Here is a 72,089-nt window from a genome sequence, read left to right as displayed (position 1 = left end):
GAAAGCGCCCTCGATCCGCGGGGTGCGCGGATCCGCTTTTGACCCTTGAGGTTTGGGAGTCGCCACCTAGTTATTGTGGTCTAGGAACCAAACTGACTCTAACATGGATAAAAGGAACTAATCTACCATAAAAAATCTGAATTCGAGGATCAAGTTACGGGGTTGGAAGGTGTTAGGCACCAACCCCGCCCGGCCAAAGCCGGTCTCTACTAAATTCCCAAGTAAATTACATTGCTAAAACCTAGATAAAAAATAAATAAAAATAAAAATTTACCTTTCCGATGGCAAGGACTTGGTTCCCTCAGATCTGACAAAAAGAGCTCCTTGTACCGTGCTCCCTTGCTTCGTTCTGTTTCCGGATTGGACTTCGGATCTCCGAGACAAGGTATCTCCTTGTTTTTGAATCTGAACTCTTCAAGTTTGTTGCGGATTTGGGAGTGTTTTTAGAAGGCTTTTGGGTGTTTTCTAGACTAAAATTGAAGGAGGGATGTTAGTTAAGGAGTTGGGGCTCCAAAACTAGGGTTTATGGGGGGCTAGGGGAGCTTCTAGACCTACTTCTCTTAGGGTTTATAATTTGATACGAAAATAGGGTGTGAGCACCTCTATTTATAGATTTTTTTAGGAGTTGATTTGGGTAGAGTTAGTATTTAATTAGAGTTCTTTTAATTAGAGTTGTGTTTTAGTTAGAATTGTTTTAGGTAGAATTGTGTTTTAATTAGAATTATTTTAGGTAGAATTATTTTTTAATTAGAACTCTATTAGATAGAGTTATTATTTAATTAGAATTCTATTATGACTTTTGGTCTTATTTGATTGACTTTTAATGTTTTGACTTTAGTTTTAATTGATTGACTTTTAATATTTTGACTTCAGTCTTGCTTAATTGACTTTAATTTTGACTTCAGTCTCACTTGATTGACTTTAATACCTTGACTTCAGTCTTGCTTGATTTACTTTTAATTTTGGGAGAACCCCCTCTAAAATATCTTTAATTCTTTGGACCCCCAAATGGAGGGGTCCTTAAAGAAATATCCCACGAACCCTCAACAATTTTGCCTGAGAGTCCGATTAATCGATTTTTTAGGTTCAAATTTTAAATTAATTTCATTAATGTTTAAATTTAATAATTTAATGTTTTTTTATTAATTTCGGAATTTTTTTATCATGAAAATTGTGAAATTACCGTTTTGCCCCCGAAGAGGACTTTTCACATTTTAAGTCGGTTTTTAATGTTCTAGGATGTTTTAGAATCGATTTTTCGTAAGGAATTCAATGGAAATATTATTTTGTGTCATTTATGAAGTTTTTTGTATGAAATGGTTGTGAACTTTATGAGGGGCATTTTCGTAATTTTGTCAAATTCTGTTAAAATTGGTGAAATGATTTATTTGGTTCCAATTTGTCATTTTATGTGTTCGAATGGGTTTTCCTAAGCGTAACGTAGGCTCTAAGGTTGTTTTGAGGTTAGGGGTATTTTGGTAATTTGGTAATTTTTAGTGATTTTTATCGTGAAGCTTCTTTTTGGTCTGCAAGATGATGATTTCTATGTTTCTGGGGTCGTACTTTCCTAGCGTAGCATGGTTTCTAAGGTTTTGTCAATTTGAGATACCTCATCTGGATTTCTGAAACAAATCTGGTAACAAAATAAAGCAACGGAATACACATCCATCATTGGGAATCCTTGCGATCGGGTTGACGAGTTGATTAATCAGGCGGATGCAAAAATGGGGTGTCTACAATTAGTGATTAGAACTTAGACACATACCCTTTAAGTTAAATGGAAAGAATAAATGAATTGGTGAAATGTGAGGTGTTTATGGGTAGGACAACCTAAGATCTACATACAAAGGTAACTAAATTTCACCCCAAAGGGTTGGCCTACTGGCAAGCCAAGCCTTTATAAGCTCCTCAGGAAAGGTAGGTCAAGTGTTCGAAACCCCACGAAGTAATTAATCCCTTAGGGTGACTCAACCAATTGCACATAGGACTTTTCGAGGGAACGATGCATGTAACCATGGGATTAGTCTCACCTGAAGGGATGGGATAACCACGATAAGCAAAAAAAAATTGAATTTCACCAAATAATCGTGCTCAATTAGAAAATGCAACACTAGAAAGATGAATAACAAAAAGAATTAATTAAAGAGTGGTTCTTCTTAATCTAGATATAAGGTATCAGCTTAAACGGGTTTGTAAATACCTTAAGAGCAAACATCCCAAACAAAGAAGATCCATTGAAACACGGTCGACGTCGGAAGGTACATCAGCAGACACATTATTGATAAATAATCCATGTAAGCCTATGCCAAATATTAACATGACAGTCCCAGCAAGATAGACATCTGCACTAAGAACATAAGTAAAAATCACCAACTCAATCTATAAAAGAAAGTTATAATTTTACATGGTAACAGAATACAAAACTATTGAAACTCTCCATGAAGTAAATTGGCCTTAGTTACAAAGACATATGTATGCTTCCAAATTCAAAGGGAAGATAATCTAGTACAAAAATAACTCAAACCTTCACTCTAAGGAATGTCAAGAATCTTCTAATTATTTGATAAATTCCCCAAAAATCTCAATGTGCTGTTATTGGAAACTAGTGAATTTCCTAGCTCTTAAAAATATCGTAAACTTAGTATTATTAAATCAATCTAAGAAGGTTACATTAAATTACTAATGATGCTGTCATAAGCCATTCATTCTTAAAATTGACATATTTCTTCAAAATTGTCTATGCCTCACAAAAAATTTCTAACCAAATGTCCCACAAGAGAGTCCACAAATGGACTAAATAAACAAAATGCATAGGGGGTGGGAAGTTGAAGGATAGCTAATGAATTTTTTTTTTTTTTTTTGTAAAACCGTTAAAAGTATGAAGACTTCTTATTTTAATAGGAGGATTGAATGGGTGAATAAGTCTTCTAATTGTACCTGTAAGACAAAGAAATGTGAAAAAATGGGCATGTTTCAGCAATGACAGATAAGTATAGATTATTTAGTAAGACAATTAGACAAACCAATCCTCGAAGGTTTTCTCTACTATTTGACCTCAACAAATTGTTATATGATCAAATTGGGCTTCTTGTTCATGGTTTCTGGTCTTCTTAGAGTCCTATTCTCTAGGCTTCTACAACTACGGGAGAAGAGAATGGAGCCAAACAACAAAAACTTCTTCCCCTCCATCTCTAGAGTTGGGTCAATTCAAGTTAGGTGAAAAACCATTAAGAACTCTACCTCAATTTGCTTAGCAAGAGTCACTCCGACTCAAAGAACTATGAAAAAGAAAGATCCAAAATAAACGAAACAAAATCAATTATCGATCTCATACTTTTTAAAGAAAAGGGGATGAACTTTGTCACAGCCTCAGAAATTTGAAAAGTCAAATACAATTACAATCAAACATGCCGCAAGTGAAAATGTGTGCAAATAAAAACAACCTGAAAGATAATGACAAAACACTAACCGAACAAACATCAAACTCTAGTAACTGAGAAGATCAAAGAATCTTACCAACAGCTTCAACTAATCGATTAACAACAATGCAAAAATATAAAATAATACATCAACTCTTTCTTGAATGTTGTGGAAAAGAAGAGAAGGGAAAACAAAGAACTATAGAGGAATGTTGGCAAGTAAGTATAAAAATGAATCCACTTCTCTATTGTTGGACTTACTAATACCTACACATGTATACATTTTCAACAAAGAGGGCGAGCGGTTGCTTCCTCTTTTTTTTTCCCAACTTGTAGGAGTACCGCTAGCATTACTCTAAACTAGATGACTACCAATCATATTCTCTTACTAATGAAGAGGAAGTAATATACAAAAAAAACACACAATAAACAACACCATACAAGTTAGGTTTACCTTGTATGTTGTCGAAAGCGCCATCGATCCGCGGGGTGCGCGGATCCGCTTTTGAACTTTGAGTTTTGAGAGTCGCCACTTAGTTATTACGGTCTAGGAACCGAATTTTGACTCTAAAAGGTAAATAAACTAATCTACGAAAGAAAAATATGGGTTCGAGGATCACATTACGGGGTTGGAAGGTATTAGGCACCAACCCCGCCTGGCAAATGCCGGTCTCTACTAATTCCCAAATAAAACAAGACCTAAATAATAATAAAAAAAATAAAAATACTTACCTTTTCCAAATGCAACGATTTTATCCCCTCAGATCTGATAGAATAGCTCCTCGTATAGTATTCCTCACTTTTGTTCTATCTCCGGATCTAATCTCTGAGCTCTGAGGCAAGGTATCTCTTTCTTAGATCTGGATTCTTTAAATTTGTTATAGATTTTAGGGTGTTTTTGAAGGGTTTATAAGTTTTTTCAAGCTAAAATCGAAGTATGGGTGTTAGTTAAGGAGTTGGGACTTCAAAATTAGGGTTTATGGGAGGCTAGGGAAGCTTTTTTGAGCTACTTCTCTTAGGGTTTATTATTTGATACGAAAATAGGTTATAGGGACCCCTATTTATAGGTTTTTTAAGTATTTGTTTAGATAGAAATAGTGTTTAATTAGAATTCTTTTAGTTATAATTATTTTAGGTAGAGTTGTATTTTAATTAGAATTATTTTTTGTAGAATTATATTTTAGTTAAAATTCTATTAAATAGAGTTATTATTTCATTAGAACTCTATTAGGGTTTTGACTTTTGTTCTTATTTGATTGACTTTAAGATTTTGACTTTAGTCTTACTTGATTGACTTTAATATCTTGACTTTGGTCTTGCTTGATTGACTTTAATTTTGACTTTTGTCTTACTTGATTGACTTTAATACCTTGACTTTAGTCTTGCTTGATTGACTTTAATTTTTTTGGAGAACCCCCCTCTATTATATCTTTAATTCTTTGGACCCCCAAATGGAGGGGTCCTTGAAGAAATATATTGGCAACCCTCAACAATTTTGCCTAAGAGCCTGATTGATCGATTTTTTAATTTAAAATTTTAAATTAATTTTATTAATATTTCACTTTAATTATTTAATTCTTTATTTATTAATTTCAAAATTTTTAATTATAAAAATTTTAAAATTATCGTTTTGCCCTCGGAGATGACTTTTTGTGTTTCAAGTCAGTTTTTGATGTTCCAGAATGTTTTGGAATCAATTTTTCGTAACGAATTCAATGGGAATATTGGTTTGTGTCATTTATAAAAAAATTTGTGTGAAATGGTCTTGAACTTTATGACGGGCATTTTCGTAATTTTGTCAAATTTTGTGAAAATTGACGAAATGATTTATTTGATTTCGATTTATTATTTTATGTGTTTGAATGAGTTTTTCTAAGCGTAACGTAGGCTCTAAGGATATTTTAAAGTTAGGGGTATTTTGATAATTTGATCATTTTTTAGTGATTTTTATCGTGAAGCTTCTTTTTGTCTAAAAAATGATGATTTCTAAGCTTTTAGGATTATATTTTCCTAGCGTAGCATGGTTTCTACAGTTTTGTCAGTTCGAGATACCTCATCCAGATTTCTGAAACATATCTGGTAACACAATAAAGCATTGGAATAATCATCCATCATTGGGAATCGTTATAATCAGGTTGACAAGTTGATTAATCAGGCGAGTGCAAAAATGGGGTGTCTACAGTTGCACATTCAGTATTACTCTTTGTAGACACCCCATTTTTGCACTCGCCTGATTAATCAACTCGTCAACCCGATCGCAAGGATTCCCAATGATGGATGTGTATTCCATTGCTTTACTTTATTACCAGAAATGTTTCAGAAATCCGGATGAGGTATCTCGAACTGACAAAACATTAGAAACCATGCTACGCTAAGAAAATACGACCCCAGAAACATATAAATCATCATCTTGCAGACCAAAAAGAAGCTTCACGATAAAAATCACTAAAAATTACCAAAATACCCCTAACCTCAAAACAACCCTAGAGTCTACGTTACCCTTAGGAAAACTCTCTCGAACACATAAAATAACAAATCAGAACCAAATAAATCATTTCACCAATTTTAACAGAATTTGACAAAATTACGAAAAATGCCCCTCATAAAGTTCACTATCATTTCACATAAAATTTTTTCATAAATGTCACAAACCAACATTCTCATTGAATTCCTTACGAAAAACCGATTCTAAAACATCCTAGAACATCAAAAACCGACTTGAAACGTGAAAAGTCCTCTTCGGGGGCAAAACGGTAATTTCACAATTTTCATAATTAAAAAATTCGAAATTAATAAATAAAATATTAAATAATTAAAGTGAAACATTAATGAAATTAAATTAAAAATTTGAACCTAAAAAATCGATTAATCGGATTCTCAGGCAAAATTGTTGAGGGTTCGTGGGATATTTCTTTAAGGATCCCTCCAGTTGGGGGTCCAAAAAATTAAAGAAATAATGGAAGGGGTTCTCTAAAAATTTAAAGTAAATCAAGCAAGACTGAAGTCAAAGTATTAAAGTCAATCAAGTGAGACTAAAGTCAATTAAGCAAGACTGAAGTCAAGATATTAAAAGTCAATCAATTAAGACTAAAGTCAAATAAAACTAAAAGTCATAATAGAGATCTAATTAAATAATAACTCTATCTAATAGAGTTCTAACTTAAAAACAATTCTACCTAAAACAATTTGAATTAAAACACAATTCTACCTAAAACAATTCTAATTAAAACACAATTCTACTTAAAACAAGTCAAACTTAAACACAACTCTAATTAAAAGATCTCTAATTAAACACTAACTCTATCCAAATCAACCCCTAAAAATATCTATAAATAGAGGTGCTCACACCCTATTTTCGTATCAAATCATAAACCCTAAGAGAAGTAGGTCTAGAAGCTCCCCTAGCCCCCCATAAATCCTAGTTTTGGAGCCCCAACTCCTTAGCTAACATCCCTCCTTCAATTTTAGTCTAGAAAACACCCAAAAGCCTTCTAAAAACATCTCCAGATCCGCAACGAACTTGAAGAGTTCAGATTCAAAAACAAGGAGATACCTTGCCTCGGAGATCCGAAGTCAAATCCGGAAGTAGAACGAAGCAAGGGAGCACGGTACAAGGAGTTCTTTTTGTCAGATCTGAGGGAACCAAGTCCTTGCCATCGGAAAGGTAAACATTTTATTTTTATTTATTTTCTTATCTAGGTTTTAGCAATGTAATTTACTTGGGAATTTAGTAGAGACCGGCTTTGGCCGGGCAGGGTTGGTGCCTAACACCTTCCAACCCCGTAACTTGATCCCCGAATTCAGTTTTTTTTTGTTTTAGATTAGTTTTTATCCGTTTAGAGTCATTGATCGGTTCCTAGACCGTAATAACTAGGTGGCGACTCCCAAACCTCAAGGGTCAAAAGCGGATCCGCGCACCCCACGGATCGAGGGCGCTTTCAGTGGCGACTCCACTGGGGACTATTGAGGATCAAACTTGAAAAACCCCAAGTATGGGAGCATTGCCAAGATGACCTAGTTTTTTTTTATTTAGTTAGATTTATTTTATTTATTTTTTCTGTTTATTTATTTTTTGTCTTGATTGTAGATGATTTTGGGTATTGCAATTTTTTTTTTCCAATTAAGGATCACTTTTTGATGACCCCTAAATAATGAAAGATTCAAATTGACCTATGAAAATGATGGAATGATGAAGGTTGGACAGAAATATTAAAACGTTTTTGGAGAATATTCTATTAAGAATTAAGTCTGGGAGCCTCTTAATAAAACATAGATCTCGTCGAGTAGATTAATTTAGAATCTGAGTTCACTCAATTTCGTTATCGGAAGCCTTAGATATCATCGATGCAAGTTCAATCTGTAAATCTGGAATTATTTCTGAATGAAAGTTGGGACAGCAATGTTAAAACTTTTTTACAGAATATTCTAGTGAGAATTACGTCTGGGAGCCTGTTAATAAAACGTAGATCTCGTCGATTAGATTAATTTAGAATCTGAGTTCACTCAATTTCGTTATCGGAAGCCTTAGATATCATCGATGCAAGTTCAATCTGTAAATCTGGAATTATTTCTGAATGAAAGTTGGGACAGCAATGTTAAAACTTTTTTACAGAATATTCTAGTGAGAATTAAGTCTGGGAACCTGTTAATAAAACGTAGATCTCATCGAGTAGATTAATTTAGAACTTGAGTTCACTCAATTTCGTTATCGTAAGCCTTAGATATCATCGATGCAAGTTCAATCTGTCAATCTGGAATTATTTCTGAATGAAAGTTGGGACAGTAACGTTAAAACGTTTTTACAGAACATTCTGGTGAGAACTAAGTCTGGACACCTATTAATAAAATGAAAATCTCATCGAGTAGATTAATTTAGAACTTGAGTTCACTCGATTTCGTTACCGGGAGCCTTAGATATCATCGATGCAAGTTCAGATTGTATTTTCCTAATTCATAGAAAATCTGAATTTATCTAATGTTGGCACAATTAATGTTCTTGAGAGTGAGCTCATCTCAACCATTGTCATTCTATCATCAATGTAACACCTATTGGAATCTCGATTTATTTTGGATCACCTAAAAGTGATCATTGATTGGACCTTAAAAATTATAAAAATTGTGCCTATTGCGATGATTAGATCTAATTAATTATTATAGGCCCTTATTTATTAATGATTTGCTAATTGATGAATGCTAGAGATGTGCATGTTTAAGCTTGATTAAACCATATGAGTATGTTCCTGATCGATGTTTGCTTGCACTTGTATGATTTAATATCCTCTCTTGATGGGCTTGATTGACCCATGGGCCCATTTGTTTGAAAAAGCCCCGGGCACACCCCATCCTGTTTTGCACACACCACATGCACGTTTACTGCTTTACTCACTTACACGTCCCATTTAGCCAACGTGGCACTAGTGCGTGGCCCGGTCTCTTCGGAGATGCGACGTCATTCATGAAACCCACAACTCCAGTCACGTACCTTAGGGTATATCGAACTGGGGCATCAATACCATCTAATCAGGTGATTCTGAGAGGTATATTGATGCACCCAGGCTGGAGCGACCTGAGCCTTTGACCTATTGTGAGCCACACAGTCACATGTCCCGATTGCTAACGTAGTACTAGTATGTGGTCGGTCCCCTCGTGGGATGCCAAACCATTTATAAAAGCTACAACTCTTGACTCGTACCCGTAGGTATAAAAGGTAATCTAAGTATATCAATTGCACTTCTTGGTCAAAACCGGTGCCTAAGCAAGATCTTGCCCCGCTGTACCCTACTGTACGAGGGGGATAGACTACGTCTATTCTAGACGAGAGGTATTTATGTGGGCCCTTGCTCTGCATTGTGCGCCACCTCTCAACTGGAGATCAAACTGGCTGTTTTTGACTTCAGAGAAGTGAATTGAGGTTTTAAATTATCACCTATACGGTATATCAAACCAAGTCACTACGTATCGAAAGGTATATAGATGTGCTTGGGCAAGGGTGGCCAGATAAAAATGCATTGCACGTAATAAGCTTAGAGTCTAGAAACCTTCCCAGTAGGTCACGACTCGAACTTATCGTGGGTGTTCCCGGGTTGTTTATTGAATGAATGCATGTGATTGATGAATGTATGTGAGTGATGTGAATGATAAGATCAAGGTGCATGATTGTCCTCAAGGATCAAAAATTTATTTTTGAAAATTAAAATGGGTGCATCAACCCAATAAAGAACCCATTCTTTTACAATAATGACCCAGTCAATCCCGATCCAAGAATCATTATGGGTCGAGCCATTTGAATCAAAATGAAATTCAAAATTTTTTTCTCTGATTCAGATTTTAAACCCATTTTAAAAGAAGGAAAATGTTTTTACAGAAGAAAAATATTTTTCAGAAAAAAATGATTTACAAAAGATCTATTTTTGCATGAAAAATTATTGAAAAATGTTTGTGGAAGTTGTTATTCAATGAAAACATTATTTGTCAATATTTTTCAAAAGTGTAATAAAATTATTTTTCTGAATAATCATTACGTTAATGAATTATTTAATGGATTGGTGCACAAAATTCAATAAAATCTCAGGGTTCATTTAAAATGTTATCAAGGGGGTGACACTGAAATTGGTTAAATTCACCTTCAAAGAGGTTAAGGGTTATCATTGTATCTAAGCTCAACCGTCCATCATCTAGCTAAGGTTGTAAATCTGGTCAGTTAAAGTAAACGTCAATATCAAGTCAATAGTTAGAAATGACTTCAGAATTTCTCAACATCGCCCAGTTGTTCCCTAAAGATCATAGTGCTTCAATCCTACCGGTTGTAAGTAATATCTCAGTCCTCAGTCCTAATCAAACTCATGTGGGTACTTGCCTTGAATTTTCATAAGTCATTCGGGTTAGTTCGAGTCCTTTTTTCTAGCAAGGTCATGCCTTCCTTAGATTGAGTCTACTTTTTCTTATTGAGTCAAGTTAGTTTGTTGAGTCTATAGAGGTGTCTGTTGCCCCTTCTGAATTTGATTGGATAAAGAAAATTTTTGAATACCTCGAACGCATTAACGAATTAACTAATAATCTAGCTTCAAGGATATATTTTTCTCCTGAGCAAGAAGATAAGAGTCGGACTCAAGAAAGTAAAGGTCATTGACCTCGAAATAAAAAATAATTCCTAAAGAGATTCAAATAGAAACCATCTTATCTCTAGAGGAACACAAGGGGATAATGAATTTTCTCAGAAATTTCAAAAGACTTGTTCGTGTGATCACATTAGGGTATGCTAGGTACAAGCTTGGGTGTTGTTCAACATGAAATAGATACTCGTCTATATCAATGGAATCAAAGAAGATATTATAAAATGTATCAGTGCTATCCTCATTACATCTTGAGTTGCAAATCACATATTATCAATCGATATGGGGATACCTTTTGAACTGATCTCTGATAATGGGTCGTACTTCAAAGTATAAATCATTACTCTATATTCAAAGTTGAAGATCTGGAATCACAAATCATCCTCCTACCGTCCTCAGATCAATGGAACGGTTGAAGCAGTTAGTAAGAGTATCAAAACTATCATCAGGAAAATGAGTCAATAACATCGAGATTGATCAGAAAAATTATCATTCACGCTGTAGACATATCGAACTCTAATTCGATCCTCTATTGGAACTACTCCCTACTCCTTAGTGTATGGCATGGAAGCAGTCTTGCTAGTTGAAATGGAAATTTCGTCTCTCATGGTCTTGTTGGAAAATCATTTGTTAGAAACAGATTGGGTTCATCAGCACTATGAAGAATTAAACTTGATCAAAGAAAACGAGTTAAAGCCCTGTACCACGTGCAAGCTTATCTAAGAAGAGTCACCTGTGCATTTGACAAGAAGGTCAAAGCTCATCATTTACAAGTCAAAGATTTAACTATCAGACTTCAAAGAAAATTGAACACTCCTCATCGACTATAGGAGAAAGTCTAAATTGGAGAAATTCATTCATTAAGAAAATATTGTCTGGAAAAGTCGTCAGATTTCAAGATCATGATGGAGGCGAGTTACCAGAACCAACCAACCTTGACCAAATCAAACGGTACTACATTTAAGGAGGCCATCTTTGGCCGAATCAATTTTCTTGCTACCCAGTTCATTATCTCCTTTCTCAGCCCTTTGCAGCCCTTTCAAAAAAAAAATTGTGCCTTTTATTTCTTAGCCTGAACACCTAACCTAGGGGAGGGAAAATTTGAACTACGTTTTGGTCTGATCCCAAAATTCTGGGGTACGTAGGCAACCTGAGAAATTACTTCAGGCCCGACCACATCAATAAAAAAAAGTCTATATTCCCTGACAAGGAAAAAATCAAGAAAAAAATTCAAAAGAAAAGAAATATCATCCAAAATGGGGAAGAAAATTTAAAGAAAAAGGAATAATTTAAAAGGAAATGCCACACAAGGGGCATTTGGGTTTTTGAGCCTCAAAATTCCTTTCTTTTTATACCCAGTCCCAAGCCTACCTATAAAAGTCCTCCTAAGTACCGTACGAGAAGTCAAGGAAGATAGCAAAGCATGATTAGACAGCGACTCCAGAAGTTCAGAAGAGAAGAAAAAGATAAAAAATGATGAAGCCTGCTAAGTTGAAAACCCGAAAAGGACGACTTAGGCAAAAATTAAGGCAAGCTCGCAAGGTTGAAAATCTGAAAGGACAACTTTGGCAACAATTAGAGTAAAGAAAAAGAGAAGAGCTCGCTAGATCGAAAACCTGAAAAGGCGGTCTAGGCAAAAGCTAGAGCAAGCTCGCTAGATTAAAAACCTGAAAAGGCGATCTAGGCAAAAGTTAGAGCAACAAAGAAAAACAGAAGAAAATCCCAAGCTGAGAGCGGTCCGAGCTAAAACATCAGAAGTCCGAATAATCAAGTTCAACACTTAGCTTAAACCAGGCATAGACTCAGAAGCCACAAGTATCTTGTCTACGATCGATCTGAAAATGTTTACTACCCCAAGTGAACCAAGGGAGATAAGGGTGAATTCTATGATGAGTCTCGAAAGGAAATAATTTTGTATTCTTGAGCCTGACTCAAAACCTTCAATAAAATTAATCAAAATTAAAAGTTGAGTCTTTATTGCACTTGTGGTAATCAATTATTTCAAACCTTCATACAAGGGGCATTTTCTTTCTTTTGTTAATGTAACTTTTCCCCCTTATACTAGGGGCATTTTTTTTATGATGTGTTCAATTATTTTCAAGGCCATGTTCATTGTCAAACTAGAGGCGTTTTGCTTTTGAGCAATGTTAATCCTAAGAGATAATGAGAACCCAAAATTTAAGATAACCCTCTTGATAACAGTTTTTTCGGAAAACTTTTGAGGTTCAAAAGAAATAAAAAAACTCAGGTTTTAAATTCATAAAACATTTGGATAATCCTTGAGGTTCAAACAAAAGCATTTTGGATCTCACATAGGAGATATGGCATTCTTTCGTTCTCCAGATTCTTTTTCAGATCCAATCATTCTTGGAATCGATCATTTCTCTTCCAGATTCATTATCTTCCAGATTTATTCGTTCTCCGGTTCGTTCTAATCAGATTTCTCCAAAATTTATTCATTCCTCTACCAGTTTTGCTCAGTTTCCGCCAAGGGTTATCTTGGATTTTGCTTAGTTGCCGCCCATGGTTATCTTGGATTTTGCTCAGTTTCCGCCAAGGGTTATCTTGGATTTTGCTCAGTTGCCGCCAAGGGTTATCTTGGATTTTGCTCAGTCTCCGCCAAAGGCTATCTTGGATTTTGCTCAGTTTCCGCCAAGGGTTATCTTGGATTTTGCTCAGTCTCCGCCAAGGGTTATCTTGGATTTTGCTCAGATGCCGCCAAGGGTTATCTTGGATTTTGCTCAGTTGTCGCCAAGGGTTATCTTGGATTTTGCTCAGTTGCCGCCAAGGGTTAACTTGGATTTTGCTCAGTTGCCGCCAAGGGTTATCTTGGATTTCGCTCAGTTGCCGCCAAGGGTTATCTTGGGCTATGCTCAGATGCCGCCGAGGGTTTTCTCGGAACTATGCTCAGTTACCGCCGAGGGTTTGCTCGAACTATGCTCAGCCAGATGTCATCGAGGGTTTGCTCAGATTATGCTCAACCAGTTGCCACCAAGGGCTTTCTCAGATTATGCTTAGTCAGATATCGTCGAGGGTTTTCTCAGATTATACTTGGATAGTTCATTACTCTTTCACCCCGAGTTTGTAGAGTAGAACTCCAGGAAATTAGTCCATTACTCTTTCACCCCGAGTAGGTAGAGTAGGACTCCCAGAAAAAGTAGTTCATTACTCTTTCACCCCGAATAGGTAGAATAGAACTCTCAGAAAAAATTGTTTATTACTCTTTCACCCCGAGTATGTAGAGTAGAACTCCAGGAAATTAGTCCATTACTCTTTCACCCCGAGTAGGTAGAGTAGGACTCCCAGAAAAGTAGTTCATTACTCTTTCACCCCGAGTAGGTAGAGTAGAACTCCCAGAAAAAATAGTTCATTACTCTTTCACCCCGAGTAGGTAGAGTAGAACTCCCGAAAATAGTTCATTACTCTTTCACCCCGAGTAGGTAGAGTAAAACTCCCAGAAAATAAGTCCATTACTCTTTCACCCCGAGTATGTAGAATAGGACTCCCAAAATAATTAGTTCATTACTCTTTCACCCTGGGCAGGTAGAGTAGGACTCTCAAAAAGCTTAGTTCATTACTCTTTCACTCCGAGTAGGTAGAGTAGAACTTTCCAAAAAAAAATTAGTTCATTACTCTTTCACCCTGGGCAGGTAGAGTAGTACTCCTAAAAAATTAGTTCATTACTCTTTCACTCCGAGTAGGTAGAGTAGAACTTCCCAAAAAAAATTAGTTCATTACTCTTTCACCCTGGGCAGGTAGAGTAGGACTTCTAAAAAGCTTAGTTCATTACTCTTTCACTCCGAGTAGGTAGAGTAGAACTTCAAAGAAAAAAAAAATAGTTCATTACTCTTTCACTCCATGTAGGTAGAGTAGAACTTCCCAAAAAAATTTTAGTGCATTACTCTTTCACTCTGAGTAAGACTCTCAAAAAAATATAAATTTATTACTCTTTCACTTAGAGTAGGTAGAGTAGGACATTTAACTTTCTCCTAACTTTTGCTCTGATTTGTCTCAAATATCATTCAAATTTTCTCGAGTTTTGTTTTACTCAGATTTTACTCAATTTCACACAGTTCACACACTTGCACTTTTTAGTCAGGGAGAATTCTCTAAAATTCAAGGATCTGACACCGTCAGTGAGAGTTTGCGCTTAAGGACCTGACAACCTTTTGATTCGGGGAGAGCTTTATTCTCAAGGATCCGAACACCTTGACAAATTGCTAAATCAGGCTGCAAAATGAACTGTCACTAGCTTTGGCATTCGGATATCGCACTATCTACCAAAATAGATTTGCAATCTAGTTTGCTTCAACCCTCTGCCAAAGAGGGGCATCTGTAGACACCCCATTTTTGCACTCGCCTGATTAATCAACTCGTCAACCCAATCGCAAGGATTCCCAATGATGGATGTGTATTCCATTGCTTTACTTTGTTACCAGAAATGTTTCAGAAATCCGGATGAGGTATCTCGAACTGACAAAACATTAGAAACCATGCTACGCTAAGAAAATACGACCCCAGAAACATAGAAATCATCATCTTGCAGATCAAAAAGAAGCTTCACGATAAAAAATCACTAAAAATTACCAAAATACCCCTAACCTCAAAACAACCCTAGAGCCTACGTTACGCTTAGGAAAACTCTCTCGAACACATAAAATGACAAATCAGAACCAAATAAATCATTTCACCAATTTTAACAGAATTTGACAAAATTACGAAAAATGCCCCTCATAAAGTTCACTATCATTTCACATAAACTTTTTTCATAAATGTCACAAACCAACATTCTCATTGAATTCCTTACGAAAAACCGATTCTAAAACATCCTAGAACATCAAAAACCGACTTGAAACGTGAAAAGTCCTCTTCGGGGGCAAAACGGTAATTTCACAATTTTCATAATTAAAAAATTCGAAATTAATAAATAAAATATTAAATAATTAAAGTGAAACATTAATGAAATTAAATTAAAATTTTGAACCTAAAAAATCGATTAATCGGATTCTCAGGCAAAATTGTTGAGGGTTCGTGGGATATTTCTTTAAGGATCCCTCCAGTTGGGGGTCCAAAAAATTAAAGAAATAATGGAAGGGGTTCTCTAAAAATTTAAAGTAAATCAAGCAAGACTGAAGTCAAAGTATTAAAGTCAATCAAGTGAGACTAAAGTCAAAATTAAAAGTCAATTAAGCAAGACTGAAGTCAAGATATTAAAAGTCAATCAATTAAGACTAAAGTCAAAACATTAAAAGTCAAATAAGACTAAAAGTCATAATAGAGATCTAATTAAATAATAACTCTATCTAATAGAGTTCTAACTTAAAAACAATTCTACCTAAAACAATTTGAATTAAAACACAATTCTACCTAAAACAATTCTAATTAAAACACAATTCTACTTAAAACAAGTCAAACTTAAACACAACTCTAATTAAAAGATCTCTAATTAAACACTAACTCTATCCAAATCAACCCCTAAAAACATCTATAAATAAAGGTGCTCACACCCTATTTTCGTATCAAATCATAAACCCTAAGAGAAGTAGGTCTAGAAGCTCCCCTAGCCCCCCATAAACCCTAGTTTTGGAGCCCCAACTCCTTAGCTAACATCCCTCCTTCAATTTTAGTCTAGAAAACACCCAAAAGCCTTCTAAAAACATCTCCAGATCCGCAACGAACTTGAAGAGTTCAGATTCAAAAACAAGGAGATACCTTGCCTCGGAGATCCGAAGTCAAATCCGGAAGTAGAACGAAGCAAGGGAGCACGGTACAAGGAGTTCTTTTTGTCAGATCTGAGGGAACCAAGTCCTTGCCATCGGAAAGGTAAACATTTTATTTTTATTTATTTTCTTATCTAGGTTTTAGCAATGTAATTTACTTGGGAATTTAGTAGAGACCGGCAAGGTTGGTGCCTAACACCTTCCAACCCCGTAACTTGATCCCCGAATTCAGTTTTTTTTTGTTTTAGATTAGTTTTTATCCGTTTAGAGTCATTGATCGGTTCCTAGACCGTAATAACTAGGTGGCGACTCCCAAACCTCAAGGGTCAAAAGCGGATCCGCGCACCCCGCGGATCGAGGGCGCTTTCACTCCTGAAGGCCAACGTTGCCATGACACGTTGTACTTCTTTCATATGGGTAGCTCCCCATGGTGCAAGGTATTTCCAAGCATATGTGATCGCTCTCAAGTTGTTATCTACTCTGACAAATTTTATGAACTCCTGAAGTCTCAGTTGAAACTCAAATTTGCTTTGTCACCCAAAAAAGAATTTAGTCAGGACTTAGAAGACAATTTCAAACATGTGTTACAAAATTAGTACAGATATACATATATGAGTTACACAAAACCTGAGATCCAAACGGGTAAGTAAAAGAAAAAGATTTATACAGGTACATGGTATTATAGCATGAATCCTAGAACTAAGGACAATGGTGTTTTTTTCTTTTGCTAACGTGAACCAATTCTAATGTCCCTATTTGTAAAAAGTTGTTGTTTTTTTATTTTTTCCATTTTCTAGTCTTTTCTGATATAAATATCTTTACAACCAATCAGCACTTACGACTTGCTAGCTGTTCTTAAGACAGACTCAGCCCCAAAAGAACCAAATATTGAAAATGATGAAGGATCTCCAAAGGTAATTGAAACCTGAAAAAGAAAAATATAAGTACTATTAGGACACAATGAGTAGAAAAAAGGTTACGACCCAATGCACAAGTTCTTATATTAAGTACCAAGGTTATGACCTCCTTGACCTATCTAAGAAGTCAACTAGATTTCGAACATTATGCATTCATCAAGCAGACAAGGATAAGAAACCATACAGTTGTGCTTGGCAAAACTTTTCTGTGACAACAACATCACGAGGTCCAATACAGTTGATACTATAACCTTCCCTCTTAATAGCTAAAATAGCTGGCTCCCAGATATCAAGATATCTCACTTGTGCATTAAAAAGTAAAATGGGCATTATCAACCATAAGATTCCTCTAAAGTAAGAGTTGTGTCTATGGTAAAAATCTGTATAGAAAACATTAATAACAATAAGATTGGAGATCATGATGATGATGATTTAGGATATCTACAAAAGCATTCATACCACTAAGGAAAGTTCATATGAAACATGCCCAATATAAAGGATTTCCCTATCTGCTCTTGCTTTTCGAAATCTGTGAACAATTTCAAACATGTGTTACAAAATTAATACAGATATACATATATGAGTTACACAAAACCTAAGATCCAAATTGGTAAGTAAAAGAAAGAGATTTATACAGGTACATGGTATTATAGCATGAATCCCAGAGCCAAGGATAATGATTGCCATACTTCTACAATTTAGTAAAATAAGTCACTTAGTAGCATGTCACTTTGACAAACACTAAAGTTTAAATAAGTCCATTTCAGTATATATGGATAGCCCAACCTATCAGAATCATTTTCCCAAATAATCCACTGAATGTATCTGATAAATTCCCCAAAAAAGCAATAAGCACCTCATGCAAGCAGTAAAGATACCTCGAGATATGGGCAATCTTAGGCTTATCTTGTGGAAATCATAACTATTCATCTTGTAAAAGATTCCAACATCTCATTCTTGATCATACAACATGTTCCTTGGAAGAAAAACCAAAATACCCTATAACTAGATAGAGGTCCTTGAATGGCATAAAAACTCCCCATCAGTGAATTCTCATTCATGAAAGCATACTATCACCCAAATGACAACGGAGAAAAATGATCGTAATTTAGTATCTCATTTCTATAAATATTGACAAAAGAAAATTAAAATAGGATAAGCTACTTCAAGGTAAACAAATAAATACAAAAACTAACAATAAAGTAAAATATTAGCATTTCAGCAAATATAGCAGCTAATCGATGTTAAAATTGAATCTTTAGACTTTGAAAGTTCTAATCTTTGCACAACCCTGCAAATGGAAAATAAACAAGTAGACATAATTCAACCACAACGTATAAATAATTACATATATATTATAAAATAAATAATAGCAATATATCATATATAATAATGTCAAACTAACTAAAAAGCTTAAATTTTGACACATGGGAGTTTTGCCTGTGGCAAATAAACTGACAGTGATGAATCCATGGCATACCTTCTCCTTCCTACTTATCCGGGCTTGGGACCGGCAATGTAAAATGTTAATTTTACATTGACGGAGTTAAAAAGTTTTTACCTAATACATGTAGAGTTAAAAAAGGTTTTACCTAGTACATGCAAAGAGTTAAAAAAGCTTTACCTAATAAATGTTAGATATCAATCCATATATATAAGAAATGATATGCACATTTAAGACCAAGTTTTTGTCTAATTTTCATCTTTACATAGAACTGAACAATTGTAACATTTTCAACTATCACTAATGAAAGTTGCAATACAAAAAGTTGATCATTCCTACCTGATAAACAAAAGTTTGTGGATCTAACTTTTACTACTAACAAAACTTGAAAAACAAAATATGATCATTGATCTCTACTTAACAAAAGGTTGTGGATCAAATTGTTACTAGTAATGAAACTTGCAAAACAAAAATCTAATCATCGATCATTGTTAAAAAAGCTTGTAGATCAAACTATTATTGCTCAATAGAGGTTTGTGGATAGTTGTCATTGGAAGCCTATAAATAATATTATTTTAACTATTAGTACAAGAAAATACAATTAAAATTTTTTTGTTTAAGAAGGTGGAATAACAAGTTATTACCTATGTACCTCGAAGTACTTCAACCATATTTAAGGTACAGCCAATTTGTTGACTCATAAATGACATCAATGCTAGGAATTGCATCGACATATTTGTTTGAAATTTAATCATCTCTCAGTGTGTTGCAACGGCTTCTCGGAATGCTTCATCAGCATGACGCTCTACCTCAATGACCTGTGAGATACATTATTGACGGGTGCGTTGGGGTTCGAAAAACGTTGAGGGTCTCACTCTCATCCCCCTTTGCTTGACACAACCATGACCATCTTCTCCCATGACTTGGGAAAAGATGTCGTTCCTACCTGTATTTCTTTGGGAACCATCTGACAATTGGGACTTGTTTTCTTTTTGTCTCATTTCATCTTAAAATAAATTAAATACAATAAATACTTACATGATTTATAAAAGAAAAGACATAAAAAAAAATTATTGTAACTTAAAAACATTTTTATAAGAGAGATAATTTAGATACATAAGTTTTTCTAAGAGAATAGGTTGGAAATATATACTTACAACAACTTTCCTTGTCTCTGCATCTATAAAGGTCTTGTCTTTTCTTGTATGGGTTAGTATGAACATTTGCATCCAGGATGGCTCCACCCCATTATTATTTTTTGTCTATTAACAAGTAAAGCATAATAAGTCAATAAATATTGTTGCAATCATGTACTAAATAGGTTCGATGGTTATTTGATTTTACCTCTTTCTCGAATTTTCTTGCGAAACTCTTTGTACCAAATGTATGGTGCATTTTTGGTTTCTTACGATTGACTTTATTTTTCATTTCACACATCTGCAAAGTAAATCATAAAAAATTAGATAATATTCAAACCTTACCAACAGTTAATTAAATGAATTTATATGTAACTATGGTTATTACTCATACTTTACCAATTTTACTTTTCCAAAATTGAACAAGTCAATCCCATTCCACCTGATCCATAAATGGTGGAAGGTTATTTTTTGCCTCATCTAGAGTGCTCACAAAGTCTAAATAATATTTTTTTTCAAGAAGGATTTGTGATCTTTCTATTTCTAATTGAAAGATTCAAGAACCCAACCATTCAAGTCGATATCGATATCAAAAACCCCCAACATCACATTCAAAAAAGTACAGGAGTAAAGTTTCTGGATAAATATAAATAATTGATGTAGTTTAATTGATTTATTTTTCAGATTACTTGAACAGTTTGCCAAATGTTCTCCTTAGCTTCAATCGGCACTCGCCTCCAATCTGAATACATGAAAGATATGAACTGTGGCTTCCGTACAGCGGTACCTAAGAACTGCCCAAGTAACTTGGCCTTTTTCCAATAGGCTGCTTGTAGTTATTTTTTCGAACATGTGTTTTTAAATTCTATGGGCCAATGTTCCAAAGTGATTCAAGATGTGTATTGCCCTGCACACGTTTTTATGCGTCTTGATAGACCCTGTAGAAAATCATGTACAAAAAATTAATTATCATTCAATTATCTTACATATACATATATGAGTGCAAAATCTTAAAAATAATTACTTCATCTTACTAGATGTTGAATCAAATGCCTGATCGGAAGGAGCAGTCATGTCTATCTACGTGGGCCCCCAAATGTATCATCTCATCTCTATGTTGGGGAGGTTGTGAATCATGATGACGCATCCTATAATAAAGATCAAGAAAATGATTAGTTATTTTGAAAACTTATAAGAAATGTCATTAAGTTAATGATATGGAGATTAATTCAAAGATTTACCAATGAATTTTTCAAATTATTAATTATCGAATCTATGTCAAATGATATGTTAAACTTGGAATTGCATCATTGTACATGAATAATTTCAAATAGTACCACTGGACTCCAACTCATCCCCATCAATACTATTAAAATTTGATTTGTCAATGTCATCCTCCCTAATTTCATCTATGGCAGTTAAAGGTGTCGTGATAATTAAAGGTGCATTGATTGTTATTCCTAGCATATCTGACCTATCCCATGTTACGTTATCATCAGAGGTGATCAAAGTATCTACCATACTTTGATCATTGCAAGGCAAGCTTTGCAAGTAATCATCGATATCCTCTACTGCACCATTTCCTCCTATTTCAAACAAGTCTCTTGGTTTTGACTGTACAATAGTATATCAGTTTGAATCAATGTAGTCCTTGACATAGAATACTTGTGTGGCTTGAAATGCTAGTACAAATGGTTCATTATAAACATTTGCTCCAGTATTTGATAAGTATGTGAAATTTACTTGCATAAATCCCAAGTTATTTTTGTTTTATTTCTCTTCTAACATCAACCTACTTGCACTTAAACAATAAAACACGCTTCCATCCATAATAATTGAGCTCTATGAGATTAGTCAATACACCATAATAGGTAATGTCTTATTGAATTGGGTTTCTATCACTAATACTTACGAAACTTGATGTATTTGTAATCACGATCACTCCGTTGTTTTGAGTTTTTCTTTTACTTTCACTACCTTTTGTGCAAAATCTAAACCCATTAATGATGTATGTGTTGAATCTTGTTGCAATACAATCAGGACCTTTTGTTAATTTCCTAACTTCATCTGAGAATACAAAATTCTCTGAATAGGAGGACTTGTTGAAAAGGCAATCATCAAATTCTTTAACATGAGGCCTATCAATTTCAAAACGACTAACCCGATGATGAAGTTGCTTAAGTTCATTCTTATGTTTTCTGTACATGTTTGAGTTCAAGAGATATGATTAACTATGGATATATTCCATTCAACATGCATGGTAAAACTTAAAATAAATATGTATTTTTACTCAAAATATGGGACAAGTGTTTCAGAGTTGAAGAACATGTATCGATTTGCTTGTCTCCATGATATTTCATCTAGAGTAAACACTTGTTCTTTTCCTAATGGTCGACTTGAGATAGTGTTACCAAAGTTATCATTTCTTATTGGTCAATTAAACCTCGTCTCCACACTATGAAAGTACCTCGAGCAAAATGTTAAGCATTCTTCTACGAGGTACCCTTTTATGATGGAACCTTCTGGTCAACTTCGATTACTCACATACGATTTAAGTGTGAGAAGGTACCTATGACCATGCATTAAGATTATTTGACTATGTAATTGAATAGTGTGGTGCATGTGAAACTAAAACAAAAATAATACAAAAATTAATGCACACTTTTCAATAGGGTACATCCATTGATAATATACTGGTTAAGTGATTTGTGCCTCGACAGTCAAATAAACAAGTAAATATACCATAACATCAAAGAATGCTAGGGGAAAAATTCTCTCTAAGTGGCATAATGTTGACACAATCCGAGACTATAACCTTTCAAAGTTATCTACCCGTGCAACCTTAAACCACAACTCCCTAAAGAATGTGTACAATTCAATTAGATTTGCGCTCACATGCTTAACCAATTTACCTCGCAAGGCTATCAGAAGCAGTTGTTGTATCAACACATGACAATCATGACTCTTGAGTCTAGAAATCTTATGTTTTTGGGAGTGTACACATCGTGAAATATTCATTGCATAACCATCTGAAACATTAATATTTTTCAACACATTACAAAATTTCTCTTTTTCAATATTGTTCATTGTAAAACATGCGGGAGGATAATATGTCTTATTTCCCACACTAATTGGATGAAGTTTATTTCTTATTTTCATTTCTTGCAAGTCTAGATGAGCTTTCAAATTATCCTTTGTCTTTCTTTTGATGTTCAACAAAGTCCCAATGACATTATCACATACATTTTTTTCAATGTGTATGGCATCCAAACTATACCGCAACAAGTTGTGTTTCCAATAAGGTAAGTCAAAGAAAATGCTTTTCGTCTTCCAATTGTAAAAATCTCTCGCATTATCCTCTCGCCTTCTCTTACGACATTTTGCAACCTTAGAAATCTTCCCGAACGTGATGTTCATGCCCTCTACTTGTTCTAAAATCTCATAACCAGATGGCAGGATTGGCATAATTCGATGTTCTTATTCTCCATAAAACATCTCTTGTCAAATCTAAACCTATGTTAATTAGTAGAAATTGACGATGACCTAAGTAACAAAATTTTCTACCATACTTCAAATATCGAGAGCAAGTGTTTTTTTGCAACAAAGACAAACAAGATGTCCTTTGGTTCTCCATCCAAACAACATAGCATATCTTGAAAAGTTGCTAATCATCCATAATAGTACAACTTTCATTTGAAAGGTTTGATTACTATGTACATCATATGTGTCTACGCCAAACTCCCACAGTTGTCTCAAATCATCTATCAATGATTACAAATACATGTTGATATCATTGTCAGGTCCATAAAAACCTGAAATAAATAATGATAACATGAGATAAAGTTGTTTTATGCATATCCATGGTGAGTTGTATACTGTTAGAATAACAGGCCATGTATTATAAGAAATACTCATTTTTCTAAATGGATTAAAGCCATCGGTTGCTAACCCAAGTCTAACATTGCAACTGTCTAAAAAGAATGATCGATATTTAATGTCAAAATCTTTCCAAGCAAGAGAGTCAACTGGATGCCTCAAGGACCCATTTTTTATCCAATTCTTATCATGTCATCGCATGAATGATGTGGTCTTCGATAACATGAATAATTTTTGAAGCCTTGGAACCAATGAAAAATAACGCAATATTTTACCAGGAATCTTTCTTTCTTTCTTCTTTGAAAAAATGTTCTAATCTTCCTCTTTATGTTCAACTTGCTACCATCTCGAAGTACCGCACACCTTGCATAATTGGTCATTGGTTGTGTTCTTCCAATATAACATACAATCATTGGGGCACGCATCAATTTTATTGTAATTAAGTCTTAAGTCCCTAATGATCTTCTTCACATCATAAAAAGACTTTGGCAACAACTCTCTCTCGGGTAATGCCTTCTTCAAAAGCGTGAGCAACATATCGAAGGTCTTATTGCTCCATCTAGACAAACACTTTATGTGATATAGCCGAATAATAAAAAAGAGTTTTGTAAACTTGGTACATCTAGGATACAACTCTCTATCTGCATCTTGAAGCAACCTGAAGAAATTTTCTACTTCAGCATTGCGCCCTTGTATGGGTTTACTTACTCCATTTGGTACATCATTATCCACACCAGACAAACCAAAAGCATTGTGTAACATTCCATTCATATCAACACCACCTAAAACATCATCACATGGAATAATTGGTGTGGATGTGGAAGAAATTTCCCCCTGATATTTCCATATTGTGTAATGCTCCATAATTCCATAAACGATGAGATGCTCTTGGAAAACATCCCGTTTCAAGAGTTTAAAGTTGACACATTTCCTACATACACTTAAATTCAAAAAATACTGTAAAAAAAATACTATAAAGACTGTAACAAATGTGAAGTTTTCTTTACAGTCTATTTGGATTGAGAGAAGATAAGAGAAGAGAAGAGAAAATATGCAATTTTATCTTCCTTTCTCTTGTTTGGATCGTTAAATTGAACGAAATGTAAGGGGAAGAGAAGGGAAAAAGGTGAAATTTGGTTATCTCCAAAAGTAGAGATACGAGAAGGGAAGATAAGGAATGAAGTTTTACATTCCCAGTTTTTCCTCATTATTTTCAAAATTTCCAAAAATAAGTAATTTTGGCAGGCCAGCTATTACTACTTACACCCCAAGTAAACAAACATCTGACAAGCCATTAGGCAAGCCATTAGATAAGCCATCCGAAAGGCCATTGGGCAGGCTATTAGACAAGCCCTTAGGTAGGCCATCCGATAGGTCATTTGATAGGCTATTGGGTAGGCTATCCAATAGGTCATTGGGCAAGCCATTGGATAGGCCATCGACATGACATTGGGCGGGCCATCCGACAAGCCATGGGCAGGCCATCCGACAGGCCATCCGAGAGGTCATTGGGCAGGCCATCCAATAGGTCATTGGGCAGGCCATCCGACAGGCCATCGAACAGGCTATCGAATAGGCTATTGGGTAGGTCATCCGACAAGCTATTGGGTTAATTTTGATGGCATAACCTATCCAATCCATAAATCTTTTCATGGTTAATTTTATTTCGCTAACCCAAGGCATACACCATAGAAACCTAAGTAATAACCCATAATAATCACAAAATATGTATATTTGACATAATTCAATCTTTTTTAAATTTTAAGATACACATATGTCACTATTGCGCTATATAGAGCTTTGAAAGTCCTATTGACCAAGAAACAGGAGGGGGCGAAGTGGGTAGCACATTTTCCCAAGGGTATGGGGGTGGAGCCACTGGTCCAAATATTATAAATAGTAAGAAAAATAATATTCAAATTTATTTTATAAATCATATAAGGTTAATAATCCTTCAAACGAAATCCAAGGCAAATTTGATCCCAATGAGAACAAAGGCACAAGGAAGGAAACAAAAATAATAAGCGAATGTCATACCTAGATTGCGGTGACTTGATCTTCAATGGAATGCCACTGCAACTCCAACCCCTTCTCTAAAAATATTTCTTATTTTTTAATAATTTTCGACCCTTTCCTTATTGCAACTCCCACTTTTTTCTGAGTATTCAAAATCCTTGATTTGGATAAATCTCCTTAGCTCAACATAGTTCCCAAGATTCAAAAGAGACAACAAAAACTCCTTCATCTATTCTACTTCAAATGAAACTATTTGTAAAGAAATTAAAAGAAAAAATGGAAATTTGAAAAATCCCATTTCCAAAGAAAAATAAAGATTATTTTATATTTTTTGCTTCGAACCTATTTATGAAAGAAATAAAAACAAATCACAATTAACAAAATAGGGTTCTTCTTCAAATCTCTGTAATGCATGTATCGATTAAAAAAAATAGATGGCATCTCTTCAAGTAATCAAAGATTATAACATGAGAGATGAGCTTCTCTTTTTAGTCTTGAACGGTACCCCAAGTCGCCGATGGTATCTCGTATTTTGGGAGTTTGGTTGATTAAGTTGAGAATACAAGAACCAATGGAACTCTAGGGTTTGAAATTTGTGTCGTATTGGGTGGTTGAATCCATGGATGTTGAAGGATCAGATAGAAATCGATGGGTTGTGTGATTGAAGCAAGTTTGAGATAAATCTGAGTGGTTGAATTTCCACTTCTAATCATTAATTTCAATCAGAAATCCTAAATCAGATGAGTTGCAAAGTACCAATTACAAAAAATGAAAGATCAAAAATATTGTAGTAAGTTTAAGCATATTTTACTTATATACATGTGAACTATGAGTCAAAGAAATACAGTATTAGCAAACATTTTAGACACTGAGACAGCAATTTGCAAGAGTATAATATATCTTAATTAAAGTTAGAAAAGCACATATAGATACAAGCATGAGAAAAGATTTGGAAAATGGATATAATGCGCAAGATCATATTTCACTATCTCCAATGAAACAAATAAATGAGAATGAAAATCTCCATAAGTAACACAACCAACATAAATAAAGAATACCACGTAATAAAGAATACAAACATATCTCAATTAAAGTCTAAAGGATACTTGTAGGTACAAGAATGATAAAAGACTTGAAAAGAGATAGAATGCACAAGAATTTCCAATGAACTTACTTGATTTTCACTTAGAAAGTTGAGGAAAAATATTTAAATTAAAGTTGACATAGAGTTATAGAATATTTCAACCCTTACAAATTTAAACATTGATGGATAACAAAAATGATGGGTAACCAACATCAAAGAGAGGCCTTAATAACTTCACCAATGTAGAAAAGGGAGTGAGGCAATGGTAACAATCAACAATAAAAATAAATAAAGAGAGAACTATGCAGAATTTATGTGATTTGGGCAATATTGCTTACATCAATAAGCAATTATGATCTTTCACTATTTTTATTATTATATTTTATGAAAACTAGAGTTGCAATCTCTCAATCTCATTTCCTCTTAGTAAAAACTGAAAATCTCCCTGTTATGTTTATTATGTATTCACCAAGTAATTAATTTTTAACATTATGTGCTTGAAACACCCAACTTCAGAAAGTTTTAATTCTCCAATTCTTCATAACTTATCAATGTGTTCTAAAATTAGGCTATGTTCCTTGAAATCAATCTAGAAGAGTATCATTTATCTAATGGAACTTATTAAAATAGAAATCTGAACTACAAATTCACAAAATCAAATCTAATAGATAAAAGTAGTCGATAAAAATATAAGGAAAAATGGGCTTTAACTTCAAATCCAAACCCTAAACAAACCAATTTCTTGAACTTGTAAGAATATCTACCATTACAAACATTTAATCTAAACAAAATCAACTAAAACCCAAAAAAAGTTCCTACATGAAAAGCAAAATCAAACTCTTCAGCTTTCATTCCTCACCAAATCTGCCATTAATGAGGAGAGGATGTGGTGACTCGATCACACACGGGGATATATATTCATAGAGAGAAAGATAAACAAAGAGAGAGAGAGAGAGACTCACCAGCTGAGGTTGAGGGTTCAAGTCCCTCCATCCACTCTTGGCAGTACAGGCCAAAAAGGGTGGCGAAACAATTTTGCCTGGATCAGGGAATCCCCCGCATCACCCCTCACAACAACGACCACAAAGCAAGTACTACAAAAGGTGATGTAATCAGGGGCCGAATCAAGCCTCTTAATAGAAGGGTCAACTGAAACTCCCACCAGGACTCAAACTGAAGAATAAATCGTAAAAATTCTAACTTTTAGGAATTTCAAAGAGATAGAGAGCATGAGAAGAAGAGAAGAGAAAATGAAAGAGAGAAAGTGAGGGAGTTTTGAAGCTTTTCTAAAATTCTCGTGAAAATTTAACGCATATGGATTGTGCGGTGTTTCTAAAAAACAAAAATGCCATGTTAATAGTTTTATGCAGCGCTCTATAAATACCGTCTCGGTTTAAGGCGTGCTCTACAACTGTAGAAAATATAACCCGCTGTTATATTCAATTTAAAAAAAATTGATGGAAAGAACTCACTAAACCGAGTTTTTTATATTAAAAAATTGATTCTTTTTAGTGACGGATATATTTCTCCACTGCGATCTGTACATGAATCTTTTCTTTGGATATACGCGGGTCCCTGTAGCATCGGATACAGTTATCCGCTGCAATAAATGTACCTATAAAGGCGGATAAAATTATTCGTTACAACAAATGTATATATAGCGAGCGTTGGATAAAATTATCCACTGTTATAAACCGCCGCTGTATATCAAAAATGTTGTAATGGTTAGGTTAATTGCGGATGGATTTGACTTGATTTATCCACATCCGATTGATGCACTCAAATCAAAGATACATGCATCCTGACTTGGCAGCATCTAGACTATTAAAATAAAACATGCACCATGATAATAACATGCATTGTACAACATGCAATCATATTTAAATATTATATATATAGGGGTGTCATTGGGTACCCATTTACCCGGAACCGAAATCGAAAACCCTTGTTTCGGTTCCTTTTGTATTGGAACTAATTAGAGTCGAGTCTAATATGGAACCGAACCGATAGGAATTGGAACCATTAGGTTCTATCCGATGGGTACCTGCGGGTACCTGGAACCGATTTATTTTGTCATTTATTTTTACATTATACATGATTCATGGTAATCCTATATTTTAAAATTAGCATATACGACAAAAAGTTCTTCAAATTTCATATAAACTAAGTATTTTAGCTTAAGATGAGTCATTTCTTTTTAAATTTTATACTTGTAAAGAAAATACATTTTAATGTTTGAAAATAAAAATCATTAAATCATCATTTTAGTATAACAAATTATTATTAAGTTGATAGTTTACAAATAATATGTTATTTTTTAGAAAGAATTTTTTATTATAATGATTTTGAAATAATTTTTCTTTTTCGATTCATGAGACCCGGAACCGATAAAATATAAAGGTTATGGTTCCAAATATCATAGGAACCGAACCGAAACCAACCCATTGACATATATATATATAGATAAAAGAATATATATTTACATGCACATGTGAAAAATAAATAAATGTGTTAACCATGGTGCATATATCCTACAACAAATATTCTTCTTCATTAGGCACCAAAGAGATCTCAAGGGCTACTAGCAGTTATATGGTCTATTGTAGTATAAGTTGTTGGTACATCAATACATGTCGGAGTGTTTTGTTGTGACATCCATGCATAAGAAAATACATGTTACACCACCACCATCTACCAGGCAGCTTTTTGTACTCTTGTAAAAAATATATATATTTAAGTAAATGAAGAGAAAAAATAAAGAAAAGAAAAACAAGAACTGGGGTTACCTTACCTATGTTCAACATGCCAAGAGAGACGAGTTTTTTTTTATTATAAAACTGGTTCATCGGCGACAAAAGTGCGATCTCCCACTAATAAAAAATATTCGTAATCTTCTGGGGAAAATAAATTTTGCACATCCTCACCATTGCTACTAGTGTGGATAAGTCTGTAAAAAAGAGAAGAGTGGGGGCAAACTCTATTTCTGTTATAAGAATTGAACATTGAAAGAAAATGTCAGGAATATTATAAGGAGCGTACCTTCTTCTTGTTCACAACGGAGATCCGAACCTTACTGCACGTCACGTTGAGTCGATCACCGGAGATCGGAAGTCCAAAAAATAGTCACGTTGACGCTACTAAAGCTATCGCTGTTTCAACACCTTAAACCCTAAGGTCCTCTCAATAGAAACCCAAAAAATTGCAACATAGAGAGAAGAAGATTTTGTTCTTGAGAGAATCTGATTTTCTCTTTATCTATATTCACCACTATTCACGTCCCATATCTTATCTATTTATAGAGAAGATAAGGAGTCAAACTTATTAGGACTCTAACTCCAAAAAGGAGTCCTAATACGTAAATAATAATAGTTTGGGTCCACATGGATGCCCTAAAAGTAACTAACATCTCCCACTCGTCCATGGTAGGACTCAACAATCATCTCCTCATCTCTAGTTATGCATGTATTTTTTTCATACAAGGGAATAAGGTGTGTGACCAACGAGAGTTTGACTTCCGGAGAGAGTATAATGCCAAGTTTCTATCTAACTGACAAAACACATCTCATCTCATATAACTCACATATGCTCCAGACTTATTTGGCCACATCGGATTGAACATTTTCCAAACTCTCATGAGCCTAAGCTCAGAACAATGATCAACCCTGTGCACAATTCATGAGCTTGCTTTCAAAAAACAAAATAATTTGTAAAATTATATATTTTTTTGAATATACAATAGTATATTTTAAAAATTTTGAAAGTAAAAATATCAGTGTCGGTACAAGCTCCAGTCATTGTGTACAATCTATCATTAAAATGTGATGCGAAATAATCTTCCTCAAGCCTTCATGTTGCTTAGTTTTGATTAAATTACTTTCCCAATCATTTTTCATTAGACCTTATCAATCCTAGTCACAGGTAACATGCTAGAATTAGTAAATATTAACTTCTATTTTACAACATAGTCATAAGTCACTAAGGGCACAATAATTACCTAATTATTCAAAATATTCACACTGTAAGGAAATAGGGAATCATTCACTTACTTGTATAGGTAATAATAAAGGTCAAAAACAAATAGCGAATGTAGTATGCCTTACATGCTATGGTAGAGCTCCTCAAGAGTTCGTCAACCTCAACACCATGCAAATCTAAGTCTAGTCGCACCGTAAGCGCCTAACCTAAACTTCCCAATCCAATTGCTTACCAAAGCAACTGATTAGAGTTCACATCAAACTTTTCCATGCTTTATGATTCTACAAGTCTATGAATCATAATTGATTCCTATGAATCTCATCTCGAAAATATTCTAGGTGACAATAATACAATTATCAAGCTCGCAATCATTGTGCCTTGTAAATTGGCTACCCTTAAGGTTTAATTATCTAAATAATACCTTCCTGCTCGCAATTTATGCGCCAGGACGATCATTGTGTGAGTGAATAACCTTAGTCTAATGATAAAAAAATAAGTCCATGTTCAAAAACATAGAAAAAAAATGTGTGAGCATAAGATAATCCAAGAAGAATGCAATATAATGATGATAATAATCGAATGGAAGGAACAAATATCTATATATAAAAAGAAATATCCATTAAACACAAGAAGTCTATTACAATCACAAATCAGAACCTACGAAGTCTCAAACTCCTTACATGAGTATGATAAATGTCTCGGAGAATAGGTTTAGTCAGAGGATCTCCTACCATCTATCCTGAAGTAATATGTGATAAGACTGCCTCCTTCTGTACAACCATATCTCAAATGAAGTGGTAGCTAATGTCGATGTGCTACGATTTTCCGTGGTATTTAGGATCCTTGGCATATGCTAGTGCTGCCATGCTATCACAATATAATGATACAGGATGTGAGGCATTATGCACTATACTGAGTCGAATAAGGAACCTTTTCAACCATACAGCTTCTTGAACCGCAACACTACATGCAATATATTCCGATTCCATCGTGGATAATGCAACACAAGATTGTTTCTTGTTAGACCAAGAATTAACACTACCTTCAAGCAAGAATGCATAACCTGATGTGGATCTACGCTCATCTAGATCACTAGCCCAATCTATATCACTATAGCCTTGTAATCGCAAATATGCTCCCTAATAATAAAGTAAATAGTCTGCAGTCCCATGCAAGTATCGAAAAATTCTCTTTACTGCCTTCCAATGAGCAGTTCCTGGATTACTTTGATAGCAACTGACCAATCCTACTGCAAAGCAAATATCCGATCGAGTACACATCATAGCATACATCAGACTCCCAATTGCATTTGCATAGGGTATTTGTGCCATCTTATCCTTCTTTGCATCCGTCATAGGGCAAAGGCCAAGATGTAAGGAATGTCCCTTCTGGACTGGAGTGTCTATGGGTTTACAATTTTGCATACGAAAACACTCGAGCACTCTATTAATGTAAGCCTCCTAAGACAAACAAAGAAGTCTCTTAGAGCGATCACGAGTGATTTTAAGTTCAAGTACAACATTCGTTTCACCCATATCCTTTATTTCAAAATTTGTGGATAACCACTTCTGAGTGGCGACAATCAACTCCATATCATTTCCAGCCAGCAAAATGTCATCAACATACAGAGACAATATTAAGAAACTCTTTCCACTCCGTTTAACATATACACAATGGTCCTCTTCCATCATTGTAAACCTATTTGTAGTAATAGCTCGACGAAAATGAAAATACCATTGCCTGGATGATTATCTCAAACCATAAATGGACTTTTTAAGCTTGTATACTTTACGCTCATGTCCTTCTATTTTGAAGCCTACAGGTTGATCCATATAGATCTCCTCATCCAAATCTCCATTGAGAAATGTTGTCTTAACGTCCATCTAGAAAAAGTTTAAGTCTAAATGTGCGACAATGGCTAAAATGAGACGAACGGATGTGAGTCTTACTAGTGGTGAGAAATTCTCATCATAGTCAATACCTCTATTTGTGTATATCCTTTCGCAATCAGAAGGGCATTATACTTATCAATAGTTCCATCGGCCTTTCGCTTGACTTTTAGAATCCATTTGTTTCCAACAGTTTTTCATCTAGGCGAAAGATCAACAAGTTCTCAAACTTGGTTCTTCATCATAGAACTAATTTCATCTTGCATAGCAGTCATCCATTCTTTAGAAGCAGATGATGACAATGCCTCCCAGTAATTCCTAGGTTCATCATTATCAAATAGAGCAGACATGAATGATTCCCCTTCAATCTCAAATTGACGACGGGGTATTGTTTAACATTTATTGTGACATCCCGTATTTTTAACTCGTATCTCGAGGAGATCTGATAGTATTTATTCGAAGAATTTTCAACAAAAAAAAAAGAAACTTAGAGTCAAGTACCCGGATTATGCTATATTCATTTTTGTTGAAAACCAACTTCGCCATTAGTTTCAAAATGATCGAAATATATACTTTAGCCCGTAAGCAAGCTTGAATTCAAGTTCGGGTAGAAAAGTTAACAAATCCTCGAATTTCATGTTAAGTGGGATCCAAATAGTGAAATTTTTGTTAAAGGGAGAATCAGGAAAATTCAACATCACCATTAGATCCGTAGGGAAAAATTATTCGAAATGGAATACTCATTTGTCATTTTTCGAGTCCGGATAGTCAAGTTACGATCGAAACTAGAAACGATAGGGAAATTACAAGTATGCCATCAGCCTTCTTATAAAAGAAAGTAAACTTTCTTTTATTCTCATTTGTTACCTTCTCTCTAAAAGACCCAAAACCTAGAGTTTTCCTCTCTTCTCCTCAAGATCCGTTAAGAACGAATGACCGTTGAACTCCGACGAAGAAGACAAAGTTGTTGGCGACGACGATAGCTACAACCTCACACTCCTAGTTAACCCATTCTCATTTGTTTTTCCCATCCTCCATCAAAACCCAACCGTGTGGTTCGAGTAAATCTTAACACATTTTCACCGAGGGTTTCATCGAGTAAGAATTAGGTCCACCCTTCATTGTGGAAGCAAAGGAGAGTGTCGTCGTCAAAGGGGTTGCAAACCCTCGTCCTCTTTGCATCAAACTCAGCTCAACACCAACTCTTTCACCACCAACCTTGATTATTGTGCGAGTACATCACCTTCGACATCCACAAACACATTAGGGGACTTTCAATTCCTATTGGTAACTTTAGATTTATGAAAATGTGCATTTAGGTTGTTTCAATAAAACTTATTGTTTATTTTAAATCGTAGAAATCCTTGTTTGAATTGAAATTCAAACTAGAAATAGGGATTTGATGTGTTTTATCTATGTTTTTTATGTTGAATTCGTGGGTGGGTTGAGGGGTTTGAAGAACAGAACAAAGATCCGAAGAAGGGATCGAAAAACTCAAAAATCGCGAGGAAGTTCAGTGCTGTCGGCAGGACCGCCGGTCCCACCGATGACCATTCTGTCAATTCCACCGATAAATTTCTTATGTCGGCAGGAACAGTTGGTTCCCCCGACAGAACAAGGTTCTGCTGCCGACAGCATTATTCTGAGTCAGAAACAGACTCTGACTCCTGGCTTGACTTCCCATCCTTCATTTCATTAAAAACATTTTACTTTCCATTTACTTTAAGTTCTTAAATGAAATTAAGGTTTTATCCCCCATTTTGGAACAATGGGAATGATTTCGAGATCCGAATCTCAGAGGATCAAAATCCAAATTTTGATTTCAAAAATAAAACGTAGTTTTCGACGTTTTCGACAAGTTGTCAAAATGTAATAACTTTCGCATTACTTTGAATTAGATTACAAAAATTATATGGTGTCGAATCTCGTGATCGAGACTTTCATTTCGAAAAACCCATTTTCAATTTCGAGAACTTTGAAAATTTGAGTTTCTGACACTTAGCCAAATTTTCACCAGCTTTCCTTATTTTTAATAGCTTTGGTCCCGTGCATCGTTGGGACCTTAAACTTTGATGGTTTTCAATAGAAAGACCAAAAGAATGACTTTGAAAGATTGAAAATGGATGGTTGATTTGAAAAGATGAAAAGTGAGAATGTCGAGAGAATGGAAAAAAGGGAATGAACGGTAAAATGTCAGAATCACACCCGAGGGGTGATGTCTGCATTTTAAATTGTATGTTGTGTGTAGGTTGGTGAAAGGATATCCAGGTTATTAATGAAAGGATTGTATGTTTATTTTCGATTATGCTAGCACGTGCACTGAGTACTGTTATTTATTTTTAGGCCGGGTGACCACAGTTGCATGGTAGGAACTGGATATCCTCAACCCTGTTCTGTTAATTTCTATTTTGTTTTAAATGAAAAACTATATATATATATATATATATATATATATATATATATATAGCTATTTTGTGAGCTGTTAAAGGGTTTGTGAATGCCTGAAGGGATAGTGCGTCATATCATCCGGAGGGGTACACTATCCTGGGATGTACGGTAGGAACCACCAAATTCATACGTGGTATGGGATGCGTATGAGAGTGGAGTCACAACTGGAATCTGGGTTCATTCATTTCTTATCTTTACCAGTGAACGTGTATTGTAAAGGTGGTCGTATAAGAGTGGAGTGTCATTGGGAATCACATGCACGCCTGATAGGCATAGACGAAGATGATTGGTCAGTGATCACTAACAATCTAGTAGTAGTTGAACGTTCTGACACATAAAAAAGAGACCCATTGTTTACGGTCACGTCAAACGGCCAGCCTGAGCCGGATAAATGGTCACCAGTGTGGCAAGTGCAGCGACCGACCACAAAATCAAGAACTAAAAGTCAGATTTATGTTGTAACATCATGTCCCGACTGGGAGCGATCCAGTCGTGAATCCCAATGCTCAAATTCCATTACTCCACCACTTCTATTATGTATCTGTTGTTATATTTCGAATTATAGACTGAAAAGCATATCTATTATTTCAATATTGTCAAATATATTTGCATAAATGGAGAATGTATATGGAGTATGGATGATTGATGTTATGTGTAATTTTTAAACTGTTTAGTTGCTCATCCCTGGCTATATGTACTAGTTATTCGTAGTTTCAATGGTAAAACTTGCATGTTTTGAAATAATGCAGTATGATTATTCGATCACGTTAGGTGAGGTTATTAGTAGGAATTGTTTGTGGACTTACTAGGTAACCATTGTTACTCACCATTTCCTTCCATTTTTTTTTAGTTGCAGAGCCTTCAGTTAGCGCAGCGGGTGCTGAGCTATTTACCGAAGAACACCTGGTCGGTCAGATCGACGACCAGAGTCCGTTGCCTGGTGAGCATCATGACTACTTCTACTAGGAGTTTGTTCTTCCTAGGAGGTGTGCATAGTATTTTGGAACCGTGTGCTAGATCTATGTTAGAGTGAGGAAAATTTGATAATCCTGTATAACTTTATACCTTTTTGCGCAACTCTGACATTGCTTCTTTTGTTGTTCATAAAATCTATCGTCTTCCATTTCTTAGCCATTGTGGATTTGTTATTTATGCAGGATTGTTTGGAGTGTTTATCAGGTTTGAGTTCCATGAAACGCTAACATAAACAGAGGAGATCATGCCAAAATTTCAAGGTGCCACCTAGTGCCTTGAGGCGGCCTTGGGATTTGTGTTAACGTTTGGCGGGGTGCTACATTTACTCCTATGTAACTCAAGATCATCACCAATAACATCTAGTGGTACACTCCTACTGATTGGTACAGTCCCACTACCCTCGACGATCATTGGATCATCAGAAGGTTTAGTTACCTTACCATCGTCGAGGATAGGTGGAGGTTCCTCTTCTGATTCCGGACTGAGTTCTATCAATTCATAGAACTTATGTGATGTCTGAGTTTTCTTTCTGCTTGAGAAATCATTCTCAATGAAATCTACATCTCGCGACTCAATCTCTACTATTCCACCATTGTCTCGTTCATATATAAATACAAAGTCCTTAGAATGCTCAGAATATCTTATAAATATGCATTTCTTAACTCTCATGTCTAACTTCCCAACTTGATGGGAAGGAATATGAATAAAACCAGATGATTCACATGGACGTAGATGACCCAAATCAGTTTTTCTACCTGTCCATAACTCATAAGGGGTGGATGTAATAGATTTGGAGGGTACCCTATTGAGGATGTAGGCTGCAGTCAAAAGAGCATCTTCCCAAAAAGAAATATGAAGGTTTGCTTGCGCCATCATCGATCTCACCATGTTTAAAAAGGGTTTTATTCCTTCTTTCTGCTACGCAGTTTTGTTGAAGAATAGAAGGAATTGTTAATTGCCTACGGATACCTTTTTCTTCACAGAACCTCTTCATAGTCTCTGATAAATATTAGCATCCTTGATCAGTTCTGAGAGTTTTAATTTTCCTCTCTAACTAATTTTCAACTTCCAACATAAATTTCTTAAAGCAATCTGGTGCTTTAGATTTATGTGAAATCAAATAAACATATCCAAATCGCGAATAATTATCAATAAATGTGATGAAATAGATCGCTTCATGACGTACCCTCACATTAAGTGGTCTGTAGATGTTAGAATGGACTAACTCTAAAGGAATTGATGCACGTACCACCTTTCCAAATGGTTTCCTACTCGACTTTCCAGCTAGACGGTGTTCACAGATCGGAAGATCGACTTTAGAAAGTGAATCTAATAATCTATCATTTACTAGTCTTTTCATCCTATCTTGCCTAATATGGCCTAATCTAGCATGCCATTTCATAGAATCAAAAACAACATCATTGGAAATCGAATAAGTAACAGGGTTTAAATTACTAAAAACAATATCTAATTTAAACAAATCATTTGAATTAAAAGCGTATCCATAAACAACTGAATCCAAATAAATGCTAACTATTTTTAACGAAAAATGGAAATCAAAATCTAAATCTAATAGCGATGAAACTGAAAGCAAACTTCATCGAACTCCTGACGTATAAAGAACATCGTGGAGTAACAATGTGCGTCATGTGCGCATCCGTAATTGGTATGTTCCCACTCTCACTACGTCTTCACTAGAATTGTTTCCCTTGAAAATCTTCATGCTACCATGCGGGGCTCCACAAAACTCTACGAACCCTGCTCTATCCCTTGTTATATGTTTGGTTGCTCCAGAATCTAAAATCCAATTAGGATCACAAGAATAAACAATAAGCACCTTTGTACAAACAAAATAATGAAAAGGGGTTTTAGAGTTGGTTATTACCTTCTTCGGCTTAGTGTGTTCACGAGCGAAGTGTCCAATTTCTTATAGTTGTGACATGCCATTTTAGATTTGTCTTTTTTTCTACCACGTTTTCCTCTGCGACGTTTGAAATTCGAGTTCTTCTTAGGCACAATTTCATTAGTCTAAGTTTTTTTTATTGGTTTGCACTTGGATCTAAAGTTCCCGTGCTTACCGGATTCAACAGTAAAAATGACATTGTTAGTCCTTGCAGACTGACATTCAGCTTCTAATTCTAGATTTCGTGACAACTAAGAGAAGTTGGTGATACTCTCATTGTGCATTAGATTAAGTTTCATCTGCTCCCAAGAATCTGGTAAAGATCTCAAGATAGTAAGAATTTACTGTTCATCTGTCAAAACATTTCCAGCAGTTTTCAGATCTCGAATCATTTGAGACATTTTCCTAAGATGCTCGACCATGGTGTCATTGGGAGTCTTCTTGTATGAGTCAAATTTCAGCATCAATGCGCACAATCTGATTGTTGAAGTACCCGCAAATGACATTTTAAAGTATCCCACATATCTTTGACAGTCTAATAACCCTCAAATTCGTCAATAAGATCATTATGCATGCTACTCAGCATGGTAAAGCGAGCGCACCGATCTTGTTTCTGCTAATTCAGGTATGAGTCCATACTACGACGGTGTTGTGCAGAAGTCTCTTCTTTTGGTATTCCATAACTACGGTCAAAGTATATAGGACCCCTTGCTCATCTAAAAGGTACTGGATCTTACGGTGCCAAATGTCATAATTATTACCATACAGTTTCTCTCCCTTATTTAAATCCGCTACTACGTTTTTAAATGTCATTGCAAAAAAAATTGTATATAAAAATAAATGCAAAAATTAAATTAAAATAAATAAATTTTTTTTGTTGTTGTTATTTATCAATTATGCCACACACAAAAAATTTGCTCAATCCCTCAGATCAACCAATCAAGATCAATGTTATGACATCAGATTGAGAAATTAAACATTGACAATTGTCAAAGTTAACAATCATCTCTTTTGATCATAATTTTGATCTCAATTGCTAAATCCGTGATGCACAAATTTTTGAAGAGGAACCCCAAAGGTTACCACTCTAAACAGTAATAAACTAATAAATGTTTAAATTTGATCATCAAAATAATTGTTGACAACATATTATACTAACAACTATAATCAATCAATTAAACATGGATGTATCACAGATAAACATTTGCATGTTATGTACTACATTATAAGCAAGCAATTATATTTATTTTAATGTTCATCCAAACCATTTCTTGAAAGGTGATTTACAAAAAAAATAATAATCTTAGAATTAACTAATTGTTTTAAAGCTACATCTTATAAAAATCAATATAGAAACGATAAGCTATATTATTGTCGATGTTATTTAATTATACAACTTACTGTTGTATATTAAACAACTTATTACAACTCATTATTTCAGCAAATAATAGGGTTTTGTGAAACACAATGCAATTTAATTATACAATTCCAGTTGTATAATAACAAACCAAAGTGAAATCAATGACATTTACTTATATAGCTACCATTGTATATGAAAAAACCAAATTCAATGATTTATCTCAACAATTCTAGAGTTCTGTCCAACTCGTTGTTGTATAATTATACAACTACAGTTGTATAAAAACAAATAAAATATAAACAATGTCATTTAGCTATATAGCTTCTCATGTATATTAAAAAATTATTCATTGTTTTATATCTATCCTAACTGCATTTAAAGAGCTCTAGTCATTATTGCACAAAATGATAAAAAATCCAGCTATATAAAACAGAACAATATATGTGTTAATAAGTTAAAAGGTTTCACATAAAAAACTTGATGTATCTAGATGTATATAAAAAAAAAAATCTATTTTAATATTTGAATAATATTAGTTTGGGCCCATATGAACGCCCCAAAAATAACTGACAGAAAAAATAAAAAGTTTATCCAAATTCGTGAAAGGGAAGGATGCATCCTAAGCTTCTAGCACAAAGAATAAAAGAAGAAGAATGGTAAGAGGGTGTACATGTTGCAGCAATAGCCGAAAGAAAGAGGTATTCATTGCAATCCAACAATGCTACTACTCTTTGCTGCCAAAAAAATAAAATGGATAAAAGGTGCAATTTGGAATCATTTTCTTGAAGTGGTACAAGTGGAGCAATGGATTCTGGAATCTTGTTAAAACCAATGCTTGTTTAAAGTAAATTCTAATGTATAGGTGCAATCTTGAAAAAGATTAGGCACTTTAGTGTACACTATGTCCTAATGGGCTTTTTTGTACTGTTTCATTTCTAATAGAATCCAATAATTTATTTGATTCGAATATAAAAATCATTGCTTTGGAGAATTCTATCTTCCTGTTGAAATACTTCTACTTATAGGGTATGTAATGTTTTTCTCTTTATTAATTTCTTTTAACTAACATCATATAGAATAATTTTTTCCTTAATTGTTTTTATTATTTTTTCATATCAGTACTCACTTTAAATGATAATAGTGCAAATATTGCTAAACATTGCATTCCAAACGTTCATGGAAAAATGTAAAAATTATTATTCCATCTTATTTTATAAAAAGAATTCAAAATTCAATATATATTTCTTGTTTAAGAACAATCTTTTATTTGTCAATGTTTCATTATAGGATCCCTATCATTTTTCGAAAGATGGATGATAATAAACTATCATACAATTTTTCTCCAGATCCTGAGCTGGAAGCAATATAACCAATTACTACAAAAACATCAAAATTTAGAACTCATACAAGTACATCACAGATTTACAACATAAATAAAATATGTAAAATAATATATCATTTTGTGTAAAAAAATGTACCATGTTGTGTTTTTGTACATTATGACTTTTAAAGTTCCCTACATTTAGCCAATTATATATATATATATATACACACACGTTATCTACATATACTTATTTCATACTATCTACACAACAACCTCTCTCAAACTACAAAATCATTTAACCCATAAGTACTCAATTCCTTGATAAATCCCTTATTTTCATTAAAAAAAAAAATGTGTTAACATATGAACCAAAAAATAATAATAATAATAACCATTAAATAAAATCATTATAGAAGATCTTATCTGTATTGCAACAGATATAATTTACAATTTGCAAAATATTTATTAAAATAGGACTATAGTAAAAGTCAATAAAAATTACAATAACGTTCTGTTATTGTGCTTAAACTCTTACAAATCAAATCATACCATCTTTGTAATAAATAAATGCCGCTTTTTCTCTTGAAGTTATTAGTTACAGAAATGATTCGTACTTTTCCAATTAGAAGATATTTTGGATGGTAATAATTCTAAAAACATTATTACGTTCAATGAGAATTTGCAAGTTTTAAAAAAAATACAATAATTGTGAGTTTCTGATATGGCTTGACATATTTTAAGTTTCACTCGAATGAATTTTAAACCCACTAAATAAATTTAAATTATTGGTAGTTTCATGTTAGCATCATATAAAGTTATTTTAAATAAAACAATACTGTCAATCCCAATGATCTTGATCGATTTAGTAAATTATTGTAGTATCTTTGTTTGATAAATTACACATTTGAATGTGCAATCATATCATAAATGGTTACATCCGAATGTATCACTTTATTTTGATATATGAGACTAACGAGCCATCTCACATCCTGAGTGTGCATAGCAATTTATATCCAAATATAAAAATAACTCAGACAACTTCTAAAGAAATTTTATTGTCATAATAAGTATAAAATTGAGTTAATCAAATTATTATGATGTATAAAATCAAGTATGAAAGCATTAGAGTACAACCACCTAAATAGATCACAATCAATGACTAAACATTATCTTTTAATGACTTATTTTACTCGATGGTCTTCAAACTATTTTTCCTTCAAAAGATAAAAATTAAATTGCTTTTATGAGCATCGCATGTGCAGGACACACTAGTTCCCATAAATATGAGTCCTCAAGAACACATTTTCATGTGATGTTTTGATTTTAAAGATCATCCTTTAAGCAAATATTCAAAATTTATACTACCCATTTATTTAGATAAACAAATCTAAACTATCTTATCTTCGATTATCATATTGTTGATGCTGACACATGCACCAATTACTTTTGAATAATGCTTGACCTCAAACTAGAACCTCAGATCGCACTTTCATGACGTGAAAGTGGATGGGAATCATAGACGTTTTTTCATTGATAAATTAGGTTCCAGCTTGAGGTCTCTCCAGCACGATTCATTCAAATTCATGTTGGATTCTTTGAAGTAATGATGCTGTCGATGCCCAATTTAAGTAGGACGTAAATTTTTTTTATCCCCCTTTTTCCAACACTTCAAATAAATAGAGGATTTATTCAATTTTAGAGTCAACCTAAAGTACATGATTTCATAAGATTCTTAACCAGTAAACTATGGATTGGCGAAATTGGCTTCATAAGGTAAGGTGCACCAGGTACAGCTGAACCCTATGCTTTAAGAGCTTAACCTTCACAGAATTCCTGTCAGGCATGCATTCCGAAGGAATGAGCTTTCAATTTCAAACAGTAGATCAAACACTTCTTTGTTGGTTCATGCCACTTGATTCTGTTTCAAGTTAAAACAAAGCACTTCTTCAACAAGAACACATCACCAAGAGTTGATCTTCTTCGCAAGCAATTTAACAGAAAATCAATGACCCTGCAATGTAAAGAAGCAGACATGCCAAATATAAAAGACGAGAATAAGTTAACTCTGGCTCATTTACAGAACTTATGATCATTTTTAAGAGGACCACTGCATGTATCTTCTTGGGAGGCAATTATTTAAGGAAGATACAAAATGAGTATATTTTTGCATTTGTGTCTCAAACTATTTGTATATATATGGTCACCAACAGAAACCTGTGACCAAAACATCCATACATAGATCAGATATTATATACAACGAAATTCTAAGATAAGTTACTGCATGGTCGTGTCAAGGAGCTGAAGCACTAGATCCAGTTTCACCCCTTTTTTGTATTGCCATTTTCTTCTTTTCTTCATGCATCACAGACTCAAGAGATGACTGACCAGTCAAGCTCCCCAGGAATTTTCCACTGGGGGTTGGAATGCTTATCGGTGCTGGTGGCACATCTGACAAGTAGTTGAAGACCTACCATTGGCAAAGGTGCAGTACTCACAAGACCAGTGACCTGACGAGTCCTCTAAAGTTTGACCACTTGATCGGGAAGTCATTCCCTTGCCCCTTCCACCTTTACCCTTGCTGCTGCCCCCAACCCCCATGTTCTTTGAGCTCACTGGCCTGCTGCAGTCACCTTGTGAGTCCACATCTGAGAGACCATTCTCCAATGCTCGGACCAGATTCTCAAAATAATTCCGAGTCACGCTGTAATTATCATTCAAAAATATGCAGAAGAAAATCAGTGTCTGAAAAGCCAAAAAAGATAATCTTTTTAGTCAAGATGTAAATAAAGACTGCAATTACTTTCTGTCTAAAAGCACAAAGTACAGAGGTAAAAGGATCCTCATTCAATGGTATGTTTCAGTTCTAATAATCAAAATTACCTCGTCAGACCAGCTAGCTTTGTGCGGAACTCGTTGAAGTCTTTGGATGGACCCCCCTCTGCTTTGAGGAAAACTTGTAATTCCTTCTCTGCACATTGATGAAGCCGTTCTAACCCAGCCTCGGCCTCGCCTATATAAACAAATAAACATATAAAAACAAAGCACATTTTGGAGCGTTGGTGCCTGTTTAGAAGAACAAGGAAACTACCTTGCAGGTACTCAAAGAACTGTCTCTTTGCTTGTCCATGCTCGGATAGGTAATATCCATAGGCATAGGTCCACTTCAGAACACGCCTGCATTCGATTATCTGCAGATATACTGAATGTTATAAGAGAAGGCAACCGATTGCAACAAAAACAAACAGACAGACCATCAGCTGTACCTGTAGCCAGGCCTCTATTATGAACTTCAGCTGTGACTCGGGCTGACATTGTTTGTCACTCAGCTTCTCGATCTGCAAATTTAAGACAATCTTCAACTCAGAACAAATTTACTTCTAGTTTCTCAGATCAATCTCTTTAAACAAATTATAGCAGCGCATAAATGAATTTGATGCTTAGCACAAGACAATATTTTCAAATAGAAGGGATGGGTTCTCTCATGGACAAATTTTAGGCCCAAAACAAAACCTGCTTGGAGGATCCTAACCATCAGATGTAAATCCAAACTGGTTCAGAAAAGAAGTCCACGGATTGATGTTTAGCATCCACCAAATTGGATCAAATTTTCAGCCCAAATGTGAACTATGCAAAACAATGCTTTACAGTTTACCATATCCGCATAATGTTTAGCCTGGGCAGATTTTATCCTAACTTAGAAAACGAAATTAATAATGGGTCCACACCAATTTTTTTTCCTTTCTCCTCTTATTGATGTTCAACAAATACATAAATGAGTATTTTCTAGGGGCTTTGGGAATAAAGCCTAATTAAAAGAAAAAAAATGAAGGAAATTCTATTTAAATGGTTCGGACATGAACATTCAAGGCAATGAAGAACAGTAGGAGAAATTTAGTGCAAGTTGAAAGCTCTAAAAAATTAAGAGGAAGACTCGATGGCAGAAGGCCCCTTTAATCCATAGTCCACTTAATAAACTAATAAGTTATTTTAGGCATATCAACCATACAAGACAAGGAATTGAACATTGCAAAATGGAGAATTAGTATTTCCACTTACGTGAACATCTTGCATTTGCTGTAAATCTGCTAGTGCCTTTTGCCTTGACTGCCAGTAAGAAAAGAAGATTGCAAATATTTAGATACATGTTTGCGAAGTAAGTGAATGCAAGTCATTGCAATGCAACTTTGAGATCATGGATTCAAGTCCAGCTCACGCATCCAAGAAAAATAAAGAACTGAGTGCTTGTCATATTCGAGTGGAACTATATGTAACAAGGATGCTCTGATCCCAAAATTGTAGGTGTTTTGAATCCTCACAAGGGTGAGTATTTTAAAAAAGTATCATAAAGACTTGTGGGGATTTCCCAATGCTGTTGAGGTATGGTGAAAAAATTAGGTTTTGAAATATGACTGGTGTGGTCAGTAAAGTTTAATAATATATGGTGTGCCCCCAGATATACAGTTAAGGATGAATAAGATTCTATTAGAAGAAAGAAGAATTTGTTGGTTCTTCCAAGATTTCAAAAGAATTTTAAATAAGGAGACTATTTTGTTTGTTCGAATTTGGGGAAGTCAGCCCATCCTAAGCTGAAAGTTTCATTTGGACGGTTATCCTAGGAGTGAATGAGAAAACTTGATTTTTACCAAATTTTGATTTAGTAATTTAAGTATTTGAAGGAAAAAAAAAACAAAATTTCACCGTTAAATCATCAAGAAAATGCAACCTTGACTTATTGTCAAGGGGAATAAGTCTAATCTTGCATTTTGAAAGGGGGTAAACTTAATATCACCCATTTAACAGGGGAGTGTTTCTAAAATACCCATGCATAATCTCAAATGGTTGTTTCTTCGTAGATCTAGAGTCCCTTTTCATACACACATTTTTACCGCATTTCTAACAACCATCCCCCTTTCCTTGTGGAGGTGTATTGATTTGCTCTTTATAGGCTTTGGTTGTCCATTGTTATTGCTTCTTCCACTCATCTCTCTTCCTCTTTCTTCAACACTTAGCATTTACTGATATTTCTCCATGAGAACCCAATGATTTCAACAGGTACTTAAATGTTCCCATTCCAGAAGAATTGCTTATAGCTATCTGTAGACACCCCAGTTTTGCACTTGCTTAACTAATCAACTCGTCAACCTAATTGTGGCGATTCCCGATGATGGACGAATATTCTAGAAGTTTTTGTTTGTCACTAGATGTGTTTCTAGAGCTCAAATGAGGTATTACACGCTAAAAACCATTAGAAACCACACTACACTAGGATAATGTGACTCAAACATAGATCATCACTTCTAGATAAAAGAAGTTTTACGAGAAAAATTGACCAAATTACCAAAATATCCGGCACCAAACACCCCTAGAGAGTAGAGACTACATCACATTTAAGAAAACCACGTCGAACACATAAAATGACTAACTTAAACCAAATAAACCATTTTGCCCATTTTCACAAAAGTTAACAATTATCAAAATGCCACTTGTGGGGCCCATGCCCATTAAGGCAAGAAGCCACAAGTGCCGTAAACCAACATTTCCAGTGAATTCCGCATGAAAAATTGATTTTAAAGCAACCCAAAATGTCAAAAAACGACCTCCCAAAGGGAAAGCCCTTTTTATTACAAAATAGTAATTTACCAACTCTTAAATTCGAAAATATGAAACCAATAATTAAAAATCTTAATAAATGTCAAGGAATCAAAACTAAAATTTTAAACCAATAAATACAATTAATTAATTTTGTGGGCTCAATTCCATGTGTTAGCCCATTTATTTAAATGGAGTCCACCAAATAATTAACTAAAAAACCCTCCAATAGGTGCTCTCAAACAATGCCAAAATAATTAATCAAAAGACCCTACAAGGAGGGGGTCTCAAAAAAATTAAGAGATTTTGTTTTATCGTAAGTCAACCTATTCAAATCAAAATAAAATATAAAAAACACCTAAAGATAAGTCAAAGATAGAGCTTAAAATGGGATGGATTTTATCCGAAATCCGAGTGATCCAAATCCAATTTTTAGTGGATTTGATTTCTCAAGTATATCCGAATAAAAATATGCGTCGGATATGGGTTGATGTCCCTTGACCCGAGTCGGATACAGGTTAGTTACGGACCCATCCCTATATCCGAATGATGTATTATTTTGTATGTTGTATATCTTATATTTTTATATGTTTTAGTCTATCATTTATCAGCAAATGAGTATTCGGTTAAGTGGTCAAAGCTTCTTTTTAAAAGGAGAGAAGTCTTGAGCTCAAATCACATTTAAGCCACATTTTTTAATAAATTACTTTGTAATGGTTTGAAATTATTTGACCCGACTGACCCGAATCAATTAAGTCGGTCGGATCGGATCCAGATATGGGTTTAATGAAAGTAAAAAAAAAAAATCGGATATGGTTTGAGCTAGTAGGCTCCAGATCCTAGATCCAGATTTGGACACGAATTAAAAATCCGGATATGGATATGGGTATACACATATCCAGCCCGAACCCTACCCATTTTAAGCCCTAGTCAAAGATAAGTATTGAATAATTCTGTTTTATTATACTTTTTGAGTCTTTTGTCCTTTTCAGTCTTTTCCATTTATTAGACTATGTAATTCCCCTTTAAAGCCTAATTAGGGTTAATCAATTAATCTAATCTTCTTTTTCTCTCTCAATTTTAACTTGGTATCAGAGCTACGTTCTCTCTACCTCCATCGCCCCCCACTTCTTTTTTTTTTTTTTTTTTTTGCTACAAACTCTATCGCCCTCATCTTCCTTAAATCTATACTCTACACCTCTCGTCTTCTATACATATCACCCCTATGGGTGTCTTTTTTTGCTCCACACCCTAATCGCATCATACGATAGGGTCTTGAGGATTGTTTGAATCCCTATGGCAGTAGTGTAGCCACCATCAAGGGCTGCGGCAACAACAGGTTTGTTGGTTGGTGTTGGTTAGGCCTAACGATGGCATCTTGGACCTCCACAGAGGCTTGCGATAACAGCACCTTGGCTGGTTGTTGAAGACTAAGGTAGGGGCTGGTGATCACAGCAAAGTCCTATTTGCAGCCTGCGATCACAACAGGGGTGCTAGTTGAGGGCTGTACTCACAACAGTGTTGTTGTTTGGGGCTGGCGATCACAGAAAAGTGTTGGTTTGGAGCCTGCAATCACAGCAAGGGTGCTGGTTGGGGCTACACTCACATCAATGTTGTTGTTTGACGGTTGTAACAACAAGAAGTGGTTGTTTGAAACTTACGGCATCGACAGAATTGATTTTTGGTGCCCTACGATTGAGTTAATACCTGCTCGGGTCACCTACAGCCGTGTTTGATCACCTTCCATACCTCCTACGATCGTGTATTGTCACCTTTAGAGTGTTGCGATCATTTTTTTCTCCTTGTGAGTCGTCCCCTCTTCTTATTTGAACTCTTCAAACCAAAGCACACCGACTCTTTGATGGCCTCCAAAACGTCTTCTTCCTCGATCATCGGTAATAGTAATGAATTGAGTAGTCTTCCCTCTCTTTCAACTGACTTTCCAAGCATCCAAATTACCACCGTAAATTAGATGGTCTCAATTATTTTCTTTGGGCACGATCGGTTGAAATGTTCATTAGTGAAAAAGGAAAGATCGGTTACCTTACAGTGGCGGACAAACAACTTTTACCAACCGACACTACTTACTCTAACCGGTTTGCTAATGATTCTATAGTCCATTCTTGGTTAGTTACATCTATGCAACCACATATTGTGGCAAGTTTATCTTCTCCACGACAACAAAACAGATTTGGAATTCCGTAAAGAGTATCTACTCGTAACGTCAAAACAATGTCCGCATTTTTAACTAAGAGCGTGAGATTTCCCACCTCTCAAGGTGACTTTTCAGTCACCACCTATATATCACAACTACATGCTCAATGGGAAGAGTTGACTTTCTATTCCTCGCCCTCTACGTAGAAGAACTCTTTTGATGAGGGATTATATGCGTCGATTTTGAATAAGAATCAAATTTTTCAGTTTCTAACCGGCCTCTAGGATGAGTTTGAGTATGCGAGAGTTCATTTATTGGGTATGGATCCGTTTCTGTCCCTATAGACTGCATATCCTTATGTCTTGGTTGATGAGAGTCGTCGTACAGCTGCCCTACCTCATTCTTCGGGAAACCACGCCACCATGCTTGCTCGCTTACCTTCTTCACAGCCTCCCAGTGGATCTCTGCCTAACGTCAGCGACATAAATGTGATCATTGTGGAAAATTGGGTCAAGTGAAGGCTCGTTGTTATGCACTTCATAGTTGCCTTAATCAGCAACGTCAATCGTCTTACCAATCTTCAACTCATGTAGTCTCTCAGTCGACTACTGATCCAGCACCTCCTTCAACTACTACTTCTACCTCGGATACGGTATCTCTATTCCAGGCTGAGCTTGACAAGTTTAGAAAATTCTTTAATCAGATGGAGAGACTTCATCTCAGCTGGTCTCTACTTTCGCTCACTCAGGTATCTTTGCATCTGCACATAATGTTTCCACCATATCCTCACCATAGATCATTGATTGTGGTGCCTCAAATAATATGACCAGTAAGTCCTCCCTATTCCAAACCTACAGTGTTTGTTCTGGTCATCACAAGATTCGCCTTGCTAATGGTTCTTTATCCTCTATAGTTGGTCAAGGTTAATTTTTTGTTACACTTTCTTTATCATTAACTAATACATTGCATGTTCCTCAACTTACTACTAATCTTATATATGTTAATAGCATTACAAAAAATTTGAATTGCAATGTAACATTTTTATCATTCTCATTGTATATTTCAGGATCTGGGGTTGAAGAAGATAATTGGCACTGGACGTGATGATTGGCTTGTATCTCTTGGACACACCCGATTCACCTAGCACTCATTATATTTCTCAGCTTAGTAGTAGTAGTCAGTCTAATAAAGCACTTGTAATGCGTTGACACTTACGCTTAGGCCATATTTCCTTTGAATATTTGATACACATGTTCCCTGGTTTATTTAATAATAACAATTTACTTGACTTTTCATGTGAAACTTGTCAATTAGCTAAATATGTACGCTCTCATTATCTTATTAGTATGAATACTACTGTACCTACTATGTTTGACCTAATTCACTCTGATGTGTGGGGTCCTTCCCCCATCATATTTACTCTCACAATTTTTACTATTTTGTCTTGTTCATAGATGACCACAGTCGCATCACTTAGGTCTATCTTATGAAATACAAGAGTGAAGTATATGGGATCTTCAAGCAATTTCTTGCTATGATTCATACCCAATTTGGTCGTACGTCAATACTTTTCATTCTGATCATGGTACTGAGTACACCTGTAGTGAGGTTTTGAAACTTTGTTTAAAGTCTAGCATTGTGTATCAAATGTCCAATGCTAAGACTCCTCAGTAGAATGGTTGATCAGAAAGAAAAATCGTCATATTTTAAAGGTAATCTGTGCCCACTCTATTGGCATGAACGTGCCACAATCCTAGTGGGCCGATGCAATTCTTACTGTTATTTACATTATTAATCGGACCCCTTCCCGAGTTCTTCAGTTTGCCACACCCTTTTCTCAACTCCATCTGAATCGTCTTTAGTTTCCATTTCCTCCACGTGTGTTTGGGTACGTCTGCTTTGTTCAAATTCTTGACCAAACTCATACTAAACTTGACCCAAAGGCCATCTTTTTGGGTTATTCCTCTACCCAGAAAGGATATCGCTGTTATCATCCTCCTTCTCAAAGGCATTTCATTTCTTGGGATGTTTCCCTTTTTGAGTATACCTCATACTACAATAAGTCAGTTAACATTCAGTCCGAGTGGTTTCCTCTAGATTCTCCTGATGATGATCCCTCTCCCTTGTTATTTCCTCTTCCCATGCATGTTCCTCCTTCTCAACCCCTGTCAATTGGTCACCTCCTTCATTGCAAGTTTAGTCTCGGCAGCCACGCAATACAACCATCACTTCTATGCCAGACCAACTCGCTTCCTTGCCTCCAACTTCACCTCTTACTATCCCTTATAATGATCATCCTATCGTCCCTTGCAAGAGTAAGTGCACTTGTGCTTATCCTATTTCTAATTATATATCTGATTCTACTCTCTCACCATCCTATCGGAGTTTTCTTACTTTTGTTTCCTTTGTTTCTCCTCCTATTACTATTGCAGATGTTATTGCCAATCTTGAGTGGCGAACACTATGATTAATGAATTAAATACTCTTGAAAAGACTCGGACTTGGGAACTTGATCCTCTTCCACCTAGGAGGAAGGTTGTGGGATGTCGCTAGATTTTCAACCTTAAATATAATCTTGATAGTTCTATTGCTCGTTATAAGACACACCTGGTGGCAAAGGGTTATGCTCAGCCTTTTGGGATTGATTATCAGGAGGCATTTACTCCGATTGCGAAGATGACCCCATTCGAGTTCTCTTTTCTATTGCCGCAATCAAAGGGTGGCCTCTCTTTCAATTAAATGTCAAGAACGCATTTCTCAATGGTGATCTTCAAAAAGAAGTCTATATGATCCAACCTCCTGATTTTCTCACACCTGCTACTCCTGCACATGTCTGTCATTTTTGTCGCTCTCTATGGGCTGAAGCAGTCTCCTCGTGCATGATCTGAGCGTTTTACTAAGGAAATGCATCAATTTGGTTTCCATCAAAGTTCTACTAATCACACTATTTTCTTAGTCACTCCAAGGGTTAAACTGTCGCTCTAATTATTTATAAGGATGATATTGTCCTTACTAGAGATGATAGTGTTGGTATTGCCGATGTCAAATCCTACTTAGGGCGTCAATTTGAGATTAAGGACCTTGACCATCTTCGTTGTTTTTTGGGTATTGAGGTTGCGCGGTCCCATTCTTGTATATTTCTCTCTCTACGTAAATATGTCCTTAATTTACTCAGTGACTCCGGCCAGCTCGGTTCTCGTCCCATTGATACTCCTATTGAGTAGAATCACAGGTTCACTGATTTTAAAGGGAAGTGTTTGTCAGATATTGGTCAGTATCAGCGTCTTGTGGGAAAATTGATCTACTTGTCTATGACTCGCCCCGACATTGCCTATACTTTAGTATAGTAAGTCAGTTCATCCACTCGCCTCGAACATCTCATTTTACTGTTATCTATCATATTCTTAGATATCTTAAGGGATGTCCTGGTCGAAGTATTTTGTTTAGTAATCATGATCATCTTCGTGTTGAGACATGGATAAACGTAGATTATGTTGGGTCAGTGACTGATAAACGATCCACTTCTGAGTACTATACTAAAGTTGGTAGCAACTTGGTAACTTGGTATATTAAGAAATAAGATGTGGTTTCTCAATTAAGTGCTGAGTCAGAAATAGAGCAATGGCACTTGGAATATGTGAGTTATTGTGGCTCAAGACCTTACTAACTGACTTGTGTCTTCCCATAACAGTCCCCTTTTCACTATATTGTGATAATAAATCAGCAATTAACATAGCAGCAAATCCGATTCAACATGACAGAACGAAGCATATCGAAGTTAATTGACATTTCATTAGAGAGAAGATTGTTTATGGGCAGATTTATACTCTATTTGTTCCTACATCTCAGCAACTCGCCTATATTCTTACTAAAGGTGTTAGTAAAACCACCTTTGAAGGTCTCTTGTCCAAGTTGGACGTTGTTAATATCCATGCACCAACTTGAGGGGGAATTTTGGATAATTTTGTTTTATTATACTTTTTAAGTCTTTTGTCCTTTTTAGTCTTTTCTATTTATTAGACTATGTAATTCTCCTTTAAAGCTTAATTAAGGCTAATCAATTAATCTAATCTTCTTTTTCTCTCTCAATTTTAACGATAAGCTTTATCTAAAATAAACTTAATATGACTCAAATATTATCAAAAACCACGGTACACTCCAAATTCGTATGCCATCAAAAACCCTAAGAGAAAAGATCCAAATATCTCTAGAACATCCCCAAAACCCTAAAACTGAAACCTCAACTCAATACACATACCCTTGCTTAGCCTCAATTTTCAACCAGAAAGCTTTCAAATCACTCAGATATGGCCGATATTCAAAAATCAAGGAAAAAGCTCTCATATTAGAGCTCAGGAACAGATCTAGAGGCGATAACAGACCCAAGAACTTTGCAAAAGGATCACTCGCCACTAGTTTTTTTAGGGACACTCCACCAACAATCAACCACTGACTACGTCCGAAGATAATCATTTTTTTTTAGGATTTAGGTTTTTTTGCGATGTAGAATTTTTTATAATAGTAGAAAGTGACTTTCGTCGAGCAGAATTGGTGCATAACACCTTCAATCCTGTAATCTGATCCCCGGATTTGATGTCTTCGTAGAACCTAATCTTTTATCCATATTCATAATCAAATTTTGGTTCCCAGACCATAAAACTAGGTGGCGACTTCATTAAATCCCATAAAAAGGATTTTCCTCAAATCAAACTCCTAGAATATAGACTATCACCCTTAAAAGTACAGGGCTTTCCTAGGCATCAAGATGACCAAAAAGCACATTGGTGAAACTTTTGGTTGTCTTCATTCTAATAAGCTTGTGGACCAGATTCAAAATCATGTCAATGCATCCACATCACCAAATATTCATGAGCAATCAACAATTTCACCAAAAGTTTTTGGTCATCTTGATGCCTAGGAAAACCCTACTCCTTTGACAATCTCCATTTTAAGAGTTTGGTTTCTAAACACCTCGACCAGTGCAAAAGTAGGGAACCGGTTTAAAAATTTTGGTAAAGACCCATTTTTATGGAATTTAACGGAAGAGCCACCAGTTTTATGAGAACCCAAATCAACAATGAATATGAATAAAAGGTTGGGATCTACAAAGAAATCGGATTCGGGGATCAGATTACGAAATTGAAAAGTATTAAGCATCAACCCTTCCTGAGGAAAGCCGATCTCTACTATTACCAAAAAAATTACATTATAAAACAAATCCTTAATTCTAAAAAAAGAATGATTACCTTCAAACGTAATCAGTGGTCGATTGTGGGCGAAGTGTTCCCTTAGAAAATTGGTGATGAGTAATCCTCTTGCGAAGTTCTTGGGTCCATATCCTCCTTTATATCTACTCTTGGGCTCTAAGATGAGAGTTTTTTTATTTTTAAATATCAGCTAAATCCAAGTGATTTGAAGACTTCCTGGGTATTTTTCTAGTTGGAAATGGAGGTTAGGGGCATGAGTATTAAATTGGGGATTCAATTTTAAGATTTTGGGGATGTTTTGGAGAGATTTTGATCACTTTCTCCTAGGATTTTTTTATGGCATAATAGTTTGGGGTGTAAGGTTGCCTTTTTATAAAAGTTTTTTATAATGTTTGAATTAGATTATGTTTATTTTAGATAAAGCTTATCTCTAAATTATTTTCAGGTGTCTTTATTTTGATTTTACTAGGTAGAATTATTGGAGACTAAAATCCTTTAACTTTTTTTAGACCCCCTCCATGGAGGGTCTTTTAATTATTTATTTCGGTATTCTTCCAGACCCCCATGGAGGGTTCTTTAGATAATTATTTGGTGGGGCCCATTTAAATAAACAAGCCAACAAATGGACTTGGGCCCAGAAACTTAATTAATTATATTTATTGGTTTAAAATTTTAATTTTGATTTGTTAAAATTTTCACTTAACATTTATTAAGATTTTTAATTATTAGTTTCATATTTTCAAATTTTAGAGTTTTTAAATTATCGTTTTACCCTAAAAAGGGACTTTTGCTTTGGGGGGTAGTTTTTCTCAACATTTTGTGTTGCTTTAAAATCGATTTTTCGTAAGGAATTCACTGAAAATGTTTGTTTACGTCAATTGTGGTTTCTTGACGTGAAATAGGCGTGAGCCCCACAAGGGGCATTTTGGTAATTGTCAAATTTTGTGAAAATGGGCGAAATGGTTTATTTAGTTCAAATTTGTCATTTTATGTATACAACAGGATTTTCCTAAGCATTATGTAGTCTCTATGGGTGTTTTGGTATCAGGAGTATTTTGGTCATTTGACTAATTGTCCCATAAAACTTATTTTAGTCCAGCTCTGGAAACATATCTAGTGACAAATAAAAACTTTTAGAACAACCGTCCATAATTGGGAACCGCCACAATCAAGTTGACAAATTGATTAATCAAACGAGTACAAAAATGGGGTGTCTACACACTATCACTAAACTATCCAATCCGCATTAGTTCGAGATTCACCTTTCAGCTACCATGTCAAGTATACAATAAACCTTTCCAAGGGTGGACAAGACTTTTAAGTACTTGAAATTCTTTACATAACATCCAAGTGTGTAGCGTTCGATGTGTGCATAAATTGACTTACCACACTAACATATGTAATGTATGGTCGGGTTAGGGAAAGACAAATAAGTTGACCTACAACTCTCTGATATCAATTTGCATCCATGAGGTGATCACTTACTTCACTAAGTTTATGATTCGACTTAATGGGAGTATCACATGGAATAGAATTGAGAGAAAACTAACTTGATTAATTACAAAGCCCTAATTAGGCTTTAAAGGGATTACAGAGTTTAATAAGTGGAAAAGACAAAAAAGACAAAAGACATAAAATACTTAATAAAAAGAGTTATTCAACACTCCCCCCTCAAGTTGGTGCGTGAATATTGGCAACGCCCAACTTGAACAAAATGACTTCAAAGGCGGTCTTACCAACACCTTTGGTAAGAATATCGGCAAATTGCTGGGATATAGGAACCAAGGGAGTACAAATCTACCCAAAAACAATCTTCTCTCTAATGAAATGTCAATCAACTTTGATATGCTTCATTCTGTCATGTTAATCTAGATTTACAGATATATTAATCACTGATTTATTATCACAATATAGTGAAAATGGGACTGTCACTGGAAGACACAAATCAGCTAATAGGGTCTTGAACCACAACAACTCACATACTCCAAAGGCCATAGTTCTATATTCTGACTCAGCACTTAACCGAGAAACCATATCTTGCTTCTTACTGCGCCAAATTACCAAGTTACCACCCAGAAGTGGACCGTTTATCATTTCCTTAAACAGCATAATCTACATCAATCCAAGCCTCAATGCGAAGATGATCATGATTATTAAACAAAATACCTCGACCAGGATATCCCTTAAGATATCTAAGAATACAATGGGCAGTAGTAAGATGAGATGTGCGAGAGTGCATAACTGACTTATAACACTAACAACATAGGCAATGTCAGGACGAGTCATAGACAAGTAGATCAATTTTCCCATAAGACACTAATACTGACCAATATCCAACAAACACTCCCCCTTAAAATCAGTCAGCCTGTGATTCTGCTCAATAGGAATATTGACAGAACGAGAACCAAGCTGACCAAATTCATTGAGTAAATAAATGACATATTTACGCTGAAAGATAAAAAATACTAGAATGGGGCCGCACAACCTCATTTCCCAAAAATATGGACAATATCATCCTTAATCTCAAATTGTCGTTCTAAATAAGATTTTACCTCTACAATACCATCACAATCATCTCCAATAAGGACAATATCATCCACATAAACAATTAGAATGACAGTTTTGCTTTGGGAGTGACGTAGGAAAAGAGTATGATCAACAGAACTCTGATGAAAACCAAACCGATGCATGACTTTAGTAAAACGCTCAGACCATGCACGAGGAGACTGCTTCAGTCGATAAAGAGAATGACGAAAATGATAGACATGCCCAAAAGAGACAACGACAAGAAAACTAGGAGATTGGAACATAGACTTCTTCCTGAAGATCACCATTAAGAAATGCATTCTTGACATCTAACTGAAAAAATGACCACCCTCTGATAACAACAATAGAAAAAAAAACTCGAATGGTGATGATCTTGGCAACAAGAGCAAACATCTCCGGGTAATCAATCCCATAACTCTGAGCAAACCCTTTGGCCACCGGACGGGACTAATAACAAGCAATATAACCATTAGGGTTATACTTAATGGTAAACACCCATTGGCATCCGACAGCCTTCCTCCCAGGTGGAAGAGGAACTAGTTCCCAAGTCAGAGTTCTTTCAAGAGCATTCAATTCATCAAGCATAGCTGCTCGCCACTCAGGATGGGCAATAGCATCTGCAACGGTATTAGGAAAAGAAATAGCAAAAACAGAAGCAAGAAAACTCTGATAGGAGGGTGAGAGAACGGAATCAAATACATAATTAAAAACGGGATAAGTACAAGTGCGCTTACCCTTACGAGTGGCGATAAGACAATCATCACAACAGGCAGTAAGAGGCGGAGCTAGAGGTGAGGAAACGAGCTGGTCTGGCATAGAATTGATGGTAGTATTGTGTGATGATCAAGAGTAAACATGCAAGTGAGAAGGTGACAAACAGACAGGAGATGGAGAAGGAGGAACAAACATGGGAAGGTGAAATAATAAGGGAGAGGGGTCATCATCAGGAGAATCTAGAGGAAACCACTCAAACTAAATACCAACTGACCTAGTGTAATATGGGGTATGCTAAAAAAAAAGACATCCCGAGAAATAACACTTTCCAGAGGGAGGATGATAATAACAGTATCGTTTCTGAGTAGAGGAATAACCCAAAAATATATATTTGACAGTCTTAGGTCAAGTTTAGTGTGAGTATGGTCAAGAATTTGAACAAAACAGACACACCAAAACACATGCGGAGAAAAGAGAAACACGGAACTATCCAGATGGAGCTTAAAAAAGGGAGTGGCAAACTGAAAAACCCAGGCGAGGGTCCAATTAATAAGATAAACCACAGTAAGAATTGCATCGGCCCAATAGGATTGTAGTACATTCATGTCAATACAAAAGGCACGAGCTAACTCCAGAATATGACGATTTTTCCTTTCCGATCAACCATTCTGCTGAGGGATTTTAACATTAGACATTTGATCCTCAATGCCAAACTCTAAACAAATTTTCAATACCTCACTATAGGTGTATTGGTACCATGATCAGAATGGAAAATCTTGACGGTATGACCAAATTGGGTATGAACCATAACAAAAAATTACTTAAATATCCCATATACTTCACTCTTATGTTTCATAAGATAGACTCAAGTGGTACGACTATGGTCATCAATGAACAGGACAAAATAACGAAAACCAAGAGTGGATGTGATGGGGGAGGGGACCCCACACATCAGAGTGAATTAAGTCAAATTGAGTAGGTTCAGTAGTATTCATACTAATAGGATAATTAGAACGAACATATTTAGCTAATTGATAAGTTTCACAAGAAAAATCAAGCAAATTCGTATTTTTAAATAAAGTAAGGAACATGTGTGTCAAATATCCAAAGGAAATATAGCCTAAGCATAAGTGTTAACGCATTACAAGTGCCTTATTAGACTTACTACTACTACTAAGCTGAGAAATAGAATTAGTGATAGGTAAAACAGGCGCGTCCAAGAGATACAAGCCATTCACTTCACGTCCAGTGCTAATCATCATCTTCGACTCCAGATCCTAAAAGACACAATGAGAGGGATAAAAGATTACACTGCAATTCAAATGTTTGGTAATACTACTAATAGAAATAAAATTAGTAGTAAATTGAGGAACATGCAGTGTATTAGTTAAGGATAAAGAAGGTACAATAAAAAAATGACCTTGACCAACAATAGAAGATGAATCATCAGCAAGGCGAACCTTGCGATGACCAGAGAAAGCATTATAGGTTTTGAATAGGGAGGACGTAACGGTCATGTTATCTGAGGCACTAGAATCAATGATCCATAGTGAGAAAGTGGTGGAAACATTGTGTGCAGATGCAAAGGTACCTGAATGAACGAAAATAGATACCGACTGAGATGAAATCTCCATCTGATTGAAGAATTTCCTGAACTTGTCAAGCTCAGCCTAGAACATAAATACCGACTCCGATGAGGATGTAATAATTGAAGGGAGTACCTGATCAGTAGTCGACTGAGAAACAACATGAGCTGAGGATCAGTCAGACAGTTGACGTTGCTGATTAGGACGACCATGAAGTGCATAGCAAGGGCCTTCACGTGACCCAACTTTCCACAATGATTACACTTATGTCGTTGACGTGCAGGCAGAGATTTGCTGGAAGGCTGTGTAGAAAGTATGCGAGCAAGCATAGTAGAGTGGTCTCCTAAAAAGGGGTAAGATAGCTATACAACAACTCTCATCAGCTAATACATAAGAATACGCAGTCTATAGGGATGGAAAGGGATCCATACCCAATAAATGAACTCTTACATACTCAAACTCATCCTGGAACCCGATTAGAAACTGAAAAACTCGATTCTTATCCAGAATCGACACATATAATGCCTCATCAACAGAGTCCTTCCAAGCATAGGACGAGGAGTAGGTCAACTCTTCCCATCGAGCTCATAGCTATGATATATAGGTGGTGATTGAAGAGTCATTTTGCGAAAGGCAAAAATCTTATGCTCTAAGTTAAAGATCCGGACATTATTTTAACGTTGCAAGTAAATACTCTTTGCGAAATCCCATATTTGTTTTGCAGTCTTAGAGAACATGAAACTAGTTGCAATGTGTGGTTGCATAAATATTACTAGCTAAGAACAAACCATAGATTCATTAGCAAACCATTGGTGATTGAAGAAGAAAACGTCTCAAAGGCCATCCAAAAAAAATCTATGTTTTGGTTTGAAAGGAGTTCAAATAAGAAACTGCGTGGAAAGTGATCAAACACTGTTGAAGGTGACCCGAACAGCCATCAACTCAATTGTAGGGCCCCAAGAAGCAGTCATGCGGCTACTGTAATCCTCAAATAGCAAGGCTACTGTGTCACAGCCTCCAAACAACAGATTTGTTGTTGTTGCAACCCTCAAACAATAAGTTGTTGTGATCGCAACCTCCAAAACAATAGGTTTGCTATCGTCACAACACTCAGCAAGCTATTGCGATCGCAACCTCCAAAAGTTGGTCAGCAGGGATCGCAGCATCCAAACAATGGGTCTGCAATGATCGTAGCTTCCAAGTAAAGGGTATGCAGTGATCGCAGCCTCCAAAACAGCAAGCTATTATAGTTGCAGCCTCCAAATAATAGATTTGCTATGATCGTAGCCCCCACATAACACCACTGTTGTGGTTGCAAGCCCCAAACAGCACCTCTACTGTGGTCGCAGGCCCCAAACAGCACCTCTGTTGTTGTCGTAGGTCCCAAACAGCACATCTACTGTTGTCGTGGGTCAAGTAGGTGTCAAACAACCAAGGGGCTATTGCCGCATGGCTCTATGGATGGTCCAATGGTCATCGTTTAGCTTAACAGCCACAAAAAAACAGCAACTCTATTGTTGCCTTAGGCTGCAGTGTATTCTAACACTCTTATCGCATGGTGCGATAAAAAACCCCCGTAGGGGTGATGTTTGAATCTAAAGACTAGAGGTGCTGAAGATGGATGTAAGGGAGGAGGGAGACGATGGAGGTAGAAGGAGTCAATGGGGGTAGGCTCTGATACCAAATAGAATTGAGAGAAAACTAACTTGATTAATTGCAAAGCCCTAACTAGACTTTAAAGGGATTACAAAGTCTAATAAGTGGAAAAGACAAAAAAGGACAAAAGACATAAAATACTAAATAAAAAGAGTTATTCAACACATGGTCTACACCCCATCATACTTGTCTCCTATAGAAGATGGATAACATACTTCTTCTATGAAATGAAAATACCCTTCTTAGATATGGCAACTTCAATCCCAAGAAAGTAGTTCAGCTAACCTAGGTCTTTAGTCTCAAACTCCTTAGCCAACTGACCTTTTAGTCTCCTTATCTCATCATGATCATTCTGTCGTTCCAATATCTTTATGCAGATAACTGTTATAACTCTCTTGATGGAGTACTTAATGAATAATGTGTGGTTAACCCAACCATGCTTGTAACAAATTCTCACCGTGGTCCTGTGAAATCTTTAAAACCATGCTTTAGGAAATTGTTTTAAATCATACAACAGCTTCCTCTGATTGCACACTTTCCCTTCAATAGAGGAATACTTAAAACTTTGATGCAGTATCACATAAACTTCTTCCAAGTCACCATGAAAAAAAAAAAAACATTCACATCAAACTGCAACAAAGGCCACAATCATCATAGGCTAGAATGGAATAGTTTATTTACTGACAATGTCGCTCACTCAACATATTTCTACTCTGTTGTACTTGCAATATGTTAGTCTCTTGTAATTAATGATTTGAGCAATTTGATTATCTTAGAGAAAAATTGTTTTGTTTTTTTTTCGATATATGGGTATCCAGACTTAGTCCGACTAATCCCATGGATACGTGAGTCACCCCTTCCAACTCATGCCAAGTGTATTGGCCTCTTAAGCACTAGAGGAATGGCCAACAAGGGGTTTTGAACTCAAGACTTCTCCCTTTTGGAGGGAGGCCCTGGCCACTACAACCAACAATCGTTTGTTAAAAATTGTTCTTCTTCAGCTGTCATCATTGTATAGCTAATAAATGAGGAACAAGACATACAACCGTGGAATTGATGAATTCATTGAAAACACATCCTAGTTGAAGCATAGTAATGTAGATAAAGGTGATTAAACTGTACATACCGACTGGTTGGTCGCCCATCTTTCATAATAGTGTGTGTATCGCTCTAAAGAATTTTTAGCCATCTCTCTCCTTTTCTCAGTCTCATCATACTATAAGTAATAGAAGAAAAAAAGTAGGAAATTAGTAATTCATGAGATAATACCACATATCCTATCCATAATAATGGGCAAAATAATGTTACAAGGACAAAAAACCAGAAAATAAACATGTACCACTCCCTCTTGTTTTGCTGTCTCATAACGATTACATGCATAGAAACCACCTGTCCTCTCACCATGATCCGACCATGAACCAAGGCACAGCCTGTAAGCATACAATAAAAAAAAATATGAAAAAATAAATAAAACTGCACAGATATATTAACAACATAGATATTAAAAATTACCAGCAAAACTCGAATTTACAAGGAGGTGTGCATGTAATATGCATACAACCCTGGTTTTTCTCAATTGGTCGCTTGCATTTTGGACAAGGCTTGGAATTGGCTAAAATCCTGAATATCGCACCAGAAAAATAAATTAGTATTGTTCAGAAAATATGCAAAGCAGCAAAAAAAAAAAAAGATGGAATATTTGGCAAGGCCACTCTATATTTCAACATAAAAGAGCTCAAAGAGTAAAGGAGTACATCAGTTATTCAACCAAACTCAATTAGAAACAATAAAAGTAAATCAGCACTGAGAAGAGGGCCTAAATAAATTATTCTAAATAGTTTACTAGTTACGGAATGGGAGACAATTCCGGCAAAGATGTACATATGCCACTAAGATATTAAATTGAAACAAGAAGAAACCTAACAAAAATAAATAAACAAGAAGTCCGCAAAGGTCAAATTACAAGAATCAAGAAAGCAATAACGTGAGATTCTCGTTATAACAACTTCAGATGCCATGCTCTTATTATCTTATACCATACCAATTCATGTTTTCAGATTCAGCACTATTCTTCAAAATCCACTTGGCCACAGTGCCACAGTCCACCGGACGATGAGCTTCCTCGGTACACTGGAGGTTTAGATTCAAAAGATTTAAAGAGGTCAACTGGTATACAACCAAGACTTCTGAGGAAAAATATAACATATATTTACAAAAATAATTGGAAGAAACTCACATTCCAGCAAAAGCTATATGTGCATTTGCAAGAAACATCATAGCCCCCACTACCAATAACAAAATCTACAGCATATTCACAGCCTGGAGCAGGGCACCATTTGGTCTAGAAAAGAAAAGAAAAGAAATGGAAGAAACGAAAACAACAATGTAAGAAGAATAAATATAATCTAGAATGCCTATTTTCCCATCATCAAATTCTCATTTATATAATCTAGAATAATATAGACAAATGAGCAGCATTGTGATGAAATCAGTATTGAACCTACAAATAATCATTCAAAGTAAGGAAAATAAATATTAGAAACCTAATTGAAAAACAATAAGATTCAATGTTTCAAACCTGGGCATGTTCAATGGTAGCATATTGACTAGGAAAAGTGGGATATGCACATAGTATTAAATTTTGACATATTTCCACAAAATTTACCAAAATATTTCCATTTCCACGAGGTCTGAAACAAAGTTTAACAAACAATTTTCTTTTTTTTTAAATATTTCTATCAAAATCACTATTTTTCTTGAAATATTTTGGTGAATAATAAATTTTGACCGAAACAATCATATTTTAGTATGAAAATGAAAATTTTCAGTGAAAATATTTCCGTGAATAGTAAGCTTCGACCAAGATATTCAATTTTGAAAAAAAATATTGCTAAAAACTTATAAATATAATAACAATTGTAAATTGCTTATAGAAACGACTTATAAATTTACACATAATAATAATGTTTACAACTAAAAAATTACACACAACATTTATTATTTAGTATAAATGAATTATGATTATTTAGATATTCTATACATCTTATTTTTTATGTATTTTAAGTGTATTGGTATGTTCACATAAGCATGCATACAATAATTCATGTTTTAATTAGTTAGGTACATTACAAATTTATTCACATACATTCAAAATAATATGTGTGTGATAACACATGAATATAGTGCTTGACAGTTTCTCCGTTTAAGCAGGTGTTTACATAGTGTGTAATGTGACATCATTATTTCATTTTCATGTAGAGAACTATTGTTTTCACTGTCATGCTCTCAAATACTTCTTTTTTATAAGTGAAATTTTATTTATTAAAAAGCAAACAAAGGCAATCGAGATGACTTTCCAGAATATAAGAAGAAATTAAAACAAGCTATTTGGAACATAAGGACTCTCATCTAAAGACAAATTCTTCAAAAAACATACCTTTAAACTTAATGAAGAGTTTGCCTCAAAAAAACAAAAGCCCTAAGATATGTATTATCATCTCATGATGTGAACTTTAGACCAATTGACACCTTAGACCAGCTGGTGCCTTAGACCAGTGAGCGCCTTATAGACCAAATTGGTTCCTTGAACCAATTTAGGGCTGACAATTCATCAGATTGGTACTGGATTAGTACCAAACCGAAATTTTTATCTCATAATCTGGATCCAGATCTGATCGGGTCAATAAATATTTTAACCGAATATGATCCAATTAAACATTTGCTCAATCTAAAATCGATCCGATCCGATTAAATAATAAACCTATATTTAGAACATCCAAAAGCCATATGTGTACAACGAAATTGAAAGAGGATGAAGAGTTGGGGTTTTGCATGGAGGAGACAATGGAGCAAAAACGAGAACCCTAAATGTGAAGAGTGTAAATGATATATTTATAGACATGAGAAATCAAAAACTAGATAGCAAAACCCTAATTCAGTTCGGATTTTTATAGGATTGTGTTGGGGTTAATCTGAAACCAATCTGAAAGTTTATCATATCTTAAAATTTCAATCCTAGTCTGATCCGAAAAATTCAAACTTTAGATCTGAATCCTATTTTTTCCAAATTGGACCTGATCGGGTAAAATCTGACCCATTGTCAGCCCTCGACCAATTGGTGCTTTGGAAAGTACTGCTAGTGCCTTGAATTAATTGCTTCATTACACTAACAAGTGCCTTGGACAATGCCCAGTTGGTGCCTTAGACCAATTGATGCCTTGGAACAAAAGTAAAGCATCATGACTTTTCAAACATTTATCGGTTTTGCGCACTAATTATGGTGGCTAATCTTTTTAGACATGCATCACCCTTGAAAAATTATTAGTTCAGGCAAATATAATCATCAAGATCTCCCTTTCCACTCTTTGAGATACGCTCAAAGATCTTACACCAAAAGGAAAGAAGCCCCAAAATTGACATAATGATCTCATGAATCGGTTGTTTCTCCTTGTTGTCAAACAGCCTAGCATTCCTTTCCTTCCAAATTGTCCTACACATAGCAAAGGAGGTGATGCTCCAAAGCTTCCTCTTGAATGCTAAGAAGTTATGAACCAGTTGGGACCAATTCTCAAACACCACTCAAAGGACAAGGGGAAGCATGGAGAAACACCAAACAAGCCTAAAAAATAAGACCAAATTCCTAAGGCTAGATCACAATGGAAGAGAACATGATTTGCCAACTCCCCTTTCGTTGTCACATATAACAAAAATTAACAGAAATGATGCCCCTCCTTATCACGTTTCCATTTTAAGGATCTTGCTCCTAACAACTACCCAAATAAAGAAAGATATCCAAAAGGGGATGTTTGGAACCCACATTGTCGCAAATGGAAATCTTTCAAAATAACATTGAGACAAAGCATGATAAAAGGAGTGAACCAGGAAAACCCCTCTTCTCTAACTTCCAAAGTCTAGTATCCTCATCCTCCAGGTGAAAGCCAACCAAATCCATGACGCTGGCCAATCTCACAATAGAGTCCAACTCCCAATCATTAAAGGCTCTTCTAAAACCGTAATCCCAAACCACTCCATGATCTAATTAAACAATGAAGTCTAAAATAGGGACATCTTTTTACAAGGAGATATCAAACAAACTTGGGAATTGGTCCTTAAGAAGGGTGAACCCACACCAATGATCCTCCCAAAACATGATGCTAGAACATTTCCCAACCCTAAACCCCGCACTAGAAGAACCTTTTGAATACCTTTCCAAACCCCGCAATCATAAAGTGAAAGCACGGGATCACTTTCCCAACCAAAAGATTTTTTTCCAAACTTTGTCGCTATAACACTCCTCTATAGGTTAAGTCTATCACACACAAATCTCCACCACCACTTACCCAACAGAGTGTGATTCATAAGTTTTAGATTGCAAAAACCAAGACCACCACTCTTTTTTAGGCAAAAAATACACTTCCAATTCACCAAGTGGAACTTCATGTTCCCCTCCTTATTATGCTAGATGAAATCTCTGAAAAGCTTGTTAATGTGAAATGCAAATCATGTCAACGGTCAAGGATTCCAACGAAAAATTTGTAATTATTTAGGTTTTCACTAAATTGGGTCTAGATTTATCTTTTTATTGTTCGAGATTATTTTAAATTGGTTTTTTTTTTTTTTTAGTTTTGAGTTGTTTTAGGGCTTCATTTTCACGTTTTTGGGCTTACTTTCACATTTTAGTAGCCCATGGTCTTAGGATAATATTTAGGGATAGTATGGCAACTTTAATTTATCTTTTATATAAGTTTATTAGGGTTGAAAAAGTAGGAGAGAGAACGTTACAAAAATTAAGTTATTTTATTTGGTATTTTAATTTTATTAGGACTCTTGGTTGATTTTCCTTATTTATAGATTGTATTAGGGTCTATTGACGAAAAATTAATGAAATAAACAAAATTACAGGAGTCTTTGTTTTCTTTTGAATGTTGGTGCATTTAATGCAGTTGATGCCATGGAAATCATTAGGGTGATTCCAAGGTAAATATCAATTTTTTTCTTTAATCTTCTTCTTCAATCCATCTTTTCTACATTTTTTTTTTTTGTTTATTTTTGAGAGATCAAGAAATCATCAATAACCTTCTAATTTTTGCAAGAAACCACATAAAATCAGTTTTCTTGATTTTTTTTTCAAGAATTATTGATTTATTTATTTTTTTGATTTCTTGAAATCTTGAATTCTTGATTCCTAAATTCTTAATTCTTGATTCTTGAAACCTACAAACTCAATCCTTAATCCTTTCTCCATTTTCTTAACTTTCAATCCTTACCGTATAAACCTTAACCTTTTAACCTTTCCTCTATCCTACAATAATTGCAAAAAAAAATTCATTTTACCTTTTGGGTTTACCCTAAACGTTGTAAGTAACCCTATTGTAACCCAATCCCAATCAAGATTCCCTAATTTCCAATTTCATCTTCGTCCCTCACCGACCTGCATCACTTGTTCAATTTCGTCTTTATGCTCCTCTAGGGATCGAGAACAACAAAAGGAAGCATACAAGGATGCTAACCAAAATTCTCATGATTAGGGTCATCTTGCCCTTTCCAATAAGTAACGGGACTTCCAAGAAGAGAATCTCCTACCCACCCATTCCAAAATCAAGTTCCATAAGAAATTGAATCACGAATGAAACCATATATAATAACATTTTTTAAACAATCATTAAAATTTTAATTAAATGGAAAATATAAAACCTTTAATGTAACATAAAATTTTGGCATTTCTAAATGCACAAAGGTAAGTATACAAGTTGTTATATACAGAATGTGCTAGGTGTGACTCGTTTGACTCTTTATGAACATCAAGATCCCCGATGAAAAATGCTTTGAGCCAAATTTTCACAATTTTTTCAACAAAGGCTAATATTTTTAATGAAATAAAAAATAAAAATAAAATGAGTGCCATTAAAAATATTTTTCTAAATAAATCAAGGTTTTGGGACTTAGATCTATACCTTTCTATTGTTTTCAACATAAGACCTTAGAAGGTAACGGGAATACTTCTCCTTATCTTCTTCAGAAGCCAATAGAATGATCATGTCTTGACCAACAGCAGCACCACAAGATGGATCAGGACATCGCAACGTCAAACATCCAGGACCATCATTAATTGATGTGCTTATGTAACCTGCCAAAAATACGGAAAGGAAAAAAACTAAGATCATCTCCAGAGCAATAGCATTTTGCTCTCAACCCAAGCAGAACAAGAAGAGATCGATGTAAAACTAGTTGGCCAATTGCAATCATAGTCACCAAATTCTGTGGCTTATTGACAAAGTCGTGATTAAATTGTTATTTTTTTCCTTAACCGATAAAATCATGATGTAATATTCATGACTTTTTCAATAACTCGCGACTTTTACAAACTTGGCAATTACATCGGGAAAAATGAAAAGGGGTATTTTGGTTTTGTATTAGAAATCTGTTGTATGTCAACCTGGATAAATTTCAACCTTCCCATATTTCATTGATTTTTCCACTTTTTCTCAAATTTTTCCCTTCCAGATTTATTCCACCACGATTTGGTGATTATGATCGCAATGAATAGAATTAGAACATTAGCATAAAGTGTGCATATTGTCAATGAGTTTCAACTGAAGAATATTTACAGGAAAGTCATCAAATTGTGAATAATCTACTGAAGTCCACCAAAGGAAAAGTGAATGCAACATAAAAACAATTTCATCATTATTTGTTCTGCCAATACTTCAGCATTTGTGTAGTAGGCCCTACATAACTAGTAACATGTTTAAGTAGTTTACATTTAGAATCGATCAGAAAAATGATATTTTTTTTTTTTTTATCGATAATCAAAAAAAAAATTGATATTTGCATATCCTAAAGAGAAAATAAATCAATGAATCCAACCATGTTACAATGAAACGAACCTGTCCAGCATAAGCTACAAAAGGGATGACCGCAAGCAGCAGTATTCATCCTATCATGAGGATAGGTTTCAAAACAAATCCCACAAGTCAGCTGCCACCATAAGAAAAGTTTCAAACATGGAGAGCATATCAGAAGAAGATTACAAACTACACAGTAGATGAAATCCCCAGTTTCTAAGAAAACATTACTGTCGATTAAAAGCTTAAATTACCAAATAACAAAGGTCACTTACCTCCCTAAATTTCAGAAGTAGAACAACTGGTTTGTCCAACAAACCAACAGCCTTGCGGACTTTTTCTTCATCAGCAAACCAAGCATCATGCACTTTACTGACACACCTGTGCAGTCCAAACACAAAATTCTTCGGAACATCAAGATACCAAAAAATAAGGTTAACTAGGGTCTACATAAAATTATATGATATAAATAAGTTACAAGTAGATAGCATGGAATGCAAAGCACATGCTCACATCTTCAGATGTACAAGAATATCAAGTACTAAACAATAGTCAAAAGAAACCGGTATGCCTATCATGCCACCTCAACTTAAATTAGCAAAAAAAAAAAATTTGTTCGGTAAAAGCAATTTGTATTAAAAGTGGACGGGATGACCAACAAAAAATACAAGAGTAAGAACAACCAACCAGAAAAGAAAACTCAGCCCCTACTGTTAAAGTCTACAAACCCAATTCCATATCCCCATGAAGTCGTCAAAGAAGACTCCTTTGAAGTCCTCGAAGGCTTTACACCAAAGAAAACAAAAAATTCTTCAATAGACACAATTGATGTTCTCAAAAGAAGCTGAATTTCCTTTGAAAACCCGCTGATTTCTTTCTTTCCAAAGACTCCAACATACGGAAAATTAGCAATAATTCCATATCCAACATCCTAAAGGTCAGGCGAACTAGATTTGCATCGAACTCATGAATATATCTAAATATACAAACATGCACATGTGCACACGCAAACACATTACTAGAACAAAAAGGAACAGACTTTTACCAATCATAGTGACGGAGCAGAATGCTAGCTGAAACTCTTGATATTGAAAGCACAGTAGATATTGTTGTGATATCTTCCCCCTGACGTTGAGATATATCGGTCTCATCCAAAATGGTATAATTATGCTGAATGAGAATATCCAGAAGCCCAAAACATGTTAAATGCCAAAACAATAAAAAATAATATAAGAGGGATTTCAGAAAGACAACACTTCCCTGGTTGAGTTGGGGGTTACAACACTTCTAGTATCTAAGAACCAGAAATAACTGTAAGAATTGAACAAAGAAGCAATACTGCATGCCAACAGAAAAAAGGAAAAGGACAGTGGATACTACACTTTCACTTGTATATATGTTTAAAATATATGGAAAGTTAAAAGCATTAGATGAGCATCATAATTCCTGTATGACAGGAAAGCATGTTCTCAAAAAAAATCGATGTTCAAAATCCAAACCAAAAAGTTCGTAGACTCCAAACACGCACATGTACACAAATGTATATACTTTACAAAAGGAAATTTTACGAATCGCATGCATCTACACATACACCTTTTTTTTTTTTTTTAATAATTTATCAATGTATATGCTTTATTATAATTATTTACAAAACACCGGGATCCACAAAAAAGTGATGAAATAAAACACAAGTCCGAACAAAAGATGGCAACTGGTGCATTCATGAGCCCCATATAGTGCCGCTTGGAGTCTCACTATTTTATTTAATATATAAATTCCAAAATTTATTAGCTATTTTAGGCATTAACGATTATGAAAGTAAAGGGTATTATATGTAGTCCACTTAAAGCAACTGTGTCTTAATAATATCCATTTTGTTACATGAATCTTTTACCATTTTAATGGTTGTAAGTGGTATAAATGCCAAATAAAGTCTAGAATTTTCATTATATTATACTAACATTACCACAAGTTTTTTATGATGATCACTCACTAAGGTTTATAATAAGACCCATAATCATGCTCACTGATAATGGATTTGTTTTACATGTAACTTATTTATAAGGACATTAAGTAATCTAATTTAATATCAATTAATGAGGTAGCTCTAAGTAAATGTACATTAGCTAAAATTAGAATCTAAAGAGAATGTGGAGCCTTTATTTTTCTCTCTTTATACAAGCATCCGATTATATTTCCTATTCCTTCTCAATCTCATCTACAAACAAAGACTCAACCTCCTAATTTCTAGGGGGGGGGGGGTGTTCAAAGTTTGATTTGCTTGAAGAATTCATTGTTAGAATCAACTATCAAGTGAGGAATTACATGTTAGTTTTTTTATTTAAAATATAATTGTGGATCTTATCTGGCACCCAATGGATAACAGGTACTCGTAGGATCGATTATGGTTCCAAGGGCATCATGCCCAAAACTGAAACCCATAAGAACCAGAATCGATGTTTTATTTAGGTTTATTTAGGTTTTGATTCTGGGTATGTGTGGAACTGAACCGAAACTGTCCCGTTCATACCCCCACCAATAATCATATGTAAGATTCACATTACAAAGCACTATAGCGATAAGCATTTCTTTGTTTTCTACTTGACTTTGGTCTTGAAAGATTTTAGTTGTATACTGTTAGAGTTAAATATTAGCAATAAATAATTCAGCAGTTTCTATTTGTTACTAATCCAAAACAAAATCAGTTCCAATCTTAAGTCACAATTGGTCCGCCTTGCAAATGTCCATTTTCCTACGAACCTGTGCTAATTCAGCTTAAGATCATGATAGGAATCAAAGAAATTTTACCACAATTGTACTAAGCTCGCAAACAATACCAAAATAGAGAAGTGACACAAAAGGAGGCCACGGGAAACCAGAAGAGACAGGCATAAGATATCTTCCATTCCAATCACAAGAAATAGGGGACGATGAAATCCAGCAATGTGTCCATATAAAAATTTTGTCGCACGATTGCAATAACCCTCTTTTTCAGACACCGATCTCATATAAAGGTGCTTCCATAAACTTCTAGTATTCTCTTTTTATTTATTTTTTCTAGTTTCAACCCCAAGCGAATTTTTCTCATTTTGTTTACAACTAATTGCTCTATGTTTTCTTCAAACAAGGATATACACTTTGAATTGAGCTTAACCTTAAAACTATTGCAGGCTTGTGTAACACAATCCATCAATGTCAGTTTCAACATCAATTCATCACACACAAATCAACAAAAGAAATTATATTTTTAAGAAAAAAAAATTTGAGGTCAAGAGGAAACCAAAACAAAAAACCATGGACACAGATTATAACGAAACGAAAATCGGGAAAAGAAGCAATTTTTTCGCGAAATTAACCTGCTGTCGATGCGATGAGGTGTCATCCGAGTCATCAGATTCGTTATCGACGAACTCATAATCTCCATCATCATCATCGCTCTCTATGGCCGTATCGCCACTGTAAAAGTCTTCTAGCGAGTCCACATCGTTCGCATCGTGCATGTCATCCTCCGAATCCATCCACCACAAACCAGAAACCTATAAAACCCTAGAATCTAGAGCTTAAACACCCCCTCCTTCGATCGAAAAACCGATAATTAGGGCAACAAATAATGGGTGAAATCGAATGTAATCGCGGTGGAGATTTGAAGAGAAGTTAATTTATGAGAAATTGAGACGATCGGTTTAAGAAGAAATCTAGCGGAGATTGCTTTAGTGCTACCGAGTACCATTTTTACCCCAACATTGGCATTGAAAAAAGAGAGATAGAGATCAAAGAATCAAACGGTTGATTTTAGGTTATCAGTCTCTATCACCTTTCCTTGTTTTTGTTGTTTGGGTTTGTTGTTCGTTTTTAATCCACGTAAGGAATCTAACACGGAGATCTAGTTTAATTCTTTTAGAAGTAGAGTCGTGATCGTATCTACGTGGCATATCTTGATTAGAGATTAATTACATTGGCTCTATTTTCACGTACCAAAATGTCTTATTGAACCTACTTTACTGTGATGCCCACCAAAAATTAAAATACCTAACTTATTGCACGCCTAATAAATTTATTTTAATATTTATTACTTATTGCATCCCACCAAAAAAAAATATCAAATTCATTTCTTTTTCTTTGCCTCTAGAAAGGTTTCAATTAGAATTTTAAACTTCGATCTTACTTATTTTTCTTACCTTTACACTTCCAAT

At 35.1% G+C, this 72,089-nt stretch overlaps 1 protein-coding gene and 2 long non-coding RNA genes across 4 annotated transcripts in view; all 3 read right to left on the bottom strand.

Moving 5' to 3' along the window:
• The window catches only part of LOC147396478 (uncharacterized), a 2,578-nt gene extending 2,134 nt beyond the window's left edge, over positions 1 to 444 (bottom strand). Inside the window, exon 1 of the long non-coding RNA XR_015180715.1 lies at positions 1 to 444. This exon is cut by the window's left edge and continues 920 nt beyond it. This is a non-coding gene — a long non-coding RNA (uncharacterized LOC147396478).
• Positions 445 to 16,783: 16,339 nt separating this feature from the next.
• On the bottom strand, positions 16,784 to 20,049 carry LOC147396477 (uncharacterized). Its single transcript, XR_015180862.1, has 3 exons — positions 19,957 to 20,049; positions 19,770 to 19,874; positions 16,784 to 17,697 (listed from the first exon to the last, which is right to left on the bottom strand). It is a non-coding gene; the product is annotated as an uncharacterized LOC147396477 (long non-coding RNA).
• A 22,591-nt stretch (positions 20,050 to 42,640) lies between these two features.
• LOC147396476 (putative E3 ubiquitin-protein ligase ARI8) lies at positions 42,641 to 71,714 on the bottom strand. Of its 2 annotated transcripts, XM_086450949.1 has the most exons (15): positions 71,253 to 71,709; positions 68,942 to 69,066; positions 68,172 to 68,277; positions 67,939 to 68,029; positions 67,006 to 67,178; positions 62,289 to 62,393; positions 62,094 to 62,182; positions 61,565 to 61,672; positions 61,392 to 61,482; positions 61,179 to 61,268; positions 44,655 to 44,702; positions 43,862 to 43,933; positions 43,687 to 43,786; positions 43,479 to 43,608; positions 42,641 to 43,299 (listed from the first exon to the last, which is right to left on the bottom strand). In XM_086450949.1, exons 1-15 carry the CDS (start codon positions 71,412 to 71,414, stop codon positions 43,026 to 43,028), a joined length of 1,764 nt encoding a protein of 587 aa, XP_086307075.1. In that variant the 5' UTR covers positions 71,415 to 71,709; the 3' UTR covers positions 42,641 to 43,025. The 2 variants fall into 2 exon arrangements, with proteins under 2 accessions (XP_086307075.1, XP_086307074.1); XM_086450948.1 differs by having other exon boundaries at positions 43,479 to 43,786; positions 71,253 to 71,714.
• Between the last annotated feature and the right edge of the window lie 375 nt (positions 71,715 to 72,089).

The sequence above is a fragment of the Akebia trifoliata genome, chromosome 8, assembly GCF_017979445.1.
Source record: "Akebia trifoliata isolate Shusen 1 chromosome 8, ASM1797944v1, whole genome shotgun sequence".
Classification (NCBI taxonomy): domain Eukaryota; kingdom Viridiplantae; phylum Streptophyta; class Magnoliopsida; order Ranunculales; family Lardizabalaceae; genus Akebia; species Akebia trifoliata.
The sequence above is the reverse complement of the archived record's forward strand: the minus strand, read 5'-3'. Positions and strand labels throughout refer to the sequence as shown.

What these genes read in the sequence shown, in the direction of transcription:
- LOC147396476 (XM_086450948.1), bottom strand. Translation starts at nt 71,414, where the DNA reads ATGGATTCGGAGGATGACATGCACGATGCGAACGATGTGGACTCGCTA. An exon ending in ATGTTGAAAACAATAGAAAG is followed by an intron (nt 62,394 to 67,005) that starts GTATAGATCTAA and finishes TTTCTTTTCTAG; the next exon opens with ACCAAATGGTGCCCTGCTCC. An exon ending in GATGGGCGACCAACCAGTCG is followed by an intron (nt 44,703 to 61,178) that starts GTATGTACAGTT and finishes TCTTACTGGCAG; the next exon opens with TCAAGGCAAAAGGCACTAGC.